This window comes from Perognathus longimembris, chromosome 11, assembly GCF_023159225.1.
Source record: "Perognathus longimembris pacificus isolate PPM17 chromosome 11, ASM2315922v1, whole genome shotgun sequence".
NCBI lineage: Eukaryota > Metazoa > Chordata > Mammalia > Rodentia > Heteromyidae > Perognathus > Perognathus longimembris.
Genome location: NC_063171.1, coordinates 32804058 through 32876146, shown reverse-complemented (window position 1 = coordinate 32876146; position 72089 = coordinate 32804058). Strand labels below are relative to the sequence as shown.

Here is a 72089-nt window from a genome sequence, read left to right as displayed (position 1 = left end):
CCCCAGTCCAACCCCAGCTTCCCCAGGCAAGGATTAGCCCAAGTCTTTTGGCTGGGACTAACTAGGACCATCACTCCACCTTGCAGCCTTTAGCCCCATCCCTTGGGCTGCAACCTCCCCCTCACGTCCATTCCCCCCCTCTTCCTTGCTCCCCCCCCCCTCAGCTATCCACAGGCTCTGCAGCCAGAATCGGAGTTTCCGTTCCATAGTTTTGATCTTGTCACATCCCCTCCTCCCCTGGAAGACCCCCAGAGTCCCGTGGGCCTCATATGTCAAATCTCAATTTCTACAATTTCTAACTATGAGCATTAAGGTCTTCCCCACAAGGCCCCCCATCATGCCTGCCAAGTCTCAGTGGCCTCCTCTCCAGCTCCAGTCCAATGCAAAACTTGTGCTCAAATGACACAAAACTTCACAGCCTCTCTCCCCCTCCCCCATACACGTAGTCATTCAACAAGTATTTATTGAGCATCTATAATGGGCCAGACATGGAACCAGGGGCTGCAAATCTAATAACGAGAGAGAAAAGATCATCTGCCTTTACCGACTTCTCTGTCAATCAACAAAGATAATTAAACAAGAAATAATGTTTTCTTGCTCCTAATTGTCATTGAAGCAACGGAGCTCACATTTTATTGACTAAACTATTATATTCAAATTATCTTGAATAAACTAACAAACAGATTATGCGCAAATCAAAGACTAAAAAATGTCAAGATAATTATCCCCAGGTTATCTGACAAGTAGAATTAGGCTAACTATTTCCTTACTTCTACTTCAGAGTAGTTTTCAAAATTTCTAACAAGATATGAATTTTTATAATAAAAAAAATCTTTTATGAGGTGTGTGTGTATGTGTACCAGTACTGGGATTTGAACTCAGAACCTCACCCAAGGCTGACATCTACCATTTGAACCACTGCTCTGCTTCTGGCATTCTCTCTCTCTCTCTCTCTCTGTCTCTCTCTGTCTCTCTCTCCCTTCCTTCCTCCCTCCCCCCATCCTGCAGGTACTAGGGCTTGAACTCAGATCCTGTGCACTATCCCTGAGGGGGGGTTGTTTGTTTTCTTTTTGCTAAAGGATAGTGTTCTACCACTTGAGCCACAGCTCCGCTTCTGGTAGTTAATTGGAGGTAATCGTCTCATGGATTTTTCCTGCCCAGATTGGCTTCAAATCACAATCTTCAGAGTATCTAAGATTACAGGGATTTTTTTAATGGTAATTTTGAAACTGTAACATATTAGTAAGAAAAATATAGACAATCCTAATATTGACATATTACAAATACAAACATTTTATTATGTTAGCACTCATCCACTGTCATATTTTTTCATAAAACTGAGCTCACATTATATACAATATAACTTCATGTGTGTGTGCACACTCTTGTTCACGCGTGAACACTGGGGCTTGGACTCAGGGCCTTGTGTTCTTGCTTGGCTTTTTCTGCTAAGTGCTAATGCTCTACCACTTGAACCATATCTTCACTTCTTACTTTTTGCTGGTTAACTGGAGATAAGAGTCTCATGGACTTTTCTGCCCCAGCCGGCTTTCAACTGTGTTCCTCAGATAGCAGCCTCCTGAGTAGCTAGGATTATAGATGTGAGCCACCAGTGCCCAACTTAACATCATTTATTTTTACTTAACCTAATATAAATAATTACCATGACCTACAGCACCATTTTCATGTCTTTATAATATTTCATTTGAATGAGCCCCCTCTGATTTTATCAGTCTTTATGCATACATCATTATGCACATTTCTGAAAAGGGAGACCATAATGAGGTTCATAATAAGCTCTTGATCTCCTGGATTGAAATCCTGACTACAACACTTGTTGAATATAACTTTAGTCAAGTTTACTAAATTTTTCTAGATCTCACTGTTCTCGCACATAATCAAGATGATAATAATATCATCCTAATAGGGATCTTGTGAGAACCAAAATAAAATAGCATACATACATTGTTTTGGGCATGCCTGGTACACACAGCTTGGTCACTAGCATTGGTCAGCTCTGAGATTACATCAATACAGAAATGCTACATGACGTAGTTAGCTCATCCTGAAGATTTGGCAGGCATACTGCCAAGTCACATATGAAGAACGCAAACAATCCATGTGAGAAAAAAAATAAAGGAAGAACATGGGGAAAGCCTTAAAAGTCAAAATTATTTGACCCTGTATGCCTCATGTCAACTCAAGCTTATCCAGTAAAACAGACAGTTAGTATAACCTAGCTGTTCACCCCACTACGAATACCTCCCTCTGCTAAGAATTCCCTCCTCTGCCACCTTCCCAGATGGATTCTATGGAGCTTCCTCCAAGGGTGTTCACTGAACATGCTTCTCCTCTGAATGTTTCTGGTGCATCTTTACCCCATCTTACTTAAGACTTTTTGCACTCTCTCTTTCTCTCTCACAGGCCCATACCAATTCCTCCATCAGATTTTAAACTGATGTTCAAGGGACAAGTTAGAACATAAAACTGCTTTGGATTCTTTAGCGCACCAGTGGCTGTTTAGATGTAGGATAAACTACGCTTGGAGACCGGGTAGGTGAGAAGCAGTGCATACGTGGAGATGTTAGGTAAGAAAGTCTGGACATCAAGAAAAGATGAATCCTCTCCAAGTTCATGCATCAGGCAATGGAGCCTTCGTTCCTGTCTCTCAGCGTCCTGCCCATCATGCCAGGTCTCCTCCCACAAGGGTCTGTGTTTTATTGCTCTGTCTAAGGCCTGTGTTATCCACCACACTATGTCAACTTGAAAAATCTTGCCCTTGACTCTTGCTTTTGTGCAGAACACTGCCCTGCTATCAGTCCAGATCGTTCTCTGCTGTTGGACACCACACTCCCACTCACCACCCTTCCGTGAACTGGGGGAGGAAACAGAGTCTGTGCCCACCCCGGCATTCCTGCGCATCCTGAACATGAAAGCAGTTATGAAACAGGCAGAATCCTCCCCGATTTATTTCTTTTTTCCCTTACATCCCTTCCCACTTTGATGTCAGAAGAATATTTGAAAGAAAAGACTCTAATGTGACCTACTACCCTGGAATGCCAAGAAAAACATTTACCAGGGTGATGGTGTGCAGTGAGCAGAGGAGGACATGGGCAAAAGCAGGTTTGTTTTCTGAACTCCTGTTCCTCCTCAGGGCTGCTCTTTCTTTCTCGAAGCGGCTCAGAGATCCCCACTTACTGCCCCTCAGTGTTCCACAGTGGAATCCTAAAAGGGAGAGAATCTTTTTGATCACATTGCTTTCCCTGACAGCACAGAGTTAGATATAAACTTAAAAACAAATGGTAGGGCTGGAGGTGCAGCCCAAGTGATAGAGTACTAGTGGAAGAAGAAAGCCAAGGGTGAAATCCTAAGTTCAAACCATACTACTGGCTCATATCTGTAGTCTAACTACTTAGAAATGTAGAATACTGCAGTTCAAAGCCAGCCCCGACAGGAGAGTCCACAAGACTTTGTCACCAACTAGCCAATAAGAAAGCCAAGCTAGAGGCACAGCTCAAGTGATTGAGCACCATCTATGAGTGAGCAAGCTCAGTGGGCACTCACAGCTCTGAGTTCAAACTCAGGTATCAGAAAAAAAGATGACGAAATAGATGTAGTATAATATTTTTGTTTGGAGGATCAAGTATTATAAGAACATATGGGTGACTGCTAAAATAAAGGAAGTCAAAAGAACTAGCTACTTTTAGCAGAGGGTTTTACCCCTTATACAGCCAAGCAGGCTAATCTTAATGTGGTTCTTCATTCACTCCCTCCCCTCCTCTCCTTCACCGGGCCCTGATCACTGTTATATTCTTGCTGATCCTCAACCACCACTTCCAGCCTTAGCAGAAGGTAAAGAAAAACAGGGGCTGAGAAAATAGCTTTTACTCCTGACTGTTATTCCTGTCAGAATGACATTCTGACTTCAGCATCCCAAAGTATGTACTGATCAAATGGCACAAGACATAACCAAGCTATAAACTGCTCTGCTGTGGGCATTGCTTACACACACACACACACACACACACACACACACACACACACACACACCAGGTCACTGTGTGGATATGGCCTATCTAGGCATTTCCTGCACAGATAAGTCTCTCCTGGCCACTGTATCTAAAATGGTGATTTTTCTTCCCAGCACAGGGCATTCTTCCCTCCCTTACCTTGTATTCTTTCTTCATCATGAACAGAATTCCCTTTCTATGAGTCCCTTTGATTTTCTATTCCTTCCTCTTAGAACATTAACTCCACAAGAGCAAGAATATTTATTCACTGCCCAATCTCAAAGCCTAGAACACAATCTGGCTTATATGGTATGAATAGTATGAGCCTGGCCAAAAATGGTATGAATATAATTATATGTAATATAATATTTACATATCATATCTACATCTATCTATAGACATCTATCTATAGATATATAGATACATATCCATAGATAGAGATAGATAGATAGATAGATAGATGACATCTAGAGATAGATATCTATCTCTACTTAGAGATAGATATACACCGTGCTCTCAAAAGAACTTCTGGGTCTGTTTTGGATTCCTAAGGAAGAGTTTTATACAATACAAGAGAGATGTAGTTGCTGATCTCTTCCTCTTCTCACCTAGTTCTTTGATTTCATTATAATGGATCAGAGTTTCATTAGGCCTACTTTTGAGCAGCTGAGACAGAGCTAAGACACCCCCAAAATTCAGGTTTCTTCCAGCAGAAATGGTGAAGAAACATCCAGAAGAGGTTGACTGAAAGATGAGGGGGTTTTTGCTAATGATCATACAGGGATCCAGGATGCACACTTACACTCCTCCCCCGAGTCCAAAAGCATGTATCGAAGGGTGATATATCTTCTGTAAGTCTTATCTCAAATTCCATTGTTTACGGAGGAAGTACTGTTTCTGACAAGCATAAGCCACTGAGAAATATGACAAGAGTTATGAGTCCTGACAAAAGAGCAGTCCCCTGAACTGGAAGGCTTGACAGTGGAATTGCACTGTATTTGCTCAGACATTTTTGTAACCCATTGAAAACGTGTCTTTTCAGTATTTGTCCAGAAGAGAAGCAAATGACTCAGAAGACTGAATAGTCTGTGCAATACATACATAAATGTCCTTGGGGACCTGTATAATGTGGGGAACGAGAACCTGGCTCTAGTTTCCATGTAGTGGCGTCTTTTCTTCCACACAGAAGATAAAGCCATATACATGACTAGTATCCATCAATTTCTGATTCTCTTCTGAACACCTTCCCCAAAGTGACATGTATCTCTGTGACTTTCTCTGGTCAATGAAATGCAAATAAAATGTTACCTCTTGGGGCGAATATTTTATATTTGAGTCCACTTTCCTGTTACTGCAAACCCAAAGCCTGATGTTAAGATGGACACATGAGATTCTGCAGCTTGTCTCTCAGAATATCCATTATCCAGCAACGTCTCTCCTTCTATTATACTATAGTATAGTACAGTAGAATAAAGCCTTGTTTCATGCACTGGGATTGTTTGTTACAGAAGCAAATGTAGCCTACCCTGATTACACCATACCTATAACATCCTACATACAATAATAAAACGGGTGCTTTTCATTCTGTTCACCTGTGTAATTACCCCCTGTAATGCTGAATCTCCTTTACAAATGAGAAGACAAACTCAGCAAGATCAAGATTAAGACATGAGTGATTAAAAAAAAAACCTTCAAAGCTGATTTGCCTGATTACAGAGTAGATTTTCTCTCTGCTATATTATATTGACATTTGCTTTCGAATTTCATGTGTTTTTTTTTCAGACTCTGTGAGGCTCACTACTGTTCAGGAACTGTGGTGGCTTGGTGTTTGATTTATTGTGGTCTATGGCATCATAGGTTTTATGATTTAATGGGGGACTCAGAGAGATGCACACACTTTTTCCTTAAAAAGGATGTTGGAGAGCAGGCAGGCAGAGACATGTGGAAGATGGGAGGATGTGTGACTGAGAGAGGTCAGGAGGGATGACAGGATGGGTAGCCAGGCCCAGGGAAGCCCAACAGTCATTCTGAGAGGTGTCAGATTGGACTGGCTCTTGGAATACTTGGGTTCCAGCTTGGCTGGGCCAGCTAGTGAGTCACCTTTCTGGGACCCCTCCCAGATAACGAATAAACATTTTTTGGATTTCAGTGCTGTCTGCACATTTGCATCACTTGGGGAGCTTTAAGAAGCTGGGTGTTCCCAGGCCTCAGAGGTTCTGATCCAGTAGGCCAGGCGGCATTCAGCTCTTAATGGGACCCAAGGCACAAGCAGCCCGGGTGTTACTAGGGTAGGTTATGCTAGGACTCCCTTCTCTTGATACAGTGGCCAGGGTGCATCCCTGTGGTGGTCTGCTTTTATCAAGGAGTTGTAGCCATTCCCAGATTCTAGCTTTGTTTTCTGGAGAAATGCGCAGAAGGCCTCTCTACCAGGACTGCAGTAGCACTACTCAAGTGAGAGGCTCTAGGGGTCAGGGAATTCTGAGGGATTCTGTGCCCACCCTTCTACTGATGCCATCTTTATATGTACTCTCTCTCTCTCTCTCTCTCTCTCTGAAGATTGGTGAACAAAAGGCTTCTCAGAGGCAGCATGGCAGGGGATACTTGTAGGCTGAGAAATTTCATCACCCAGATAGTCCTCAGGCTCTCCACTGTTGTAGGCCATGCAACCAGGTAACACTTTCTGGCCCACAAAGAACAAGCTGGGCTACCTCCAAAGGTTCGTTAGATCTGCCTCTCATTGCTCTGTGCCCTTCAGATGCTGACATCGTTGGCATTAGCCTTGGCCTTGGTTGGTTGAGAAACTCCAGCAATGCCAGGGGATTGGCAGAGGCCTCCATCTTCCCATCAGCCTCTTGGCAGAACCCAGAGGGGCCTCTCAGTCGGTGTGCTGTGACCAGGCTGTTGGGGCTTTGCTTGGCTCCAGTGACAGACTCTTCAGCAGAGGGCAAGGAAGGCTCGCAGCTGCTCTGGCTGGTGAGCTCATTCCAGTTTCTAGGAGTCTCATGGAAACATGAAGCAAATTAGCCATCCAATTAAAGGCAATAAAAGCTGAAGCTCATTTTGTCTTCAACATGGGGATGTTCAAATGAAAAGGCCTTGCTTGACTCCACACTCCTCTTGGTGAATCCTGAGGAATAAGTAGCTGAGGCGGTAGCTGCAGGGCCATCATTCTCTGCAAGGCCTTGAGGGAGGTGGCACGGGCATTGGCTAGCATTGCTCCTCAGGAAGGCATGGTAGTCCTCGTGCAGCTGCCTCCCGCTCTATGCGGCACAAGGTTAGCGATGTCCAAAGGTGCATGCAGACCTTGCGCCACAAACCACGGCCACAGCCCTAGGAATAAAGAAGCTGTGTTCCCAAATCGTGTCACCATCTGCCCAGAATGAGACCAAAGTTTATTTTTATCATCTCATTTACCTGCCTTCTGAATGTTTGTAACGTTCAAAAAAAAGTTGCAAAATAAAATCAAATGGGAGAATTATCCGCTAAATCATTAAGAGAAGGAAGGAAGGGAGCTAAGAAGAAGATATCAAAGCTGTTGGGGTTAAGGAAAGAAATAGAAGGAGTGGCTGGACCAAGAGACCAAACATTAAAAAAGTGCCTGCAATCTGGCGTAAAACTCGGCCCTAAACATCCTGATAATATTGGTCAAGATGATCTTCCTAAGTTAATGTTTAAATGTAAAAAAAAAAAAAACCAAACCAACTAATTGCCACCCCTAAATTTAAACAGAGAGGTGGGGGGGTGGAGAGACAGAGAGAGAGAGAGACAGAGAGAGAGAGAGAGAGAGAGAGAGAGAGAGAGAGAGAGAGAGATGAAATTTCAAATTTCCCTATTGTAGATGGAGACAGACTTTCAGCAGAAAAACTTATTGCCATAAGTTTACCGGGAACTGCTCTTGAAGTTTACTGGGAACTGCTGTCGTCGGAAGACAGAACTGTGAGAAAGGGAAGAAAATAGGATGAGCCAGCAAGGACATATTGACCCACATGTGGTAGGAATAGCGGTCCACCCCCACCCCCACCCCCCAGTCTGTGGGGGAGCTCTGGAGCTGGGATAGTCCGATGGTGTGATTGCAAGTTGGAGCAAAAGTTCAGCTATCAGCTAGCTATTGGCCACAGACCATGCCCTGGGAATGGGACATAACCTTGTTCAAGCCAAAGCAATGTCCAGGGAGGGTCCTAGCTCTGAAATACCAGCAGCCAGGGACATTATTGTCACATCCCATCACTCCTTCTTGTCTTCCTTCCTTCCTTTTACTTTTCTGTGCAGGTACTGGGACACTTGGTTAGCTTTTTCAGTCAGGCTGGTTCTCTACCACTTGAGCCCACCTCCACTGCTGTCTCTTTCTTCTGGTTAATTGGAAAGATGAGAGTCACTCAGGTTTGTCTGCCTTCGTCCTCAGATCTCAAACTCCCCAGTAGCTAGGATTACAGGTGTGAACCACCAGCACTTGGCTTCCTCCTTTCTTTAAAAAAAATTACAGTAAATATACTCACACATGTATCTATACATATATATGTACATAGTATATTTGCATGTTTAATCTAGTAGCACTAATTATATCCACAAGGCTATGTCGATACCCCCACCATCTGTTTCCAAAACTTGATCTCTCCAAACAGAAGATTACCTCCTCATTCTCCACTTTCCCTGGTCTTAGTAACCTCTTACCTACTTTGTGCTTCTATGAGTTGTCCTAGTCTAGATATTTCGTACATGTGGAGTCCTAGTTTGCTGACTCCTTTCACTTAGCATAACCTTGGCCAGGTTCATCTATGTTGCAGCATGCATCTGAATGGGCTGTCTTTTTTTTGGAGGTGGGGGGTAGTGCCTAATGGGACTTAAACTCAGGGCATTGCATACTCACCTGGCTTTTGTTTGCTGCTCACACCTGTCATTCTACCACCTGAGCCATCCCCTCACTTTCAGCATTTTGTTGGTTCATAGGAGAAAGACTCTTCAAGACTTTTCTGCTCCAGCGGGCTTTGAACCTTGATCCTCTGATCTCAGCCTCCTGAATAGCTAGGATTACTGGCATGAAGCACCAGCATCCAGCTTCCATCACTTTGCACCAAAGGAACTGTCCATCAGCCCTTTCACATAGGCAGAATTTCCTTCCCCCAGTACCCAGTGTGTATTCTTCTCTCTACCTAGAGCACTCTTCTCCAAGTCTCACAATCCTCTCTAGCAATGCTGGGCAGAAATGTTCCTGTAGGGACTATTCATTTCCAAATCCCTAGAACCTGTGGATATTATTTTACATGACAAAAGATGTGGCTGAGCTAGAAATCTGAAGAGGATAAGCTGATCCTGGATGACCATTATGGAACCAAATGCCATCCCTCTGTCCTTATGAGAGAAAGCCAGAGGCAGGAACAGGGACAGACAGACATGGAGGAGGCCTATGAAGATAGAGGGGGACTCTGCAGTGATGGGACCCACCCAGGATTGTTGGAAGCCCCCAGATGCTCTAAGAGGTAAGGAATGGATTGTCCCCTGGAATTTGTGGTGGACACCACCACAACCCTGCCAGTACCTAGGGACTTCTGGCTTCCAGAATTAGGAGAGAATACCTATCAATTGCCATAAGTCACCAAGATTATAATGACTTGCCCATGACAGCCCCACGGCATCAACACATCATCTTTGATGAACTTTTCAAACCCCTGCCCTAACTATCATGGAAACAATAGCTCCCATTTCCAAGCTACTTCACGCCTTTCTTGTGTCTTTTTTTCCTCCTTCCTTCCCCCTTCCTCTTTCTTTCTTTCTTTCTTCCTCTTTCTTTCTTTCTTTCTTTCTTTCTTTCTTTCTTTCTTTCTTTCTTTCTTTCTTTCTTTCTTTCTTTCTTTCTTTTGTAGTATTTGGGATTAAACTCAGGGCCTTGTGCTTGCTAGGCATGTACTCATGCCATTTTCTGTACTTCCAGCCCATTTTTTGCTTTAGTTATTGTTCATTGCCAGGCTCGGTTCGCCTCCCCTGGCGCGGGGATTCAGGCTCTACTTCACTCTAATCGCTCCCTTTCTCACCCTCTCCCCTGGTCACCGACCTGCAGGTAAGGCCAAGGTGGAGGGGGGGGGGGGGGGGGGGTCCTCAGGAAAGACCTCAGGTGCACGTGGCCATACAAGATCGCTTTACTTCCCTCCTTACCCGTGAAGAAAGCCAGGCGTACGCGGATCTCGGAGACTCTTCAAGAGCAAATCTGATTTAATAAGGGAGGGGCTAGCAGCTGATATAGTAGATGGCGACGAGAAAAGGGGTCATCGACCAGAGAGCTGGCGATAGGCTGGCGAGCTTGTCATAGGACCCCCTCATGAGCTAACGTCACTTGGATAGCGCCACCCCAGGGGAAAAGCCTGAGAGAATGGGGAGCACATGGGCTGGCGAGAAAGTTGGGGCTGTTCGTAAAGCCAGTTCTTCTGGTTCCGGACCCAGAGAATTGTGGCCTGCTTCCGCATTCCCCCAAGGCTGGGGGAAGGGCGGCGTCTCGGGCGCGCTCTCCGTTGCCCTTCCCCCTCAAGGCCAAAGTTGAACCCCAACAGTTCATATAGAGTCTCATGCTGTTCTTACCTGGGCCAGTCTCAGACTATAGCCCTCCTATCTCTATGTCTATGTTTGAAGAAGCTGGGATTACAGGTGCGAACTGCCATGCCTGGATGCTATACCTCTTCCTAACACTTCATGATCTGTTTTGAAGTGTGGAAGTCTGGATTATAAAATATTTATAAGAGTGGGTATGAATCCTTATGCATTATACTATTTCATTTATATTCATACAATAAGTACTTAGCTCTGTTCCAGAGATTGAAGTCTTTGGTTTGGCTCACATACATTTTCCCGATTTTTCATTTCATAAATAATTCATTCATGTAATCAACAAATATTTATTGGACGCTTACTCTGTGCCAGACTTTTATTTTTCATTTGAAATTTTGCAGGAAAGAAAATAATGGCAAACAAAATAGTAGCCTTAGTACTTGACAACTCCCAAATAATCCTTGTCTTCATGAGAAGTTGGAAAATAAACAAGTATTATATCTGTAGTAATGAGTTGCATGTGGAAGTTCCAGGCCACAATGGACTATGTACACAATGGTGGTCCTGTAAGATTGCAATGGAACTGAAAGCTCCCATTTCCAAGTGACTTCATAGCCAGGTAGTGTTGCAGAGTGATGCATTAGCACATCATTATGTGGGTGCTGGAGCGATGCTGTGATGACTGTTCAGCCAGGCACTTGAAAGTATTGCAGTGCAATTATGCTTGTGCATAATACTTGATAATGATAATAGACAGCCATGCTACTGGTTGATGTATTTAATGCACTGTACTTATTTATTGATTTGTGTGGGGGCTGGGAGGGAACTATAGGGGGCTTGAACTCAGGGCCTCCATGTTCTCATTTAGCTTGTTTGCTCAAGGCAAGTGCTCTACCACTTGAGTCATACCTCCACTTCTGGCATTTGGGAGGTAAATTGGAAAGAAGGGTCTCATGGACTTTACTGCCTAGTTTGGCTTCCATCCAAAATCTTCAAATCTCAGCCTCCTAAGTAGCTAGGATTATTAGCATGAGCTACAGGCATCCAGTTTATTGATATTTAGAGTATATTCCTTCTACTTAAAAACGTTGACTGTAAAACAGTATGCACATTATGTTGTCAGCAGCCTCATATTACCACGTGTTTACTGTGTCTCTTGAGTGTATCATGTGCTCTTGTGCTTGGTTTAACACAGTGTTATTTTGTTCATCATGGCCCTAGGAACAACTGGTTACATACCACAAGTCTTGATATGTGGCCAGCCATTGAACCAGACATGTGTAACTATACTCTTTGGTGTCCATACCACAATAGAACCGCCAAAGGATGGAGTTCTCAGAAGGTACTAGTATTAAGTGACCATGACTGTTCACACACACACACACACACACACACGCACACACTTTGTGACGAGATAGATTATATAAACAATTTCAGAGGTAATATATAAACGCATACCTTTTACCCAAAGCAAACTATAAAAGTGCACTTTAGTCCTGTCATCTGAGTTGTGTATACTACACAAGCCATTTTTATTTTGTGCAGAAATGGAATCATCCTTTATGCTTTCCTTGCACCGAAGGCTTGGCAGAGATTTTCACAGGGTCTTTTTTTTTGCAGGTCCTAGAGCTTGGACTCAGGGCCTGAGCACTGTCCCTGGCTTCTTTGTGCTGAAGGCACTCTACCACTTGAGCCACAGTGCCACTTTGGGTTTTTTTTTCTGTCTCTGTGGTGCTAAGGAATCGAACCCAGGGCTTCATGCATGGTAGGCAAGCATTCTATCACTAAGCCACATTCCCAGCTCATAGAGTCTTTATCTGGCCTACATCAATGGAATAGATGCTTGGCAGCCTGAGTGCCTTGAACTTCTCCAAAGACCCACCTAATGTTAAGCTTTAGGGCCTTGGTCCAAGGTCAATAGCTGAGCTCCATAGGTGCAGGGGCAAGGTGTGCTCAGACACGGAGGATTCATGCGTGGAGACCAGCTCCACAACTCCATCCTCCCATCCTTCCTTGAGAATAAAAAAGTGTCTTGGTGTTTAGCCTCGTGTTTAAGATTCGGGACAGCAGCAGGCCAGATCCTTTCGCCTTGATTTAAGCAGTAGCTTCCGTCTCTAGCAAACGTGCCAGATCAGACTGAAGTGTCAGATGTTATCCCAGGCTCTTGTCACATCTATTCTCAAGACTAACTCCATGAACCAAGCAAAGCCCAGGAGTCTAGACCCTAGGAGTCTGACTCCTACCTACCACCTGGCTTCATCCAACCCAGAGGCAACTGTATGTTCTCAATGGCTGTGACAATTGAATGCAGAGTGGAAACATTGTCCTCATCCTTGGAGTCCAGCCCTGGTCAGCGCCTCGGGTGCCTTTCCTATTTCCACCAAGGCCTTCCCCTCTTGCTTTGGCTTTATTCCCCAGTAGTCTATTGCCCAAACAATTCCATTCTGTGTATGTGTGTGCCTACAGTGAGAAATCATTGACAAGAAAGGAACACTCTGAAAGCATTTATCTGTCTCCAGGATGCTGTGTCTAAGTCATAGGCCATAACTGGGTGTTCTCCAGCTTTTAAATCTCTTTGAGGAAATTGAAAGATGACAGTTCTCATCTGGGACCAAGTTTCCAAATACAGTATTTGCAGACAAATTAACTTCCTACTTGTGTCACCTGACTTACAACTAAACCACACTGTCTCCTTCCATTGACCACATATTCCAAATAAGAGATTTGGTCTTCTCCTTATTACTTAAAAAAAAAAATGCACCTTTCCTTCCAGATCATTCTTTATATAGGAATTAATAGGAGACATCCAACAACGCAATTTTGAAAGGAGTCACCGATACAAGTCACTTTAAACAACACCTCTGACATATTTTTGTTCACTTTTCACTTTTACACACTTCCAGCATCCCCCCACTCCCTTTTCTAGTGTGAAGTGGCGATCTGGAATCCAACTGCCTGGCCCTTGAGTCAGTGTGGCTGTTTCTAATTAGGGAGCATCTAGAAGCCGTTCCAGACAACCGCTCGGCATTACGTTCTCACCACCAAAATCTGAGAGACAGAACTCTTGCTTACAAAATGCTAAAGTTAAAGGTTGAAAGACAACTTTCATTATAACCTCCTGTTTTCACTCACTTATAATTGTCCAAAAATTGTCCTTTTGCTCCAAATCATTCCATGCTCTGTTTCCACCCCAGGGATGAAATTGCTTGGAAAGTTTGAACGAAAGTGGTTTCGCCAGTTTTGGAATCCGGCAAACTTGGAGGAGAATATCAGCTCCTTCATTAGATGAACAACAAATAATGTCCACAGCATCTCCGGCTGTGGACTCTGAAAATAGCTGTCTCCTCATCATGGCGAGTGGGTGGTCAGCTGGCTTCAAAAAGGGAGACATGTCTGTTAGTGAAGAGGAATTCCAGAATTTCAAGACTTCTCTTACAGTGGGGTGGGGGAGGGGGCAGGGAGAGCAAGAAAGAGAGAGCAGGGAACTTACATTGTATTATATCTGCAGCACAAAGGCACGCTTTCTTCTCTGGGATTAGCCATCATATTTCTAATAAAGAACAGTGGTTAAAAGTATGTGGTTTAAGTGTAAGTATTTCTGAGTTTGAGTTTGGTTTTCTGGCTGTGACTAGCTACATGACCTTGAATTAAATTAAACAGCTAATTAAGTTAAACAACTTTTCTGAGCTTTCATGTCCTCTCCATTAAAATGGGATCATGGCAGTCTCCCTCTCCCAGAAAATTCCATGAGGATAAAATGAGGTGATGTGTAATGCAGGGCTGGGCCTGGTGCCTGGCCTGCCACGTGTGTGCAAGCACAGGCCACCTGGAGGGCTGTGGAGTGAGGAAGAAACTGTGTACAAGTTTCCACCCAGAAAGGCATGGGTGAGTCAGTCAACCTGAACAGGCCCTAGATACCTTGAACCCAGGGAAGAAAGGAGGTAAGAAGGCCCAAGCTCTCTTGCCCAACATACCCTTTCATCACCACTGGGCTGCTTGAGACTGTGGTTATGTTAATGAGGAAATGATTGTGGGCCGTGGGAATCACAGAGATATCCCCAAGACTCCACGAAGTGACATGTAGATGGATTTGACCCCATTAAAATGGGAGATTTTGCTTAGGATAATATGTAGCCTTAGACTGGGAGAAATAACTCATAACATCTATAGCTTTCGAAGGTGTAATGTATAAAATGTTTAGGACATCCTTGCCAATCAATAAGAAAAAGTCAAGAAATACCATAGAAAAAGTGAACAGAAAACACCTAGCATCTCAGTCAGTTCAGGCTGCTGTAAAAGAATGATGCACTTGGTGGTTTATATATAACAGAAGTTTATTCTCATGGTTTGGGGGCTGGAAGTCCAAGATCAAAGCATTAGCAGCTCTGGTATCTGACAAGGGTCCGTGTTCTGGCTCACTGATTATCATCTTGCTGTCTCCCAATATTGCTGAAGCTCAGAAGAATCTCTGTGAAGTCTCTCTTATAAGAGCACTAAGTCCATTCATGAAGACAGAGGTCTTCCAATCACCTCAATACCCTCAACCCCCACCTCCTAAACCACCACCTTGGGAGTTAGAAATTCCATATATGAATCTGAGGAGTGGAAAAGAAGTCATATATATGCAGCACACTGACAAAGTCCAACACTCAAATGACACCAATTACGAAGAGGGATGTGCAGAAACGGCACCTGCATTGGTGATGGAGAGTGTACAGGTGCGATCACCTGGATGGGAGTGTGGATGCATTGAAATTGAGTGTGTGATTATGTTACAGTTAAGCAAGCCCTAAGCCTGAGTATCTGAACCCATCAGAGAGTGAGAGATTCCCTATAGGAAAACAAGGAGATCTGCAAGAATTCCTACGAGGCAAACAAATTGCAGGCCACCTATGTGTTACTGGAATGCTGCATAGCAATTAAAAAAAAGATAAATAGGGCTAGAGTTACAGGAATATCAATGATGGCTTTCAAAGCCTAGTACTGAGTAAAGAATGAATCATATTGGATTGGTTTTTTAAAATTCACATAAAATTAAAACATATAAAATAATGACATATCATTTCTATGGGTATTACCTGTGGAGAGACAGAGAGTACATTTTCAGGAACTTTCTAGGAAAAAAAAATGTAAGAAGTGGGGAGAATTAAATCTCAAATAACAAAGAAGAAAGGATTATAAAGAGGTGCCTTAAATGTTGTGTTGCCATTAACTAAGCAGGATAAACTCAATTCTTTACACAGGCATCATTTATTAGCACTAAACCCTTAGCCCACACTCCATTAATAATGCTGGGACTGGGTGGTGTAGCCATCAGATACTAGGCTTTCTAAGAAATAGGATGTTTTCTCTAGGACCAGTTCCTAGAGTGTGGGGTGTCCCCTGCTTCTCTGAACTGTCCTGAACAGACATGATTGATTCAGTAAGGCCCCAGGGAGCCTGCCCAGGGCTGGCCAGTGCGTGTCCATGGAATGCCCCAGCCCGGCTTCTGCTCTTCCCACCAGCACCTGGTGAGAGCGGGGCCTCCACCGAGTACCCAGACTGACTTCATTCTGCTTGGAATGTCTGCAGCTGGCTTCCCAAACTCGGGAAGGGCTGAGCTCGCATTTTTCTACGCCCTGCTACGCAAGCCACTCTTCCTCTTTGCAGGGATAAACGAAATCAACAGGAAAGTTCCCAGCAGTAGAATCCCATTGAAAACTGACATCCAACTGCTCTCAAAAAGAAAAAGAAAAAAAAATCCCAAAGTCTGCCTCTGAGAAAGAGGTCGCCCTGGTTGTGAGCGCTGCGCTGGGAAGGATGGTAGCTAGCAGAGTGAGCTCAGCCCTTGGGTGGCATTCGCGGTCTCTTTGAATGCAGCGCTGAGGATGTGGTCTGTGACCACCCCCCACCCCCACCCCCTGCTTAGCTGGGGAGGTGGCAGGAGGGCAGATGAGATCATTCTTTCCCAACCTACACCTTTATTTCCGAGCGTTCTCCACACGTCTCCCCTCGCCTCCTGAGGTTCCTCTTCGGAATCCGTTTCCCTAGAGTTTGAGACACACACTCAGTGCGGTTTTCTTTTCAGGAATATCTGACCAGCTTTGGGTGTTTTTTCTACCCCAGGAAAGTGGGTTTGATGCTCGGAGTTGGCAGCAGAGGGCGCTCGTGTCTAACAGTCTTCCCGTGTGAAGGGTCCAGCTGAAGGCGGGCGGGTTGCAAACATTCCCCCCCTCCCCACCCCACCCCCTCAGCTGCACAACCCGAGGAGCCTCCCTTGGGGAACCTGGGCCCTGGGCCAGTTCCTCTGTGGTCTGTGGTCAGAGATGGCTGTGCGCTCCAAAACTGTCACGGGAGACATTTCCATGGAGTTTTCCAAGGGGGTGGGGCGGGGGGGAAGGATGGGGACGGGAATGAAAGCTGTTCTTTCCTGGCTGGGGAGTTTGGGTCTCCAGCACTACTCCACAAGCTAGCAGGGGCCTTTTCCCCCCGATTGGCCTTCCCTGCCTCTAAAAGGGGAGAAAGGAGGGCTTGAGCCTTCCCTTCCTCTCCCCCTTCGCTCCTCCCAGGAACGCCCTAAATTAATCCTATAAGGGGGCCCAACTCTATCTCTGGGCAGAAAGATATGATTGGTTTATTGCTTAGAGCCTTGAGATGGTGAGATGGGGGGAGGGGGAATCCCACAGAACCTCACCAGTTGTTTAAATTACAGAGGTGGCCGCAAATTATCACCCATAAGGGGGGAGGGGGGACATTTGATTTCTGAAAACAGTCAAATCCCATTCAGCTGCCACTATGTGAAATAATGTAGGAAAGCAAGCTGAGAATGTGAAAGCCAGAGCCCAGGGCCTGGCAAGCAGCTAGTCTGGGTTGATCGGAATGATACGCGAATTTTGGATGGCATGGGAGCTATTCTAGTTGTTGTCATTTAATGTGTTTTTAATATAGAACCCTGAGATCATTTTTCCTAGGTGGCCTCTACACCAGCTCTGAAGACAAAACCTAAAGGAGAACTAGCCAAAGAAAACATCCCTGTGGTTTACAAAAAAAAAAAAAAAAGATACTTCTGAAGGAAATGTTAGCTGTTTGGTTGTTTGTTCAAGCTCCACGATTGTTGTTGTTTTTAATCCTACTTGTTATTTTCTATTTGCTGCTGGTATAGAGCAATTCTTTAGTTGGCATCCTCCTGGGGCACAGAACAGAAGAGCAGGTGGACTCTGCCTTCCATGGCTCATGTTCTGCAGCTGCTTCAAGAATAGCTGAGGCCCCATGCTGAGGCCCCATACTGATCCCCACGAGTGTTCTGGGACCAGCAGGGGATTGGAATGGGTGCCTCATAACTACATTCAAAGACCAGGTGTCAATCAAAAGCAAGAGAATAGGGGCTGGGAATATGGCCTAGTGGCAAGAGTGCTTGCCTTGTATACATGAAGCCTTGGGTTCGATTCCCCAGCACCACATATATAGATAACAGCCAGAAAGTGGCACTGAGGTTCAAGTGGCAGAGTGCTAGCCTTGAGCAAAAAGAAGCCAGGAACAGTGCTCAGGCACTTAGTCCAAGGCCCAGGACTGGCAAAAAAAAAAAAAAAAAAAAAGCAATAGAATAAAGAGAGAGGACCACAACTCCCCAACTACTCACTCAAACCTAGATTATAATCCCAGATTGTTTTTGTGTGTGTACCTTATAAACGGAAGTGTTATTAGCTTTGATTAAGCTTTCTGTTGTTCTTCATCCTTGTGCATTTTTTTTTTTTGCCAGTCCTGGGGCTTGAACTCAGGGCCTGAGCACTGTCCCTAGTGGCAAGCACTCCCAGCCCCTTGTGCATTTCTTAAGTGTGTAAATTCCCTGAAGACAAAGAACATGCTTTTTACTTCGTACATGCCATACCCATACATGTCATACCCATGAAAAGCAGGCCAGGGGACACCTTTGATCTTCTGTGAACAGTCTAGTCTTTTTTGGCTCATTGTTCTACAGGGAAGCTCTTGGGCTTGCTGTGGGACTACACTACTTGCAGTGGGCTACTGGCTGTTGAGGATGAGATCAGAAGTACCAACTATCCTAAGTATTTAATGAATGACCAACTTTGGCCTAGGCACTCTTCTCAGAGTCCTTGTGGAAACACAGTTGTATCAGGCATGATCTCCATTCTCAAGGACTTTACAAATCAGTTGATAGAATTTGTAACTAGTTGTTGCTGTAACTCACCTATGCTGAATGTGTTCAGAAGGAGCCACAAGATAATGAGAAAACTGCAGGGGTGGAGAGATCAGGAACCACTTTGTAGTGCTGTGGCAACAGGGATGACCTCAAGAGCTGAGTAGGACCTGACTCAATGGCTGCTGGTGAAGACAGACAGAGAAGGAGGCCTGAGCAAACACAGATAGCAGGTCATTTGGGAAATAGCTCAACCGCCTGCTATGCTTGTACTGTAAATGTGTGAAGAAAGAGATGAGTGGGCACAAGCTCCTTGGCCCTTGCAGAACCTAGGCTTATCTTAAAGGCAAAGCTGTCATTGGAGCTGTTGCTTTGAGGAGGAGGATGGTGGAGGAGTGATGAGTGGAAATGGCATCACCAAGTCTGAGGGGCTGGTGGTCAAAGAAGGCAAAGCCAAAGGGGCCTGTCTTGGACCCCAGCTCGGTGAAGCATCCCAAGTCCATGGGATACAAACAGAATAAAGAAAGACTTTCATTCAGCCATGGCCTTCAAACAAATTCTATGATGTTTTCACTCTTTACCTGTTAATAGTACCTAGGGGAAAAGCTCAAAATAGCACACTTTTGGTCATTAAAATAATCCAGTCCAGCCCAAAGCAAGTGGCCAAATCTATGGGTTTTCTTCTGCCCTTTTCCCCTTCTTTTCTCTTTGGGAATCTTCCTTTTTTCTGTCCACTAGAGAATTGGGCCTTCAAAAAAGGATAAGAAAAGGAGAGATGTTTTTAAGAACAGATGGCTCTTCTTGGGGACACGTGGCCAATTGTTCATGATGCCCCATGAAGGTCTTGTGCCACATAGAACCAGGTACGGTGGAGGAATGCTCTTGTGAACTCAGGGTTGACGTGCTGCATCCTTGGCCTGACCCCTTACTTCCAGCCCATAGTAGTTCCGCCCACAGCCTCTGGCGGCTGGGGCTCTCTGATCTTGAAAAGCTGTTTGCTTGGGTACCTTCTGGATATTCTAGTCACCCACCTCATCTACTATCTCAAGTCCCGTGTGGACGTATCTAGCTCCTCTTTACCAGGGAAGCAATAGGAAACCGTATTACATAGTGTCTTCCATTACTGATTGTTTTTAAATAGCAGACAATCTGCTAACTTTTGACATCTGAAGCCAGCCCCACTCTGGTTGTAGGGCTGTCCCATGCACTAGCAATGGTAAGCAACACCCCTGGCCTTGGCCCCCAAATAGTTGCCCTGATCCCCACAATCAAAGATGTCTGTCTTCAGATGTTACCACCTGTGTCCTGGAAGATGCAGGTCAGGGCTGGAAAACTTGTTTCCCTGGGAGACTGTTTAATAGACAGAAGGAAGCCACTGAACAATTTTCAGTAAGGAAGTGACATAAAATGATAACAATATCATTCCGTTAATTTCCCTGGCTGATAACACAAATACATGAGGAAGGCTAAGAAACACTTGTATACGTGACATCTTTGTAATCGTCCTCAGTGGTGTAAAAAGTACTGTTGTGAGGTTATTTCATGTAATTTCCATGCACTTCTGGTGGATCGTTACCATGAAGGACTGAGGCTAGGGTGTGGACAACTCTCAGATAAGGGAGAAGGATGGTAAGAACAATTTAGGTCTAGGAAAGAGGTTTGCCCAGAGTCCCAGAGTGCAGAACAGGAAAATATTTGGGCCCATAAGAATAGAGATTAGTTGAGAGCTTCTCACAGGCTGGACATGAGCTGTGTATCTTTCATAGACTACTTTCTTTAAGTAGGAATAAACACCGTAAGTATCCCCATTTACAAAGTCAAAAACTAAGATTTATGAGGTTAAGTCTGCAGGCTAAGGGTTATCCAGCATTCAGATGGTGTTTTAATCAAGGCCAGCTGGGAAGCTCCTAGCCCTTGTTTGTAACCAGGGTAATCAGGGCACCTCCCTGAACTAGCTTGTTATAATCTGGCTGCAAAGGCAGACTTGCAGCTCTAGAGTCCCCTTGCCCATGCGTGGTCCTCACAGCTTACACGAAGCATTTCCATTACCATCACTGTTAGGAACATAAGTTGTTTTATATCCATCTGACTCATGAAAACACAACCTAAATAGAAGCATTAAATCCAAACTACATCCCAGAAACTGTGTGTGTGTGTGTGTGTGTGTATGTGGGCGCGTGTGCGTGTGTGTGCATGTATATGTGTGGCGCCAGTCCTAGAGTTTGAACTCGGGACCTGGGCACCTGTCCCTGAGTTTGGTGTGCTCAAGGCTAGTGCTCTATTACTTGAACCACCACTCCACTTCTGTGGGAGGTGGTTAATTGGAGATAAGAGGCTCACTGACTTTCCTGATAGGGCTGGTTTTGAACCACAGCCCTTAGATTTCAACCTCCTGATTAGCTAAGATTGCAGATGTGAGCCACCAGCACCTGGCTAAACCAAGAACTGTTTTAAAGCCTCAGATGATTCATTAGACAAACCAGGACAGATTGTTGAATAGAATATTCTAGTAGATTAAAATTCTAAGATCATGTTTTAATAACAATCTCATTCTTCAGCAGAAAATAAAGTAATATATGTTTTTCCTATCTTCATTGTCAGTCATTGTGCCAAGAGCTTTGTTCCTACAAGCTCATGTGATCCTCCTGAAAAGTCTGTGGTGTGGGCACAAATGTACCATTTCACAGATTACACAAGGGAAGCACAGAGGCTTAAGTCCATCAAGAACGGCCACGGCAGTACTCCAACCTGAGAATGTCCTATACCAAAGCACCAAGCTCTCAACCTGGCCTCTGGCCTTTGCCTCTATGGTTACCCGACCCTGTTACCTGACCTTTGCAAATCAAGGAAGGGAATGAGAGGAAAGGAGGTTAAACAGCTTCGAGCCAAACACAAGGCTACTGGTGGGCAGCTCTGTGGCTAGGCTCCAGCTCAAGCCAGGATCCTGAGGCTTCTTTTCTTGGAGCCCTGGCTCACATTCATCAAGAACACCATAGATGAGGTTGGGCCTCTTTCAGGTTTCCTGTGTAAGTCAGGCTGAACACTGTCAGGCTGCCGGATTTAGAAATCATGCTTCCTGGAGTGAGGTATGCTGAGAGAAGAAGGCTCTTGCTTCAGAGGTGCTGGCCTGGAAGCCAGTCAGACTGCCGGGGACCAGCAAACCCATGCCAGCTAGGGCTGTACATCCTTCCAGGAGCTCACCTTGGGGTGCAAGGGAGCCAGTTCTGGGGGGTCTTTGGGACCCTGATGTCATGAGACCTTCCTCTGAGGATAGGCCAGCCTGGCTTCTGTGCAGCTTCTGTTTGACTCTTTGAGAGTTTCAGGTGGAAGTTCTGGAGGAGCCTGCTGCCCAGCAGCAGACAACTTGAACTGTGCTGTAAGCAAGAATTGGGGTTCAAGAACAAGTGACAGAAAGGGATTCCTGTTATCTCAATGGCAGGAGGCAGGTCCCCATTAGAGCCAAAGCGGTTGAACGTGTTAGGTGACCTGTGCTGGCAGAGGTCAGGAGGCATACAGGGAAATTGTAGTCCAACCATGTTCATTGATTCACAGCAAATGCAGATAACAATGGAAAGGAACAAAACAACAAAATTAAGGTTGCATTTATTTGTTTCTGCTCCAAGGCTAAGAGATCCTTCAAGGAGGCTACAATTGTTTGGCCACTGAAGATGCATTTCCTATCCTCAGACTGGGTTGTACTGCATAGCCCAGGCTGACCTTGAGCTTGTGGTTCTCTGCCTCAGCCTTCCAAGCGCATGTGCCACCAGGCCAGGCTGACGGATAGATTTGAAAGTATGAGTTAGCCTGAGAACTTGTGAGGGGTCAAGTTGTTGATGGAGGACGAGGCCACTGCCACCCACAATGCCATCAGAGAGTTCCTTTCAGATATGTGGGGGCCATTGCAACAATACACATCTGTTGAGTGCTTACTGTGCACCAGGTGCTGGGCTAGATTCTGCTGGTGCAGAGAAGGAAAGTGGGATTGCCATGGACAGTGGTTTAGTTTGTACACTCACGTGGTGTGTAAATCATAACACCGACCGACAGACAGACAAATATCCTTAGCCCTGCTTCTGCCCAAGTAGAATGGTGCCTTAGAAACAATGGGCCACATAGGCTGGTGGTAGGCCAGTATCTTCCTTTAAGTAGCTCACTGTATTTATTATTAGCTTTATTATTAGCAACCCCTAGGTAACCTTGGAGAGCCTAAGCTAAAAGCTGGCAGACATTTCTTTCTTTCCTTTACAAAAACAGACTAGGTAGGGCTTGGTAACAATGGGAAATAAACTCAGGTATTCTAGTCTTTTTGCTATGTTGTTGGTTAATGATAGAGACCCGATTCCTTTGTAACCATGTCCCACCAACTCTCAGGACCTTCTCTCCTCAAGACATTGCCTTTTTTTTTTTTTTGCCTGCTACTCAATTGCCCTCAATCAGATCAAAGCTGTTCATTTTTCTGAAGAAAAGAGGAAATCAAGAATCCAAGTGGCCTCTGAAAGGCAATCTCTTCCCAGTTTCCCCAGGGGGCTCCAGGAAGCAAAGTTGGCCGTGCCCAGCTCCCACAGAACTGATGCCATGCTGTTATCCTCGCAGCTTAGACCCAGGCTGTGGCTGTGAGTATGCCATCTCCCAGGGGTACCCAGCCCCCACCTCAGCCTCCCGCTCCTCCCCCCACTACCCAGAGAACTTCCCAGCAAGACAATAACACACCCCAGTGCTCCAAACGATGCCAATATCACATTTATTCTTTTATTTTCGGTTTGTTTGCTTTCCCATGACAAGTGAAAAAATAATTTAACCCAGTGATATGTACAGAGGCTTGGTTACTTTTCCCAAGAACTTCCAGAAAGACCTCAGCCCCTTAAGATAGCAAAGAAGGATGACCTTTCCCATCAATACAAAACTCCACCTATAAAAGTCTCACGTGTAGAAAGGTTGGCTTTATTACAAGCATCACATTGTAGGAACAGGGAGAGGTCAGCGGGAGGTGAAGGGATGTGCAGGGTGGGCTCAACGCGCATCTGTTGGGGAGGGGGGTATCCCGAGTTGGGAGGCTGTGACTAGTGGGGTTCAGGTGATCTGCAGCGGGGTCTCCAGCATCTCCATGAGGAAAGTATCAATGGGGGTGTCCCCAATGAGCTTGAAGAAGAAGAGGTGCTCCAGGCATTTCAGACCAATGGAGCGCAGAGCTGGGAGGCGCAGCAGCAGCTTGGCGAACCTGCAGGGAAGTCAAGGGAGCGTGGGTGAGCAGGGAGAGGCAGGCAGCAGGCATCTGCTCCAGGGGAAAAATGTATGTGTGAGAGAAGACCTGGCAAGGGGAATTGTGGGATGTTTAACCTTCGGGAGCCTCAGAAACAGGCAAACAGAGAAGTCTTAACAGAGAAGGGGACCTCTGGCCTCCCAGGAATCTTTGGACTTCACCTGTAGCCATGTCATTCATGGTGGTGGAGGAGAAGAAGGTCACTGGTGTCTCCCACATGGCCAACGCTTTCCTGTGGGTGACTCGCACATTCCCCGGGATCTCCAGAGTTTCTGCTGAAATCAGCAGAAGCCTAGGGGACAGGGCGTGGCCTGTGGGTGCTCCATGTCCATGGCAGACACAGCCATGCAATGAGCATGTCTGAGTGTCTACTATGTGCCAGGCATCCCACCACAGGTTCTGTAGATAAGAAAGTTTATCGAGAACTGCTCATCCGTCCCTGCTCCCAGGAGACCACTCTTCTCCTCAGGGTGAAGTCGCTTGAGGCTGCATGATCTCAGGTTGTTTGCTTCTGTCAACAAATTTTTGTTTTCAATTTTTTTCCTTTTTTGTTGTCAGTCATGGGGTTTGAACTCAGGGCCTGAGCGTTGTCCCTGAGCTCTTTCACTCAAAGCCAACACTCTACCACTCTGAGCCACAGCTCCACTTCTGGTTTTCTGGTAGTTAGTTGGAGATGAGTGTCTCACGGACTTTCCTGCTCGGGCTGGCTTTGAACCGTGATCCTCAGATCTCAGCCTCCTGCATAACTAGGATGGATGACAGGTATGAGCCACCAGCACCAGGCTGTTTTCAATTTATTTATTTATTTATTTTTGGCCAGTCCTGGGGCTTGGACTCAGGGCCTAAGCACTGTCCCTGGCTTCTTTTTGCTCAAGGCTAGCACTCTGCCACTTGAGCCACAGCGCCACTTCTGGCCATTTTCTGCATATGTGGTGCTGGGGAATTGAACCCAGGGCCTCATGTATACGAGGCAAGCGCTCTTGCCACTAGGCCATATCCCCAGCCCCCTGTTTTCAATTTTTTTATCCAGTTGTTACCCAGCTTCTTTTTGTCTGCATTTCCTATATGTTTCAAAGACAGGGGAGAGGGAAGTGGGTCTGCTGCCGAAGGGCCCAGTGTCTGTGTGGGGAGATAATACACACACACACATGCGCATGACACACACTTTCTTGCCTTACTCTCTCATGTGCCTCATGGGTGTGCCTCATGTGCCTCACTCGGGTGTATATGTCACAAACTACTCAGCCCCACACACTCAACTCACTCTCACAAGCCCTCATGCTTGTGCTTGTAACACGTCCCTGCCACTCTCACACATACATGTGTGCACATTCCCAGGTAGACACACACAGTGCCACATTACGAATACACAGACTGACACAAGCACAGGCGCATCCATGCCTTCAGACACTGTTCTACAGGTGAGGACACTTGTGAGGTTCACAAAAGGAAGCGTGACCAGCATGGGGGAGAATTTATCTGTGTGTGCCCATCACCAGAGCCCGAAACCATGAAAGTCTTCACTTCGCCTGTGGAGCTCTCTGCGTCTCTCAAAAGCCCTTCTTGCCAGCAATGCTCCCTTCTAATGTTATGAATGCTACTAGAAATCAAGTCGTTCTATGTACAACCTTCAATAAAAAGTGCAGAGACCAAAGTCACATTATTTATCACACCTTGTGTCAGAGCTTTCTGACTAGACCAGGATCTTTGCTGAGTGTTGAACCACTATTTCACTTAAAAAAATTCAAATAGGAATTTCAGTGTGTGTACTTGGATATTCAGGCCACATGACATGTCAAAAATGTAACAATGGAAGAAAAAGTTGTACCACCTACAAGAGTAGGAATCATTGTTTTCTCTACATGGAAGAGTTGAAATTCTATGCAAAAAAGCTAACATAAAATTTCAAAGCCGCCTGGCACTGATAGCTTACGCCTGTAACCCTAACTACTCAGGAGGTTGAGATCTGAAAATCACATTTCAAAGCCAGCCCCAGCAGGAAAGTCCATGAGAGTCTATCCTTCAATAAACTACTGAGAAAACACAGAAGTGGTGCTGTGACCTCAAGCACAAAGAGGCTCTGAGTTCAAGCCCAGGACAGGGGCTAGGGAGAACAAACAAACTTCAAAGCCCTGAGCACTGTCACCTGCAGCCAAGAGGCAGTTACCAAAGGAAGAAGCTGAGCTCCTGATCCCATTTTGCCATCCTACCAATCTGCCAATAAGGACCTATATGTGATTCAGCAAGGAAAAGTGCCTCCCTATAAAGTACAAAGTTAGGGCCAGGCATGTTGACTCACATCTGTATTTCCAGCTACTGAGGAGGTAGAGATGGAAAGGATTGCTGTTTGAGGCCAGCTCTGACTAAGAGTTATCAAGACTCCATCTCAGCAAACAACACAGGCATGCAAATGTGTAATTCTAGTTAGGTAAAAGGTATAAGTAGGAGTATCATGGTCTGAAGGTTCTCGGGCAAAAGTGAGTCCTTATGTGAAAAATAATGAAAGGAAAAAGCTGGATGTATGGTTCAGGTACTAAAGCAAATGTGAGACCTTGACAATAGACAAATTATATATAAAGTGCAAAAGTAGTCCTAGATTGACTCTGAGTTTTTAAAAATTTCACTCTTCAAATGTCCAAGTGTTCCAATATGCAAAATGCTAGCTAACTAAATGTTCCCACCTCTTTGCTACCTGTCCTGGATTTCAGAATTAATGTCAGGGCTACTGGGGAAGAAAACGTCCACTACCAGGCATAGCTGTGGAACTGCAATTCCTTGTCTGTGTGTTGGCTGTGAGTTGTGGCCTTTGAAGGTGTTTGCTATGTGTGTGAATTGTACACCTGATGAATTTTTATTTGTGCTTTTTTTAAAAAAAAGATTTATTTTCGAAGAGACTGGTACCATGAATTGCACTTCCAGAAAATTTCCACCAAGTGGCAGCACTCCACCACTGAGAAAAGTGGCGTCACCTGGCAGTGTCAGGATTCACTCTAACCAGCTTCTGTAAGCCAGAGGTGAGCAGCCTTCTGCACATTGAGCTGCCTGGTTGAGCCAAGTGATGCCCTGATGTACCTCTGAGCCTCCCCTCAACTTGAGACCCGGGAATCACCCACTGTTCATGCTATGCTAGACAAGCCTGGAGATGAGGGACAGGGGCTGGGGTGTAGCTGTAGCAAAGCACTTGGGTTAAATCCCCAGCGTGACCCAGCAAAAACCAAACTAAAGAAAAATGCTTATTCCCTTCTGTTAATAAGAAATGCCTGTAGGACACAGCCTCTGCCACCTCCCTGAACTTTGGCCACAGGGCTGGCATCTCTACCCACTGTGGAGAGGCAGCCCAGGCTCTGGCAGTCTTCCTCAGGAAGACTCAAATCCCAAAGGTTTTTAAAGTGCTAGGTTGAAACAAAACAGCCTAGAGGCCAATCACAGGGCAATAACCAAATATATACATTGCAAAGCTTTACAAAACTATGGAAAATGATCATGTGTCATGAATAAAATTATCTGAAGGTCTAAAGGAGGAAACCACACCAAGTTATATAATTTCATATATGTGAATACATATTTTATGTATATATACATACAATATATACACTATATATACATATACACATACAAATATATATGCATATATACGCATATATATAGACACATAGCAAACGGGAACAAAATATACCAAAATAATTGATTTTAAAAAATGATTCTTTTTTTTTTCTACCAAAGAAAATGGGGGGTGGGGGGTAGGCTGTTGCTTTAGTTTTTGTTTTAACTTTCTGAGGATCAAACCTTGGACCACATACACACTGGGCAAGTTCTTTACCACTGAGCCACATCCATCAGTAAGCACACTGTTTGAGTTTTTATTTAAAGAGATTAATAGCTAGGACCTAGAGCCACAAATCCAGACAAAGGATACTATGCTGTGCTCACAATACATGCACTAGAAACACATCTGATGCTGTTTTAAAGCCAGAAGATTCCAAAGAAAATACCCAAACCAGGACTTTCAGGTGCTGCGTACTGCTGTCCATAGTCCTTGACTCCTCCTGGTACAGGTGAAGGAGAGACTGGCAGGTAGCCACTGAGACCAGATGGCTCCTTCTCCTTGACCTCAAGAGGCACAATGCCTGCAGCTGGCTGGGCCATGTGACTAGCTTCAGCCAACGGGAGTGAGTGAGCAGATGAAGGCTTTTATGTCCAATGTCTCCCTCCCATAGCCTCCTGTCTGTTGCTCCACCTATTCCCCCTCCATCACCTGGATGCAAACCAGAATGTAGCTCTGGGTCTTGACAGAACCACAAGAAGGAAGGAGCCCACATCTCTGACTGACCATGTGGAAGGGAGCAGTGTCCTTGAAAATGACTGCCCACCCAAATTAGTGAACAAGAAAGAAAACCTCCAATTGTGTTAAATTACTGACTTTGGGTAGGTCTATTATTATAGCTTAGCCTCTAATGCAGTAACCTGCTTACTCATTCAATGAACTGAAACCCACTCAACTCAGACCTCCTTACAGGCTCCAACACAGCCCAACTTCTTTCCAATACATTGATTTGTGATCCAAGACTAATAGCTAAATGGAATTTAGACATCACAGAGGAGTAAAAATCACCACTGAGAATGGGGTCAGCAATGTGCTGAAAAATTAATCTTAAATAACAAAACACAAATGGTCTTTTCAGTTTCACTTCTAGTTTTCCGGGATTGAAGATCACCTCATTTTAGCTAGGGTCTGAAAAGAGGGAAAGCTCTTTTGTTTAGTGCAACTTGGAGGAAAATAAATGCCAGGAAGTGGATACTTGAAGAGGGTGGGATGGGAGTCAAGGGGAAAGTGGTAGGTTAATGAAGAGGAGAAGACGGGAAAATGCTATAAAAAATTCAATGTATGCCCTACAAAATCAAGAAAAGTGAGTGGAGGGGTGGGTTGGGAGGGATGGGTGACAATGCTGAAAGGGGTGACATTGATCAAGATGCACTGTATTCATAGGCCACTTCATTAAATGACAACTATTTTGCACAACTACTTAAAGATTTTTAAAAACTAAGAGAAAGAAACTTAAGATTTATATAAATGACTCAGGAATAGCTAGATTGCTAAATGGCTTAGTTAGGCCAGAGAGACAGACCCCTAGGGGTCTCCTGTCTCCTAAGCCTGTCCTACTACATGGGATTTCCATGAGACACACCATGACAGCAATGAGGTCATATCCCACTGCTCTTTGAAATAATACCTGGACGGGTCTACATTTCATCGCCACCACAGACCGGGTCTACCTTCTTACATAGGACACTGCTCTCGCTGAGCCTCTGTTGCTTGTTAGAATGGCAAATGACTCCCACATTGACCATTGGTTTGCCTAATATTTAGAATTGTATACTATAGACACCCCTCCCCACTGGAAAATACATTCCAAGATGACTGTACCCCTCCTGAAAAACTCATATGTACGTTTTCATATATATATATGGTTAAGTTTAATTTATGAATTAGACATAGTGAGAGATTAATAGCAGCAATAAGCATTTTTTAATTGCAACAATTAGTGTAATTCAAAGTCATTTAAGACTGATGAATTATTTATTTCTGGAACTTTCTATTTAATGTTTTCAGACTGTGTTTGACTGCTGGTAACAGAAACAACTAACTGAAAATGAGCCTGCAGATTCGGGAGGATCCTGGAATGTAAGCCCACAGATTCAGGGGTTATTGGACTCTTTGTTGGCCACTGCTTATGCTGGAGTACTGAAAAGATCTCCAGCCACCTCATGGAGCTAGTACTATTGATAGTGTGTGTGTGTTGGGGGAGTGGGGGTGTGGGGAGGTGTGGTGTGTGATATGTGCTTACCAGTAGTGGGGCTTGAACTCAGGGCCTTATACTCTGGGGCTTGACTTCTTTGCTCAATGCTGGTGCTTTACCACTTGAGCCCCACCTCTACTTCTGGCTTCTTGGAGATAAAAGTCTCACACACTTTTCTGCCTAGGCTGGCTTGGAACCTCGATCCTCAGATCTCAGCCTCCTGAGTTGGTTAGGATTTTAGACATGAGCCACCAGTGCCTGGCTTACTGGCTTGTTTATAAAGATCTAAGCAACATCTAGAAACATCTAAACAGTGCCTGTTGCAAGGTAGGCTCAGTAATAGGGATGAGTCGTTATAACTGTTACTACCATCCCCACAGAACTCTCTCACCTGCCTGGTTGTTCTGGATACTTCTGCTTGGTGTAGGCCTCCAGGGTGGCATAAACCTTCTCCCGCAGTGTCTCCACTTCCGAAGGGTTGGATAGACCCTTGGCATCTGAAAAAGATTTAGTCTCTGGTTGGCACATCAGTGGGTCCTCCTCCATGAATGTCCCCAACATAGAGTTAGGAGAGATCTGACTGGGGACAATTGTGAAATAAAGCTGGCCATGTGTGTCCTGCCCTTTACCTGCTGGCTACCCTTTACCCAAGTCAACTTTTGGAGTAATGCTTTTTTATTGTTAATAGGCAAGTGTACCTGCCACTGTCTCCAAATAGGAGAGTTTTATTTTATTGGGGCTGTTCTAGAAGTATTAATTTCACACATTTCCTCAGTGCCTCCTGTGTGATGAGATGGGCATGAAAACTAAATCCACACATGCCCTGCATCAAGGACTTAACAACTTCCTTCCCAAGATGCAGTATGGGTACACCTGACTCTCTCATTCTGAAGACTCATCTTTCTGATCATAGCATCTGAAGCTGATCGCTTTCCCTTCTTGAAATCCATTTTCCCCTGAGCCTCTAAGATGTCCCTCTCTGCTCTCCCCTGTCTACTGAAGACCATCCCCCCTCTCAAGCTCCTTTGCAACTTTTACTTGTCTCTCTGACTTCAAGAGTGAGCATGGTCTGGGTTCAGTCCCTGCCCTCTTCTCTGCCATTCCTACTTTCCCCTCAGGTAACCCTACCCCTGGCTTATGAACTTCTATGCCAGGCAGAGGCTACAGCTCTCACATCTCCAGTCCTGGTTTCTCCTGTGAAGTCCCCACTGCTTGTTATGTATCTACTGGCTGTGTATCTACCATCTCTGAGTTTCGTCCAAACACAGTATCATGATTCACTCACCCACTGTCAGAACTTGCTCTCCCTGGAGTTTTCCCAATCTCAGTAAATGAGAACTCCATTTGCCCAGTGGTTCAGGAAAATGAAACAATACTGAGTTATGTTTGACCCCTGCCTTTCTTTCACAGCCTACATCCATTAACAGATCCATTAGCAGATCCCTGTGGCTTTGCCTAGAAATATACCCAGCATCTGACCACTTCTTACCACCTCCTTCACTACCATGGTGCTATCGTTTCTCTTCTTCCCCAGCTTCCTCCAGCCATTCATACTTCATGCTCAGCTCCGACACATTTCAAGACCATTTCTGGAGTAAAGGCCACTACATGTTAACACTTGGGGCTGGTAGTGTGGCTCCAGTGGTAGAGCATTTGCCTCGCAAATGTGAGGCTCTGATTTCAAACCCCAGCGACACCAAAAATAAGGAGCTGTCTCTTCTGGATTTCTGATCTTTCTTGCTCTCTCTATATCCATCAGCCAAGCAAAATAGCCAAAAAGAAAGTCAGAACCCTGGAGGCCAATTTTGGAGGAGAGATAAACTGCCACTGGGATTAAACAAAATCACCTGGGTTAAACAGCACGATGGCTCGCAGGCAGCCCAGCTCCGACTTATCCATCTGCATGTCTTTCATTTTGGAAACCAGTTCAGTTAGAACTCTGTTTGCAAGAAACAAGAACCGGTAGTGAGAGAAGAGTACATTCCAGGAAATGGACCATAAAATGAATTCTCCCCGACACTTGTTATGGGACCACCCCACTTTCCAGATGGTGCTTCCAGTGTAAGGGGTGCACACAGGAATAAGATGCAGCCCTCCACCTCGAGGAGCTTGCAGTTTGACTAAAGAAACAGGTACAGAGACCAGAGCAAAGCCAGTGAAAGAACTGCCATGAGTCAAGTTCAAGGGCACAGTAAGGAGGAAGCCATGCACTGAAAGCAGGAGACAAAATGTAATCTTGGAAGACATGGAAATGAGAAATGCAGTGGACAATGTAAGGCTAGCACACTGAAAGTCTAGTAGAACCACAGTGGAGCAATGTTCAGCGAAAGGGCAGGTTCAATAGACGATGTTGGCAATTGGTGTGAGAAAAAACAGGGAAGTAGACACCCTTTACATGGTCATGAATGTGACCCCCAAAAGACCACTGATGATGGAAGAGGAAAGGGGTCCTGAGGCCTGGGCACTGGACAGAGAAACTGTTTTAAATGTTCTCAGCTTTCCATTTTCTCACCTCCAAACCACTAATCCTTTGGCATCACTGAAAGCATGGACCCTGTGTCCAGGCATCCCTGTTTGATTGACAGGGGTCTTGTCCTGCTGTAGGCCTCCCCCAGGGCTTTACAGACACCACTATAAACCTCAGCCTACCTTACTCAACCTCTTGAAGACACATGCGGAACCCTTTTCCTATCCTTATCCCCCAAGACAAGCATTTCATTCCCCCATCCCCAGCTTACTAGAGAATGCCAGTCATCCAGTCTCCTCTTTGGAAATTTGTAGGAGTAAACAGGCTTTTCCATTTTCCCATTGCCAATACTAGCCTCTGACTGTATCCATTATACAGTAATCTCATTCTTTCTTTTAATCCCTCTCTTCTTCCTCAAGTGTATGTTTCATGTGCTTAAGGGTCTGTACATAGACATATGCACCTGTTGAGGCTGCCTGTCCTCCATTCCAGTCCTACTCACAGGTACATGCCCACACATGAATACATGAATACACACACACACACACACACACACACACACACACACACACACACACACACACACACACTGAAAGCATAAGGGAGACACCTGTCAAAGATAGAGCCCACTCCAGCACTGTGAGCACTGCTTCGATGGACATGGAGACCCGTGGCCAGCAGGATGCCATCCTGCACGGAGACCGAGCGGTGGGAGAAGGAGGCAATCAGCAGTTCATTCCATCCTGTGAGCAGAGAGAGCAGGCCTTGGGGGAAACCACTCACCTCATTCACGTTTCATTAATCTCCATCCAATGTATGTTTGTTATCTCATGGAATAAAGCAGAATTGGAAATCTAAGGTGGTTGAGACCTTAGCTCAAGAAAACACGGAAACAAAGAAGAAGCCTGACTTTGTGGTTCTATCCATCCCCCAGGGGTCTGATGTAGACCGGAATGACAGCTCGAGGACAAGGACTTTGTTTTCCCACCAGTCAACAGAGATTGAATCTTTGCCAGCTAATAGTTACTATGTTAGCTGCCCAGGTGGATAAAGTAAGCACTCCTTGAAGTTCTATCCCCAGGACCTGATAACCTAGTTCTCTTTCTTTGGTTTTATCTAGTAAGGCCCAGCATGGTAAACAGCTTTCAGTCGATATGCAGTTGACCCATTAGCTAATGGGAATGAGTGAGTGAACTGGTTCCCAACACTCAGCCAATATTCGTAAAAATTTTCCCAATGGCTCTGTGATGGAGAAGAGATATAGCAGATGTCAACAGACTGCAGAGTCACCCAAAAATAGGAGGCAAGAGAGAATGTAGCACATACAATCTTAAAATAGAAGAGATCTCGAAATCCCTATAGGGTAAATCTGAGCAAGCCTCTGACTTCCTTATCTTACCTGTGAGATGGAACTCTCTCCATTTGCCAAATTTATTATGACAACAAGACCCTGATTCAAATTATCTTCAATGAAAAATATTTAAAAGCCTTTGAAAATTCAATGCAAATTATAAAGTTTGCATGGGAAGAATCCCATTCCTCCATGAACAAAATAATGGTTTATATGGCAAAGAAAGATTTTTTTTTGGGGGGGGAGGACCATCCAAACTTAAGAAAGTACAAACAAAATAAAAAAGAATACCTCTCTCCAAAGAGAGTGATCATTGTTAACACACTACAAGCCTGAGTGGGTTGCAGCTTCATTTGATAGTTTATTGTAGAATTGCAAGGGTGATTTCAAAATGGCAGCCCAGAGGATAGTCCCAAGAACAAAGGAACCTTGGTATGGCTTACCTGCCCGGAGCAGAATAACCTGGTCCTCCAAGGTGAGGTCAGAAAAGTGAGGAATGCGCTTGGCCCATTCAACAAGGGTGAAAAGTTGCTTATCAGCAGCATGGCATATGTTGGTAACAGGGTCGTTTGTCTGAATAAAATAGAACAAATGATGGTGAGAGACAGATTCTAGGACTCTAAGAACACTCTCCCCACCCCCCATCTCCAGCCCCAAACAAGAAATGGAAGATGGATGGAGATAGAAGATCACATACTGAGTTCTCCATGTTCATGTCACCATAGGATTCTGTCTTTGGTTCCACTGCAAGTTCAGCTTCTAGAATCCTCTCCACAGGCATGTCTTCATGGCCACCACTGGTACATTCTGCTTCACTCTCAGCTCGCTCCCGGCTCCTCTGTCTTTCTTCTTGCACCGCTGACAAACAGTGGGAAAAATAGACATTACCATAATGCCCAGGACATATGTGTGAGAAATTTAGTGACCCTACCTAAGCCTCAATTTCCACATGTGAAAAATGGGAATAATCATAGTACGGAATGTGGAATACTATGATGGTGAGAAATGAAACAAGGAAAGCTATATGCTTATGCCTCCCCACAACAACATGGCTCTTTAATTCATATCCTTGCCAGTGCATCATGGTGACCATGCTAAATTTGCATTTTAAGGTTTCATAAACTCTGATTCTAAACTCTCTTTGGAAGAATCAAATCTCCTGCTTTTCCTACATTCTTCCTTATCCTTCCTCTTTGCGGAACCTCAGATCAGCTGTGAGCACACAATAGTTTAGGAGCAAGCATGTTGCTATAAAAGCTTCTTCTGTCAGATTCTATGTATCATCCTTGGTATTCACGTCCCATTAGGTCTGCCCCTCCTGTCCCAGATCATCACAGCATCGCCTGATCCAACTTGTCAGGAAACATCTTCAGGGAGCTGGCTGTGGGAATTTAGTAAGTGACGGGGTGGAGAGATGTCACCTAGATGACATTTCAGAATCAGCCACTGACTTTAAGAGTGGGGGAGGGCACACAGGCAAAGGTGTAGGCTGGAATGACATCAGCCTCCCCCAAACTTTGAGGTTTTCCTCGAGGTTCACTCTAGCTGAAAGAATACTTGGGTCTGTATATTACAATGAAAGGCAGGACCCAGTCCCCAAGATTACCTTCTTACTGCTGGACTCATTTGTATTCCCTTAGAAGCTGTGATTTCCAGCTTAGGTACAGCATCAGTAAATAGACTTCAACATTAGAGCATAGTTTTTATGCCCCAAGAGTGGAGCAAATTCCACTGCAAGCAGCTCACTAAGTCAGTGACAGCTCCTTCACTAGCAACTTCTCTCCCTTCCTACCTGTGGTCCACTCATGAAAAGCTCCTATCACTATCGAGGGCAGAGGGAGGGAGGAGAATGAAGCTGCAGGGCTTCACAGTGGACTGGAATTGCAATCATGCAAGTGACAATACTGACCTTTCAAGGGCAGAGAAAGGTCAGACTAAACACCACCACCACCATCCTTCAGAGCCTCCACACAATGGCATTCTGAGGCTGGAGGGACCCAAAGGACGATAGGAAAGCAGAAAGGAAAGCAGTAAGAAAATAAGAGAGTAAGAAAAAGAGGATACGAGATAAAACAGAGAAGAGAAAAAAGATCAAAGGGCATGTACTTGGGGGGGGGGTGTATGTGCAAAGAAACCTTTTTCAAAATGTTGCTCTACACTGGGGTGCTGGTAGCTTGTAATCCTGGCTACTCAGGAGTCAGAGATCAGAGGATCATGATTCAAAGCCAGCCCAGGCAGGAAAGTTTGAGACTCTTATCTCCGATTAACCACAAAAATTTTAAAAATATCCAGAAGTGGAGCTGTGTCAAGTGGTAAGTGGCAACCTTGAGCACAAAAGCTCAGGGACAGTGGCCAGGTCCTGAATTCAAGTCCCAAGAGTGAAACAAAAGAATAAATTTCTAATTTTAAAGATAAATTAATTGGGTTCTATTTGTCTCGCTTGGGAAAAAAAACAAAACAGGCGAAGCAAACTAAACTAAGTTCCTGTGGTCATTCTCAATTTCTATAGACTTGTTACACTTGAGGGAAACAACCTTCAACCTTCAAGAAATTAGATTCTAATTTTTATTTTACCATTAGCAGAGTGGACATGGGCTACTCACTTTTCCTTTTTACTATTGAGCTTACTGTCATGAATGAAGAGACTCATATCTGTTACAGACAGTCCTCTATGTGACTTTCTGTGATATGGCTATAATATACATTTAGTTATAGCAGCGCACTAATGATCTAAAATAGCACCTGATCATGTAACAGATGTTTGTATGTGACTACATCTATAAAGCTCTTTCTTTATCAGAAGTTATGCTCAACACTCTATAAAAATTATTATATTTCATAGCACATTCCTTATCACATTTCATAGTCCCTTCTGGGGCACTGTGCATAAAGAATCTAAGTAGCCATTGTAGGCCAAGAGCTGAAATATGGTGAGGTGGATACATGGAGCCAGGCTGGCTGTCTCCCCAGTCTACCTCTAAATAGCCAGTGCTCCCTCCAGGGTTCTAGTTGTATTAACAAAGACCATCCAGGTAGTTGAAGACAAAAAATTATGCTTGGACATGATCAATTAAACATAGCTCTAAATGCTCACACAGTGAGACCAAAGGAGGATATTCTTAGGAGAATACCACAAAGGCTCAACAGCTATGTGCATATGATAATATGAAATGATGTTTATCAAAATGAACTTCAAGAAATGGAAACAAATATTTTTGTTATTTTGATTTTTGTTTTTTTTCTCCCTTGTCACTGTTTTTTACTTCTGTACCTTTTGTCTTGTATGTAAGTTTATCTGATTTGGGGAGGCTAAGGGGGAGCACAGAAATGGTGGAACAAAGGGTGAACTAATGCAGCAGTGATACTCACTAGACACTATGTTGAAAATGAACTATGCAACTTGTGGTGGAAGGGTCAGGAGGGAAAAAAAACTGGGAGAAAATGAGGGAAGAGGTGACAACGGTTCAAAAAGAAATGTCCTCATTACCTGACTTACATAACTGTAAACTCTCTGTATATCACCCTTACAATAATAACAATAACAATTGTAATCATAAAGAACCATCCAAGGCTCATAAGGATGCCAGTGCTGCATACAAATGGTCTCCAAGACAACTCATTCTCTTCTCCTGAAACAGTACTACAATGAGCAGTGGGTTGCATTCCTGTACTAGTGCTATCATACATTTGTTATATAAACTTTGGCAGACCTCCAGCCTCTCTAAACCTCTGTTTCTTCATTCAGGAGGTAGATGTGTGATATCAAAGAAGAGCAAATATCAATTCTATCCTGAAAGAGTCCTGCTGTCCAGTTTATCAATTCAGAACTTACCCCAATTCCAACTCCTTCTACTGGAACACATTCCAGTCTGTATTGTTATACATCTGAGAATTCTATGTGCATTTCTGCCCTCAAGGAGGAATCCAAAGTGCATCCCTAGTTCTGTACATCGAGGCCAGAAATGAGAGTGATGAAACTGACGGGTTCTCTGCACACAGCTCCTGTAGAAGCATCTCTGAAGGCCTTTTTCTGCTCCCATTTTCACAGCTTTTGGCTTTAGTGTGTTCCACATTCTTTTAAAACATAGAGAGGCAGAATCTGGGTCTAATTTCCTACCCCAGGTATCAAATACTAGGTTTAAATGCCAGTCTCTGATGTTTCACACACTCCTGTTTTGCTAACCTTTGTTTACTAGTATTGGGATTTGAACTCAGAGCCACATGCTTGCTCAGCAGACCTCTACCACTGAGCCACACATCCAAACTGTTTTGACCAGGTTAATTTTGAGATGGGGTCTCCCTTCTTTCGAGGCATGCCTTTGGATCATGAGCTGTCTATTTTAGGCTTCTTGCAGTAGATAGGATAACAGATGCCTGCCACCATGACTAGATCTCGGTTGAGAAGAGATCTTTCAGACTTTTCTGTCCAGGCTAGCCTTAAACTACAATCCTTTCAAGCTCAGCCTGCAAAGTGGCTAGAATTACAGACGTGAGCCACTGATGGTGATTAATTGTTGGTGCTTTTCTTTTCTTTTATTCTTTCTAATGAAAGAACCTTCATTTGACCTGTTGTTCAGTCTGACTCTAACTGACCTGGGGAATATTCAGTTTGAGTTTTTACAGATGGAATAGACTAGCTGAAGGAGAAGAAATGCTATCTAAACTAGGCCATTTACCTTCCTTTTAATCAATATTTTGTGTTTAATAAAAACTTGTTTTGTTTCTTGTTTTTGGTACTGGTTACTAGGGCTTGAACTCAGGGTCTGCACCCTGTCCCTGAGCATTTGTGCTCAAGGTTAGCACCCTACCACTTCAGCCACACCATCACGTCTGGCTTTCTTTTACTGGTTAATTGGAGATAAGAGTCTCACAGACTTTCCTGCTGGTGCTGGCTTCAAATTGTGATCCTTAAATCTCAGTCACCCTCTACCCCCTGCTCCCCAGTAGCTAGGATTACAGGCATGAGCCACCAGCTCCTGACTGGCTCTGGGAGGGATAATATAGCCCTGCATCCATTATGTGCTTGCTGACAGGGGATGTATGGTGGTAATCATGATGGGGAAGGCTCTGAGAGGTATTAATTCTATCCAGACAGAAAGAAGTGTCCCCAGCATAATTACGATCTTTCATAGTCTAAATTCTAACATGCAAGATCATCAGCCCCTGCTATGATAAATATGACACAAGTACATGGTACTCAACAAGCACTGCATTAGTCCTTTTTGGAAGCTCCAACCTGCCCTCCTCTTTTCCTCTCCTTTCCTTCCTCCTCCACCTCTTCTTCCTCATCGCCATCTTTTCCTCTTTCACCATCACTTGCTTCTCCTCATCCCTCCCTTCGTCCTCTTGCCCCACTCCCCATGTCTAGTTGTCATGCTTTGTGTGGACCATCCTTTCGTCACCATGCTTCTTTGTGGGTAACATTCCCCCATAGCAGGGGCTCAATGACCTTTCCCATGGTGGGTTCTCACCTTGAACTCCCCTTTCTCCCAGAAAGAATGTGGGAAAGCTTGAGGAGCCTCAGGGCTGACTCAACCCCTCCTTTCTGTTTTCAGGGACAGGACTTCCTTCACTACTTCCTTCGTCTATGAAGATTCACCACTAACAACGCATACCTGCTCAAGTCTTCTAGTTAATTTACTGCCTGTTTTCAGTTGATTTGTGTTACTTAAGGGAATGGCTTTTCCATCTTTAAATAAAAGCACTTTCAGATTTGTTTTTCTCAGATGCTACAACACACTCACTTAGCTACACTGTAAATTAAGAGCTGTAACCACTGAAACGCACAAGGATGATGTCTGTGAATAAGAAGACTAAGTTGTCAGACCTGGAAATGCCAATAATCCTTAAGCATCATGGAGAGAACCACAGAAGGAGACCAAAATTTAGAGGGGAAAAGGCCAGTCTGGCAGAGCAGGGACTCTGAAACCTCAACTCTGAGACTTGCTATCTTGTGATTGGACAAAAAACAAACAAACAAACAACAAAAAAGGAGAGGGCCCATTGTGGGGCCACTGTCTGGAGGCAGTGATGCCCATGATGCCAGAGATAGAGCTTTCCTTGAGAAACCATGGTACCCAAGCCATCCTAACCTCCCATCAGGCCGTTCCCTCCCCTGTAGTCCAATGCAGCAAGGCTCTTTCCTCTGCAAGGTAAGCGGCTCTCCTTGAACCCAGGGGGACACTTGTGGGGGCCTTGCCTCACCTTCCCTCTTCATGCCCATGACAAGGCACTTCTGATAGCGACAGTACTGGCAGCGGTTGCGCTGGCGCTTGTCAATGAGACAATCCTTATTATCCCGACAAGTGTAGATCAGATCTTTCCTTATGGTCCTCTTGAAGAACCCTTTGCAGCCCTCACAGCTGTACACCCCGTAGTGCTTTCCTGGGTAAAAGAAAAGAACATTCCATAAGTGGTTCTGTTTCTCTGGATCTGTCATTCAAAACAACTCTTTGACTATCTCCCCCAGGAAATAGGTATATGCCCTGGGCCCTGGTACAGACTGAAAATAATAATTAGCAGGAGAAGGAAAGGAAGGATGACAGGGACCAAACTGAGACACTAAATACATCTCTCCTTGGGTCTTCCTCCAACTCCACATGACATCATCATAGAATTCCTAACCTAAGATTTGATTTACATTCATTTTATCAAGACTACCCCCAGACTTGGCCTAAGCAAATGTTCTACCTCAGTTCAAGACCTAAGTGTAACCAGGCATCGGTGGCTCATGTCTGTATTCCTAACTTCTCAGGAGGCTGAGATCTGAGGATTGCAGTTTGAAGCCAACCCAGGAAGTAAAGTTTGTGAGATTCTTAGTTCCAACTAACCACCAAAAATCTAGAAGTGGAGCTCAAGTGGTAGAGCACCAACCTTCAGCAAAAAAAAAAAAAGCTAAAGAACACCACACAGACCCTGAGCTCAAGTCCCAATATTGACACAAAAATATATTCATGTATACAAATAAAAAAGTGATGTTTTCTTATCATATATTACCTAACAGGAAAATGCCTAAGTTTAACTAACATTTCTCCAAAATTGAGGCAGAGATCTTAGGAAACATACTTAAAATTATTATCCTTCACCATAAAATTATGAGCAATATCCTGACTTACATTATGTAACTAAAACCAAACAACTACTAAACATAAAATGTCTAAAATAGACCTCTCAGTGGATCACAATAGCTCAAAAGCTATATATGTATGATCATATATGACAAGGATAAGCAAACTCTATTGTTGACGTTATATTTAAAGTTCTAGGTGAATTTCCTTTGGCATATGCCACATGGCTACTGTATATGTTTTTGGTACACTTGGTATTGTATATATTCCTACCTGATCTAGGGAAGGGAAAGAAAAATGAGGGTGTAAGATATCACAAGAAATGTACACACTGCCCTATTATGTAACTGTACCCCTTTTGCACAACACCTTGTCAACAAAATTTAATTAATAAATAAAAATTAAAAAAAAGAATTTTTAGATGTGCTTTCCTGTTGATGAACTAAATTAGTACATGACCTTATAGCATAATATGATACTTGATATTGGATAGGATATAAAGATGTGGTAGAAGGTAATTTTTCTGGATCTAGAATAATTGGCATTTTTATATCCTGCAACTACCCCAAGCAGGAATGGCTAATGACAGGAGAGCCACCATGACCCCTGGCCCCCACCAGGTATAATGAATCAATCTCAGTATGCTAAGCAAAACTCTTCTCAAAACTGTATGCAAGGCTGAACTGTGTTCAGTTTTTAACTGAAATTATAAAACTAAAAAAAATACAAAAGAAGACCTTTAATTTAGGATTACACGGGACTCTAAACATTCATGCAGTGAGAACTAAGGAAAATATTTTTAGGAAAGGATCACCAAGGCTCATTAGTTGTGTGCATATGATCATATAAAATGATGTTCATCAAAATGAAAAAATGTACTTAGGTCTGATTTTTGAATATGAATAAAAATGTGCGGCTATTTAGGCATGGACCTGACATGACTTTTTAATCTGTTTCATTTAGATTAATAGTGAAATATACTGAAGTCTCTGAGAAATATCAAATGTAAATATCTGTACCTTAGAGTTTACATTTCAGAGGAAGCCACTCTGTGATGAAATAGTGGCTAGAGACAACTGGACCGATGAAAAGCTAGACTGTGCCTAATGAGTTGATATTCTGATTTCCTGAATTTACCATGATGATAAAAATGGGTTTTTATCTTGGGCCCAAAGAACCTAATGCTCTCTGCTCTCAGCTCTGAAATATTTGATGCTGAAAACTTGTGTAACATATGACATAGTCATTCTGTGGCTTTGCTACACATGAATGACCCTGCCAGACTGTCATCTAGAATAATCAGGGCAGAGGACAAGCTTTGTTAGGTACATTCTAATATGGTAAGGTTTGGCAAGATTTAGCATGACTTGGTGGGAACAAGCAAACATTGGCCATGACAATAAGTCCCAGGTATCTGGAACTTCCAATGGAAGAACATTCTGTACCAGTTTTTGTTGTTATTTGTGGTGGTGGTTGTGGGGCTTGAACTCAGAGCCTAGGTGCTGTCCCTGAGCCTCTTTGTGCTCAAGGCTAGGTCTCTACCATTTGTGCCACAGTTCCACTTCTGGTTTTTGAAGCATTCATTGTAGATAAGAGTCTCCTGGGGTCTTTTCTCTCCAGGATGGCTTCAAACCTCAAACCTCAGATCTCAGCCTTCTGAGTAGCTAGGATTACAGGTGTGAGCCACTCCTCCTCCTCCTCCTCCTCCTCCTCCTCCTCCTCCTCCTCCTCCTCCTCCTCCCTCCTCCCTCCCCCTCCTCCTCCTCCTCCTCCTCCGCCCCCCTCCCCCTCCCCCTCCCCCTCCCCCTCCCCCTCCCCCTCCCCCTCCTCCTCCTCTTCCTTTCCTTTCTTCTTTTCCCCTCACCCTTCTCTCTCCAGTAGCTTGTTGTATAGCCCATGCTGGATTCAAATTCATGAGCCTCCTATCTTTGCCTCCCAAGTTCTAGGATCATGAGCATGTATCACCATGCCTGGATTTCTTATTCTTCAAATAATCAAAATAAGAGATTCAAATATTTTAAAAACTGACAAGGAGGGGGGAATAGGGGAAAAAAAGGAGAGGAAGGGAAAAAACTGACAAGGATGGGGGAATGAGGGAAAAAAAGGAGAGGAAGGGAAAGTAGTCAAGAAAGAAATTATTTGGGCGAAAACAAAAGAAAATAAATCAATGAAAATGTATTTGTACTCATAAAAGAATAATAAAACTCTAGAATGTTGTCAAAGGAAATATGGTAAAATATTAAAGGGTTTATCTTGAGGATACTATGGGTAAAATTTTGTTTTTCCTTTGTACCTTATTGATTCTTCCCAAATTTTATTTATTTATTTATTTTTATTTATTTATTTTTTTGCCAGTCCTGGGCCTTGCACTCAGAGCCTGAGCACTGTCTCTGGCTTGTTTTTGCTCAAGGCTAGCACTCTGCCACTTGAGCCACAGCGCCACTTCTGGCCATTTTCTATATATGTGGTGCTGGGAAATCGAACCCAGGGCTTCATGTATATGAGGCGAGCACTCTTGCCACTAGGCCATATTCCGAGCCTCTCTCCCAAATTTTTATTGTTTTATATCGTAAATATTTATTCAAGACATTTTATAATTATAAAAAATCTTTTTAGTTACTTTGGGTCTGGCTTACTTCATTTAATATAATTTTTCCCAAGTGTTTCCATTTCCTTACAAATGGGGCAATGTCATTCTTTCTGATGGAAGCATAGAATTCCATTATGTATATATACCCCATTTCTTTGATCTATTCATGCACAGAGGGACTTCTGGGTTGATTCCATATCTTAGCTATGGTAAACAAAGCTGCAATGAACACGATTGTGCTGGTGCCTTTAGTGCAGCCTAGTTTGTGGTTATTTGGATAAATGACCAGGCATGGAATTGCTGGGTCACAGTGAAGCTCTATGTTTAGTCTTTTGAGAAACTTCCATAATGCTTTCCAGAGTGGTTAAACACATTTACGTTCCCACCAACAGTGTAGTAGCATTACCTTTTGGCCAAAAAAAAAAAAAAAAAAGGCTGCATGGTTTTTCTCATCTGTAATAATTAGAATCTGCCTATAAATCTACAAACATAATGGATAGTAAAAGACAAAAAATTACTCTTGGACATGATTAACTAAGCAATAGACTCTAAACATGCACACAGTGAGGCCAAAGGCAGATATTCCTAGGAGTGGATCACAAAGACCCAATAACTATGTGCATATGACCATATAAAATGATGCTTATCAAAATGAACTCCAAGAAATGGAAATAAGGTTCTTTATTGTACTGTTTGTGGTTCTTTTTTTTCTTTGGTTTATTCTCTTTTGTCACTGTATTTTATTTCTGTACCCTTTGTCTTGTATATGAGTCTATCTGATTTGGGGAGAAGATGGGGAAGCACAGAAACAGTAGGACAAAGGGTGAACCAATTCAGAGGTAATACTCGCTAGATACTATATTGGAAATGAACTATACAACTTGAAGGAAAAGGGAGACAGGAGGGGAAAACTGGGAGAGAACAAAGGAATGGGTAACACTGTTCTCACTACCTGACTCACTACCTGATTTATGTAACTGTAACCCCTTCTTTACAATAAAAATTAAAAAAATATTTTTTTTATTAATCACCACCACAGCTTCTCTTTCCTAGATACATGCAATATCAAATGTCACTCCAGTATATCTAATCCTGGGAGCCAAAGATCACATTTTAGGTTCAGTATGTCGGCAGGTTATCAGTCCAGTGACTGAAATTTACCCCTGAGTCCACAGTGGGCAATCCAAAAAGGCACTTTCCTGTCCTTGAGTACAAAGTACCCAACTGGGCAGTGAGTAAATCCTAACCCTGGGACCTGTACCTGAGGATCTGTCTCCACAGATGGCGCAGATGTGTTTCACCAGAGATCCAGGGCTGGTAGATGGGTAATTCATGTTTCCAAGCCCGGGAAGCCCGGGTAAGGGCTTGATGTCCTCAGAACTGCTGACGCTGTTGACCACATTTAGCTACAACACAAAAACAAAGCACCATAAAGTATAGCCAGGGTAATCCCAATCCCTCAGGCCTATGGCAACAAGGATCCACTTGAGAAAAGACATGCTCTATTTCAAGAAGTAAATCCCAACCACAGAAAAGTTGAAACTTGCCTCTCAGTGATATGAATTTAAGACAAGGAAAAAGGTACCTGGGAGGAATGAACTCATTTCTAGGAGCTAGAACTAAACCCAGCGTGGGTTTATATATCTCTATTTGTCTCTGCTTTCGTTTGTTGTACTCATGTGGTTTACTTGAGCTAGAAATCAGGGAATGGCACACCTAGGACAATGTCAGCTGCGCCTATTAAAAAAAAATTTTTTTTTTTTGGCCAGTCTTGGGCTTGGACTCAGGGCCTGAGCACTGTCCCTGGCTTCTTTTTGCTCAAGGCTAGCACTCTGCCACTTGAGCCACAGCGCCACTTCTGGCCATTTTCTGTATATGTGGTACTGGGGAATCGAACCCAGGGCCTCATGTATATGAGGCAGGCACTCTTGCCACTAGGCCATATCCCCAGCCCTATTAAAATTTTTTTTAACAACTACTGAGTGCCAATGTAGCAGTGCTCCAAGAAAAGTGACAGCCTTCAGGCCTAAGCAAGTCAAACAAAAAATGCAAATGCATTTATTAATCTCTAGACAGTTCCCAGTGCTGTGCCAGGCTCTGAGGTCCAAAGGCAAATAAAAATGCACACTGGGTATTCACAATCAAATGGAAGAGAAAGATATGCTTTGGCCTCTCTAAGAAGCCCACTGAATGCCTAAATCATTTGCAAGTAGCACCAAGAATTGAGCAGAGGCAACAGATCGTGTTTGGGAACTTGTTTGTAATGAACAGATTATGTTTCCATGAAAGCATGAAGTCTGGAGAGCCAAAGACTGTGTCTGCTTTGTTTTCTGACGAGGGGCCCAGCAACCAGTGGGGAACTGGTAGAGTTGGGTTGCTGAACAAGTGAAGCTTGCCATATCCCAGTCCTCATCCCTGGTTACAAGTTCCAATCCATTCTCCACTCCACCTCCATGTCTCCCAGAGCTCTTGAACAAGAAACTGAGGCTCTGCCTTCACAAGAGAAAACCAGCAGTGGCAAGCATCCAGTCAGAAATACTTCTGTGTGCTCATGGGGATAGAACATTCTACGCTCTTGGAAGGTAATGTAAAACCTAGAAGGTGTGTTTCTATTCCTCAATGACTTACAGTCTCATTGGACAGTGAGAACACATACAACAATTAAGAATACTTATAACCAAGTTCAAATAAAACTGTGTATACGTGTTCAGAAGAGACACCCATAAACCACAGAAGGCTGAAGGGAGGGTCATAGACTTCTTGTGGGCCATCTGAATTGTGAATTCTTTTCGACAAACCATGGTGTCTATAATTCTCCAACTGAACCAAAGGTAAGATTTTCCTCTTGATTTAAGGTCTTTGATATTAAAGGAATCATCTATAAAAACATGAACTCTAATAGAACTTGTCTTGAGTTCCTTCTAAACCCACTGGTTTTTCAATTTACTAAGCAAATATTTAGTGAGCACAAGAGTTGACAGCTCTGTGTTAGATAATGTGAGGGATACAGAAAAGAGACAGGCTGGGTGCTAGTGGCTCACACTCGCTGTCATAACTACTTGGGAAGGTGAGAACAAAGGATCACTGTTCAAAGCCAGTCTGGGCAGAAAAGTCTGTAAGATTTTTATCTGCAATTAACTAGCAAAAAGCTGGAAGTAGAGGTGTAGTTCAAGTGGCAGAATGTCACTCTAGAGCAAAAAAGCCAAGCAAGAGTGTGAGGTCTTGAATTCAAGCCTTAGTACCAGGACGAAAATTAAAACTTAAAAAAAAAAAGCCTTCAACTTCTTGTTTTGAAATCAGTTGCCTGAAACTAAAAAGCAAACAATTAGTACAACAGGTGAAGGCACATGAGGCTATGGCAAAGCTCATGGGACATGGGACCTACATCCAATGCTTTGTTCTGTTCTGTTGTACCACAGTGGATCGCAACTTTGATGCTAACAAGCCTAAGAGCTTTGAGAAAACTTGATACCTGGACTCAGGGTGAGAGGTTCTCACTCAGATAGACTGAGAAAGGCTCTTCACAATGGAATTTTTTTCAGTTCACCAGCTCTCACTAATGTACAGCCATGATTAAGAACCAATGATTTGTGGTGTGAGTTCGGTCAGTAACTTTTCTTGACTGCCTCAACACAACAGAAATCAACACTTGGATGCATCTCATAAACTAGAAGCACTGAGGTCTGAAAAGCCCATAGTGAGAATCCTCTAGCTGACCAGATCCTCAGAGGGACAAAAAGGATCATGGGAAGGACCATGGAGGAGACCACCACTGTCTCCAGAGAACTTGAACCACTTTTTCCTGACACCCCTCTGCTGTTGTCAGCTCTTAGTGACTACAGAAGAGGAATTATGGCAGTGCGTCCATCTGGGGAAGCTTACTCAGTGCAGACCAATTCTTCTAAGATCAGCAACAGCCCTAAAAATCTCACTCTATTTTTCCTATAGGGACAATGAGCCTTTCCTGGTTTTGCCATTTGTTCATTCAGTAACACTACAGTGATGCTGAAAGGAAGAAGACTCAGGCAGAGCCTTGAGGAAGCATGGTGACGATATAAGTCAGCTAGGATAGTTTAGGACAGAAATATCACTTATTGAGATATCAGGGAAGAGTTTCTGAAGGTAGTGGCATGAGTTAGCATCTAACAGCCTGAACAAAGTGGGTAGAAGGTGGGCACTAGTGTCTCACACCTGTAATCCCAGCTACTCAGATCTGAGGATCATGGTTCAAAGCCAACCCAGGGAGGAAAAGTCAGTGACACTCTTATCTCCAATTAACTACCAAAAAGCCAGAAATGGAGCTGTGCTTTAAAGTGGTAGAATGCAGTGAGCACAAAAGCTCAGAGACAGTACCCAGGCCCTGATCTCAAGCCCTAGAACACACACACACACACACACACACACACACACACACACACACGTGGGAGGAAGGATTTGGATGGGCCAATCAATGGTGTGGGTAAAAGGCTTTGAGTACAAAGACCTGAAGGGATGCCCAGGTACTCGCAGTGTGAAGTGCCCAGGAATGAGGTAGTAGATGAGACAAAGGTGGCCTGGAAGCTCAATGCCCTGGCTAGCGGGATGGATTTAGCTTGGGAGACAGAAAGGAATCACTAGAGTTTTTGAGATGAGAAATAATGCTCTTGACTTTCTACCCTGATGACATAAAGGTGGCAGCAGTCCCAGGAAAGATCACTTAAGGCTAGATCACTGGCCCTGGCACCAGGTTAAGTACCTTGCCAGGTCTGACTGGTTGGAGCTAGATTCCCAGGATCTTGCAACCCTGGCCATCATTCCTCCACCTCTGCATTCTCTGCACAGTAGGGGGGAGAATCGGGGTAGAGCATGAGTGTAAGAAATAAGGGCTGGATGGGAGGCAGGGGTTGGCCAGAGAGCCTCAGTCCTCTCTGCACTTATGGCTTTCTGCTTCACCTCCTTGACCAGAGGCCTTGGAGGGGCAGACTGGCGTTTATGCATGTCCTCCCTGGTCTGAGCCAGCAGCCCCTCTCTATCAGAAATACCTATCTTCTTGAGATCAGGTGGTGAGGGCACAGAGTGCCTAGGCCAGGTGAGTTGATGTTCTCTCCTCTGACTATATCTCTGGCTGGCTTGGGGCTTGTGTGGGCCCAGACAATGACAGAGGGGGTGGAAGGCAACTATCAGAGTAAAAACTTATTAGCTGCCTAGCCCCAGCATTTCCCAACCCTGGTTATCTCATCCATTAGAGGCAGCTCTGCTGAAATAGGCACTTCAGAGCCAGAATTCAGCAGGCAGACTGACCTGCTGCTTCACCCTGAGAATGGGATAGACGCACGCTGGCTTGTTCCCTGAGCACACTCAGCCAAGGGCTAAATGCTTCCTGGATGCCTCTGGAGCCATCACAGAACATTGGGTCCCACATTTCAGAGCTGTCTTCAGCTCAAGTTGTCCCATCAAGGGCCAGGCTTTGGGTAAGCACTTTTGTTCTGGGGATGTAGATCTACACGTAGCACCCTTAAGTCTCATTAGAGTCTTTCTCAGAGGAGTAGTAGGCCTTGACCTCTCTCTACCTCTTGTATAGTGGGTAATCTTGATCAGGTCTTTTCACTTAACAGAGATTCCTCATCAGTGGTTCTAGGGGTGGAAGGCAGGGAAAGGGAAAACATGAAGAGAAAGACAGAGAGACGTAAAGGTTGGGACTTCATGTTGTCTCTGCCTCATTTAACTAAATCTGCATTTATTTAATATGTATATTGGGCTTCCAAATATGCTTTCACTTGAAAACAAGACTATGGCTTAATGTTTTAACTACCAAATTACATAGCCAATTTTTATTAAAGTATTTACTATAAAAATGCAAACATATGCAGAGAATAATAACTCAGCTGTAAATAAATATGTAAGCAGAAATCAGCAGGGACAGGTTGGGCTGTAGGAACCAGGAGGTCAGAGTTCAGACAGTGAGGATCAGGAAAGGAGATTCCAAAGATGTATAGAGTCTTTTCAGAATCCAGCTAACAAATATCACATGACAAATATAATGCATAACACACACACACACACACACACACACACACACACACAACTGTAGCCTACATCATTTTATTGGAAAGGTACATAAATATCTGAAGTATTTGAAACATACCCCACTTAGATGCTCCCCAAGGTAAGAACTGAATCATATAAATTTTTGTATCTCTAGTGACTAGCACTGGGCCAAGGCCAATGAATACTTGGTGAAGTAAAATTCTCTACAACCTTTCAGTAATACTGTATACCTGAACCGGTGATCCTTTAGGTGGATAGTGCTTATCACTTGGGAATAACAATAATAACAGTATGACCACTTCACTGCCTTGTACACCTTAACAAGAGCCTTTTCAGGTCCACACTTCCCTTGACAGTCATAAAGATTCCTACAGGGTCATGAGGACAAGTATTTGTAACCCAATAGAGAAAAGGAAAGTCCAACAGAAACCAAACAAATGTGGCTTGCAGAAGGTCACACGGTCCCTGCCTGCACAGTGTCATTCAGTTTTCTTCCCTCCTCAAGATCAAAAACCCAACAAGGGCAGAGAAAGAAACTCAAAGGGAGAAATGACAGGGAACCGAGTGGGAGACCCTGCTTGCTGCCCCACACCAGGCACTCCCTCTTCCTCACACCACAAATCGGACTCACCAGGTCATGAAAGGGAGCTTCTCTCTTGAGGCCCTCTTGAAGGTGGAAGGGGGCAGGGACAGCAGAATGTATAGGAATAATCTGTTCCAAAAAGTCAGAGTTCAAGTCCCGGAGACAAATACCAAGTCCTTCTGTCCTGTGGCATCTGGTTAGTTGGGAAAAATCTGCTGCCCTATGGTTCCGGAGCTGAAGCCCGGAACACTCTTCAGTGTCCGAGACTGCTTCACCAGCACTTGGCAAGCTTAATATAGCTCCCAAAAGCCAAACTTGGCCTTGGCCTCTGCACACAGCCCAGTTGGCCAAGACCAAAGCTTTCAGCTGCCCTTTCAACCCCGATCCCTCTGTACAGACATACGGTCCAGGAATAGCGGCCCTGCCACTCACACGGCTGTGGAGATGGATTTACTGGCCAGGTTTGGCTCAATCTGACTTCAGTGTGGTTGCTAAAAGCAGCCCACAGGGAAGACGGCTGCTTACAACCAACCATGGGCACTGCCACTCTCTCTCACCTCACCCTGGTTCCTTTCTCCAGAGACATAATGACTGTTACCTGACTTGATTATTCTCTAGGTTCTTGTTCATCTTGACTGCTAGGATGTAATTGGCACCTTTATTCAGTGTGTATCCTCCAAATCTAGGGCAATGTCAAGTAGCATATATACATAGTAGGTCCTCACAAGTGGTCATTTAAATGACAAAGTCTTGCCCTTTGCAAGACTGCACTTTTTCCCTACAACTGCAATTCATCTTTATGGTTTTGACTCCTTGCTGGAATCTTTCCACAGCAAAGAAAGTGAATGAGCAAAACTGTGCAGAGTCTAAAAGATGAGGCATTGCCAGCTCTGCCAATCTCCCTGGGTGAGAATGGCATAAAATATATGTATTCCACCCCTGCCTGTCCCCAAGCCTCTGCACAGACTCACACTGATGAGGTTGGTTCATATGTCCCCTTCTGCTGCCCTTAGGTTTTGCTGCTGCATCTACAGCAGCACATACCCTACCACATTATGAGTTCTGTGCACAATGTGCAGGAACCTGCACCAGGTTCCTGGGAGACAGGGAAGTTATTTGGAAAAACTGTCTCATGTGGATTCAGAGACCAACAAGCCCCAAGATCTGTAGTGTAAGTTAGCAAACTGAAGACCCAAATATTCTGGTACCCCTGAAGGCCAGCAGGATCAAGATCCAGGAGAAGTCAATGTTCCACCTCAACTCCAAAGGCAGAAACACAAACAACAACAATAACAACAAAAACCCATGACCTCCCAGGTGGTAGGCCATAGGCAAGAGAGTTCTTCCTTATTTGGGGTGGGGGACTTGTTCTATTCTAGCCTTCAGGTGACTGAATGATGTCTACTCACATTGAGATAGGCACTACCTATTTAAATCTCAATCCTATCCCAAAACATCATCATAGAAGCATCCAGAATAGCAGGGCTCTGGTGGCTCACACCTGTAATCCTAGTTACTCAGGAGGCTGAGATCTGAGGATCATGTTTCAAAGCCAGCTGAGGCAGGAAAGTCCCCATGAGACTCTTATCTCCTATTAACTACCAAAAAACCAGAAGAGGAGCTGTGGCTCAAAGTGGTAGAGCACTGGAGGAGGGAAATGGGGAGGCGGAGGGGGAGAATGAGGGAGGAGGTAACAAGTTGGTTAAGAAATGTATGCACTGCCTTATGTATGAAACTGTAACCCCTTTTTACATCACTTTAACAATAAAGAAATGAAAAAAATTAAAAATTTTTAAAAAGTGGTAGAGCACTAACCTTGAGCACAAAGAGGCTCAGGAATAGCACCCAGGCCCTGAGGTCAAGCCCCACAATTGACAAAAACAGAGAGAGAGAGAGAGAGAGAGAGAGAGAGAGAGAGAGAGAGAGAGAGAGAGAGAGAGAAGAAGAAGAAGAAGAAGAAGAAGAAGAAGAAGAAGAAGAAGAAGAAGAAGAAGAAGAAGAAGGAGAAGAAGAAGAGGAAGAAGAAGAAGAAGAAGAAAGAATAATGCTTATCCAAATATCTGGGCACCCTATAACCCAAACAAGTTGACCATCATAAAGACTACAATTCTGCCCCTAAGCAGGCTATTAGTTTGAGCAATGTAGATTGGTTGTTAAACAGGAAGAGAATAAGGTATTATAGAAGATGGGATTATTGTTCCAAATTATTCACTCCTGATACCAAATGTGCTTTGTGCTGGGTCTTTGTGTTGTATCCCACAGGAGCAGACACAACCTATTTCTCTACCTGCCTCCATCACTGTTGCAACTGACTACCCAGTTTTTTTCAGTCATGGTGGAGGCAGAAGCTACACTGTGCTATCTGAATTTGGTTTGATCTTTTTCCCTCATATAAGAGACCATGAGAAAAGCAAACTCCAGTAGCCACTCGCTGCTCTTTTAGCCTGGGATGTGACAAATAGATTCACAATAGCCTGATACTGAGAGTAGCTCACTCAGCATCTGAAGCACAGCCATCTTTGCCCATCGCAGACTTGTGAGTGGGAAGGTAAACATTTGTATTCTAATGCAAAAATGAATGTTGGTTTTTGGAGACATCAGTGAGTTGGGGATTTTTTTTTAATGCATCCTTATTGTAGCAGTAGCCAACCACTCCAAGGAGGGGAAAAAGGGTGATTTCAGTGTGCCATTGCTGGAGGAAAGACATGGTGTTCTGATGTCTTATAGCACACAAAGCGGCAATCCAAGTCTACTGTGTACACACAGCAGAAGGCACTCAGGATTATGGTAAAGTCCCCCTTGAGGTACCATGGTCTCAAGCCAATACGCATGTATTCTGATTTGTCTTATGCTAGGTTTATCTATGTGCCATGTCTGTCTGTTCCCAGTCAATAGCTCTTGGAAAGCAAAGACAACATCCTGATCATTTCTGTATCCCCTTAACAAAAGCACAAGATACTCCGTTGCTTTGGTACACATTAGGAATCAGGAGAATAAAAAGAGTCAACTTGATGACACCAACACCCCTGAGAGACATCGAAATCACAGCCGGAGCTACAGCATTCAGCCCACCAGGGAGTCTTCTTTTGGCTAAAGTCTCCTGGGCCACAAGTCATTGCCAGTTCCCCAGGACTTCTCAGCCAAAAGCACACACAGCACAGTGAGGCCATTAGAGGGCACATGGCAGACATCCTGTCTCCTGCAGTCCTACAGCAAGCACGTGCCAAGTGTTATGTCTGCCCCCGAAGCAATCTGGGGGAAACCACTGAAGATGGTAGAACCATTGAAGAAAAAGGACACCTACCTGAGAGCTGGGTGGGGCGACCAAATTGATTCCTGGTGAGGCTGCCAGTGCTCCTGAGGGTGGGCCCATGGCTGAAGTGATGACTCGGTATGGAGAGCCCAGGGCATTGAGGGGAGTTCCTACCGCACTCAGAGTCCGTGGGGCACTTACTGGGGTGTCTGTGTAGCTGGGGTGGCCATCCATTGGCTTTCCTGTGGACAAGGCTGCTGATGGACTCATGGACGTGGAACCAGTGTGGCCCGGTGTGCCTGTAAGGAGAAGAGCACAGGTGATAACAGGAGAGCACAAAGGGGGTGCTGTGGGAACAGAGGCCCAGCCCAACTTGACTTTCATTTCTGGTATCTTTTCCTTCCCTTTGGGCTACACCTGCACATTTGTGAACCTCAGGTGTGCACAGCTAACTCATGCTGGCAACATGCTAGTGAAGGCAGGCAAAGGACAAGTAGGAGAGCAGGCCTAGCCTAGAACACAAGTCATAGTTCAAAGCCAACCTAGGCAAAAAGGAACTGGAGAGACTCCATCTCAATCAATGGTAATGTGTATTTGTCAGCCCCAGCAAGGTAAAACTAGGAGGATGGCAGCCCAAGATGGCCTGGGCATAAAGCAATACTGTACCTTAAAAATAACCAACACAGAAAGGGGCTGGGAAGTGTGGGTCAGATGGTAGAGCATGTGCCTAGCAAGCATAGGACCCTGAGTTCAATCCTCAGTACCACTAAAGAAGGAGAAGGAGGAGGAGGAGGAGGAGGAGGAGGAGGAGGAGGAGGAGGAGGAGGAGGAGGAGGAGGAGGAGGAGGAGGAGGAGGAGGAGGAAGAGGAGGAGGAGAAGAGGAGGAGGAGGAGGAAGGAGGAGGAAGGAGGAGGAGGAGGAGGAGGAGGAGGAGGAGGAGGAGGAGGAGGAGGAGAAGAAGAAGAAGAAGAAGAAGAAGAAGAAGAAGAAGAAGAAGAAGAAGAAGAAGAAGAAGAAGAAGAAGAAATGCATATATGTGCGTGTTCCTACATGAAAAAGAGAATATGTAAGTGAACAAGAAGAAGAAGAGAGAAGAGAGTGGGAAAGAAAGAGATAGATACTTATTGAGAAACAGGAAAGACAAGCTTGGGTACTGAGAAGTAGAGAATTTTTACCAAGGTAAGGAAGTTGCTTAGCAACCTCATCCTCAGCCAGTGAAAGTAAAATGTCAAACCTGCTGTCTTTCTGACTGGCCAGACAAGGGAGCAAATGCTTGGCGTGTCCACCCCTTTGCTGCTGTGCCAGGGTATCCTCCCATTAGCAACCTTCTTCAGAGAGAAATGGAAACTTGGAATGAATCATTGATGATGGCTAATGCTCACCCATGGGAAAGCAGTCACATACAAAGCCTTGCTACTTCTCAGAGCAGAACTCACTATTTGAAGTTAGGGAGAGTGTCATGGGGTCCTGTCCCACTCTGGTCTCCCATACAGTGGGAACAATTCTCACGGAAGTCTGGCTTCTTCTCTTGAACAGAAAGATATGGTGCCTCCACCTCACAACTGCAGAATTTTCAGACACCTGGCTTGTTCTTTGTCTAAGGAACACTTACACATTCTTTCTCTGCTTGGCTGTTAATTCAGACAGGCTCCTGAGCAAGGTCAGCAGGAGACTGGCATCCGAAGGTCTTTAATTGACACTTTCCTGTCATCCCTTCTGCTGAGTAACAACAATAAGAGCTAATATTATTGAGCAATTGCCACAAGCCAGACAGAGTTGTCAACACTTTACATATAGAGTTCATCAGCACCACTTGGTGGCTAGCACTCATTGTTCCTCCTCTGCGGATGCAAAACTTGGGAGACAAAAACACTGAATACCTTGTCCTAGAGAACATGGCATTTGATTCCAGGGCAAAAACAGCAGATCTGGAGTTTAATCCCAGCCCCTCCATAACCTATACTGTGTGACTAACTTCTAGCACTTTCCCACAATAGTCTGACCTGCCCTTTCCCAATCAGATGCTTGGCTTCTCCCTGGATTCTGACCTGAGCCTATGTAACAGCCCTCTCCCTTCTGACTCCTGTTCCCTTCAATAGAACCTGGATCCACAACCCCTGGCTCTTACACACACACAGCCTATCCTATTCTGGGGTTTGCTAAGACACATTACTTACACTTGAACTGTCATTGACATTGTCCAAAATGCTTTTACATCAACCTTTGGGAAGATATTGGATGGGAAGGTATTTTATACCCATTTGGTTGGTACAGAGTTCTACATTTTAACAGATGTACAAAACAAAGTATAAGTCATGAGATTGCCAGTGAGTGGGGACCCAAAATAGCAACAGTGTGTTTGGGTGGGAAGTCTCAGCTGCCAAAGCCCTCTCCAGCTTTCTCAATGGAGAAGAAAGGAACTTGTCTGGTGCGGACAGTGTGTAGAAAACAAGCCTTTGGGGCTGGGAATATGGCCTAGTGGCAAGAGTGCTTGCCTTGTATACATGAAGCCCTGGGTTTGATTCCCCAGCACCACATATATAGAAAACAGCCAGAACTGGCACTCAAGTGACAGAGTGCTAGCCTTGAGCAAAAAAAAAAAAAAGAAGAAGCCAGGGACAGTGCTCAGGCCCTGAGTCCAAGCCCAGGACTGGAAAAACAACAACAACAAACCCAAGCCTTTATTCCTGGAGACTCCACCTGTGGCCTGGGGTGGGAATGAGGAAGAAAGGATTCTTTAGTGGCTTGAGGGCAGCTCAGCTCAGACTATCAGAACCAGCCTCACATCCTTTCCCAGGTGATGACTGGGCAGTTTACCCAAGAAGCCTGGCTGGCATTCGAATAGAGCAAAGGCTGTGTGACTTCTGGGTTTGAAGGAGAGAAAAAGAAGACAATTACTTTTCATCTTTTTCCCTCTCCTTCATTCTCCTCCCCACCCTCATTCTTCCTATCTACCCCCTTCCCTGAAAATCTGTGATGATGGAAGTAGGGAAAAGCAGGGAAGATTGATAATCAACCTCATTATCACCAGCATTATATATAATTATAGCAAAACCTCCCTCCTCTGGATCAATTGAGAGAAAAATCAGTCTAAATTTGTGACAAGTTGGCAGATTACTTTTAAATTACAATTTTATTACTTCTAAGTCACACACGTGAATAGTTTGTGTTTCAAGTACCACAAGCTAATGGTTACTAAGTGGGGATTTTATAAAACCTACTTTAAAAGACTCTTTTATAATTAACACCCGGTTAATATGCTAATGATGCTCCTACTATGCTCTTTAAACTGCATGACAACAGATGGATCTTAAATGGGTTCCTACCATTGTATTTGCCTAAAAAAAAAAAAATCTTCTTTTCTTTATTATTTTTATGTGAATGAGCAACTACAAATTAGTTTACGTATACCATAACCAATGTAATCACCACTGCAAATTAATTGTGTCATAAATTAGTAAGGCTACATTGTTTTCTGTTTTGAAACTAGAATTCTAGGACATCTTATTTTATAGAACAGGGATGATCTCAGAGGTGGAAAGATTTTCCAAAGGCCACACAGAGAAAAATCATCAAGTCTGCTGGCTTCAGGGTTCAAATTTATTCTATCTCCTCCCTAAAGCCTAATGTTTAGAAAATTCTTCATAATACATACTATTATTCCCATAGCAACTACTAATGCTATCCATCAAACTGTTTTGGGGGGGTTCTGATAACATGCAGGACCCCATGTTAACCTCTGCAGGAAAGCTGATCCTCCTGAAGCCCTGTAAAATTCAGTAGTGGGCAAGATGGGAATTGTCCCAATTAGCTGATTAGGAAACTGAGGTTCAGGAGGACTCAGTGGCTCTTCCAAAAAAGCTTGCTGCTGGGCACTGGTGGCTCACACCTGTGATCCTAGCTACTCAGGTGGCTGAAACCTGGAGATCAAAGTTGAAAGCCAGCCAGGGCAGGAAAGTCCTTGAGTCTCTTATCCCCCATTAACCACCAAAAAGCTAGAAGTAAAGCTGTAGCTTAAGTGGTAGAATGTCAGTGTTTATGCTGTAAATTCAAGCCCTGGTACTGGCATCAAAAAATAAATAAATAAAAGAGCTTGATTGATGGAAGGGGTGAGTGGCATGGCCAAGGTGTATTATACACATATATTAGCATGTTGAATTGAAACCTCTTCATACACTATTCAATTATAATATCTTTTTTGTCGATCCTGGGGCTAGGGCCTGGGCATGTCCCTAAGCCTCTTTGTGCTCAAGGTTAGTGCTCTACCACTTGAGTCACAGCACCACTTCTGCCTTTTTCTGAGTAGTTTATTGGAGATAAAAGTCTTACTGACTTTTCTTCCCAGGCTGGTTTCAAACCATGATACACAGATCTCAGCCTCCTGAGTAACTAGGATTATAGGTATGAATCTCTGGCACTCAATTATAATAATTTTTAAAAAGAGATTGCTATGAGTTGCCTGCAGACCTCAGATCTGTGTCGAGCCTCATATAACTCCTGTCCATCTTCCTGCATGTGATTAATGATATTTTGCTTATACACTACTGTCCCACCAAGGATCAAATTATAAGCCCTGAAGATACAGGTGGATATTACTCTATCCCTAACAAATGAGAGGGGCCAAAGGATCCTACTAGCACACACACACACACAAACACACACACACATACACACACACACACACACACACACACACACACACACACACCAACTATCCCTCAACCAGCTTCATATACAAATACCAGGTACCCACTGGCTCACCAAAACACAAGCCATTGAGTATTGGAGGCATCTGACCAGAGCTCACTGGCTCACCTCTCACTCCTGAAGTCCCTAAACATCAACTTTGTCCACACCCCAGCTCTCGAGTCCATGACCTGCATCCATTTCTCCATCTCTCTGGACATGCTCAGACTTTCCCCAATCCCTCAATGTGGAGGGACTTGTTTATAAAGATTGCAATCATCTTAAAATACAGAGAACTAGCTATATTCCCATGCAGTGTTACTGCAGGATGATACACATAACAATACTTGTTCTCAGGTTTCAAATACTGACCATTCACTTAAACTCAGCTGGAGAAAACCTTCCAGAAATAATCAATCTCCAAATATCCTGATGTTCACAGAGCATTGTAGCTAGGTTGATACCATCCTGTGGCAGGAAATGGGCTCTTCCACCGTGGTGTCCAAGCCAGGTGCTGAATGAAAGGCTGGCAGCATTTCCTGGCTGATTCAGAATATTCTTTCCCTGCTCTCACACTTCTGCTCTGTTCTCCCATACTGCTGGAACTGAGAAAACATGAGTTCTGAGCCCTGAGCCCTCTGAGAGCTGCTTTCATATGATAACGGTAAACAGTACCATGAAAATGAGGGATAAATGAGACACTGAGCCCAGTGCAGATAGTAGCTCACACCTGTAATCCTAGCTACTCAGGACGCTGAGATCTGAGACATGTAGTCTGCTAATTTGAGCAGGAAAGTTCATGAGCCCCTTATCTTCAATTAATCACTGAAAAGTCAGAAATAGAGCTGTGGCACAAGTGGTAGAGAGCACAAAAGCTCAGGGACAGCGCCCAGCTCCTGAGTTCAAGCCTCAAGACTGACCCCCCAAAAAAGATGTTCAGTAACGGAAATAAAACCTAGGCAATTAACCCTTGAGAAAACATTCCAAAATATTAAGCACTAAGCACTTTCTTGACCACACCCACCTAAGTCTTGTATTTGGTTTTTGAGATAAAAGATGACAGGCTTTTCCATTCTTAAAGTTCTGTTGTTATTTCTGAAATCCCATCAGAAATTTGAAACTGATCTTTAACCTAGATCAGCACTTCCAATCAGCACATCCAGTGCACTGTCTGATACCTTATGGACATGTATCCCCCTTCTGAAAAAGATCTACAGTAGCTGGGTGTGAGGGTACATACCTATAATTCCAGTTCCAAGGAGGCTGAGGAAGGAGGATCTGGGCTATGTAGCAAAACCCAGTCTCTAAACAACAAAATAAGTATGTAATAAAGTCCTAGTCAAATTCAATACCAGATTTTCTTTCTGGATTAAAAAAAAAAGGAACAAATTTTTATTGTATGTTTAGTTTTCTAGGATTTTAAAACTTAATCCTGGATGGGGATATAGCCTAGTGGCAAGAGTGCCTGCCTCGGATACACGAGGCCCTAGGTTCGATTCCCCAGCACCACATATGCAGAAAACGGCCAGAAGCGGCGCTGTGGCTCAAGTGGCAGAGTGCTAGCCTTGAGCAAAAATAAGCCAGGGACAGTGCTCAGGCCCTGAGTCCAAGGCCCAGGACTGGCCAAAAAAAAAAACAAAACAAAACAAAACTTAATCCTTACATTGGAGGTCATCCCACACTTATGCAGTCAGTGCAGTGAAGGTATTTTCTCAAAGTTAGGGGGGTCAGAGGGAAGACTCAGTTGGCTAAGACTCCATGGCTTCTCTTCCTGGCCTCTCAGGTAGATCGAAGGGGACAGGGAGAATACAGGGTGCAGACAAAAGGACATCAACAGTGATAGAGGGGGTGAGATTAAAAACATACTATACACAAGCCCCCCATAATTCAAGTAAGCTAATTAAAATGAAAAAAAAATAGAAATGAGTTTTAGGTTAGATCTGAGACAAGTGGAAAATGCATGTCATGCCTAATGTGATGGGGTTGCAGTCAGCATGAATGTTGAATATTATCTCCAGGCTATATATACAAGGTGGATAGTGAACATGAATAAAATTTGTGTTTGACTTGGAAAATAAATGCCCACAAACATCAGTAAGTACTGGGCCAACCTCTTGTGCTTTCTCAAGTGTCTTAACTTGCAACTGAGTGCTTGGACTGCATGAGTCACATTATCCTCTGTCCAGCTGTGCACACTCAGCTGTACACCAGGGAGTATTGTAGATCCAAAGTGCTGGGATGGCTGCTAAGGGAAGAGCAATCCACCATGGTAATAACATTCTGCACAATGGTGCCCTAGGGTCCCAGGGACTATTTGCAACACAGCCATAACCCTACATTTTGGTTTCTGTGTTGCTCCTGGCTGCTTCCTCATATAACAGCTGTCCCAGAGACTGTGTAGCCTGAAAAGATGAAAATGTCCCTTTAGAGAAAAAAAAAATGCCAACCCCTACCCAAGATTGGAAAATCCTAAACTGGGTGCTATCGGCTCAAATTTGTAATGGTAGCTAGTCAGAAGGCTGAGATCTGAGGATTGAGGTTTGAAGCCAGAATGAGCAGGAAAAGCCATGAGACTCTTATCTCCAATTGACTACCCTAAAAGCCAGAAGTAGAGCTGTGGCTCAAGTGGTAGAGTGCCAGCCTTGAGTGAAAAAAACTAAGGGACAGTGCCCAAGCCCTGAGTTTAAGCACCAGTACTGATATTAGGAAAGAAAAAAAGAAGGGAAGGGAAGGGAAGGGAAGGGAAAGGAAAGAAGGAAGGAAAATGGGCTCCACATGTTAGAATAAACAACACTCCACCTGGAAAAAAATATTTATCTTTTTTTTAGTCCCATGACTTCCCTGGTTATTTTATTCATTTGCTGCAGTTAGGTACCTTCAAATGAAAAAGGGCCATGGCCATGAATAGATTGTGAAGAACATAAGGAGAGAATTTACTATCTTCACTGCTGTTACACCCAGTCTGGCCATTTGGGGCTAACTCACACTTCCTCTACCTCTGAGAATGGCAAGCTCATTGGCCCTGGCAAATGACTGCTCAGAATGGATCCTGGCTCTGCTCTGTCTCAGCCACATGATCTGGTGTACTTTAGTCAACCTTTCTGTGGCTTTGCTCTTCTGTCAGGAGATGGAAATAATGATGATAACACCAGCATCTCCCAGCATCCTTGAGAATATTAAATGAGATAATGCATGTAATATCCTGGGGAAAATGTTTGGAACACAGTAGATACCTAGAAAGTATTAACTACTTCAGCTATTCAAGAGACCAATATTGGGTTGATCATAGTTAGAGGTCACCTTAATGAACAAGACAAGACAAGTATAGTAGTGTACACTGTAATCCCAGCTATAGTAGGAAGTGTAGCTAAGTGGATCAAGGTCTGAGGCTATCCCTGAGCAAAATCAAGAGACCTCAGGTGAAAAATAACTAAAACAAAAAGGGGTTGGTAGAGCTCCTGCCTAGAAAGCACAAAGTTATGAGTTAAAACCCTAGTAATGTCATAACAGGTAAGTAAGCAAGCAAGCAAGTGGATGGATGGATGGATGGATGGATGGATGGATGGATGGATGGATGGGTGGATGATGGATGGATGGATGTTCACTACCATTTTCCTTCTTTTGTGAGGAATACTGGGCCAGGACTGAGTCAATCTCATGAGAGCCATCCCAAATCCAGGTATTCTGGAAAACAAATTTCTTCCATTCCCAGGGCCTCTAAATCTTTTACATCTATTACAGAGGACAGAAAAATTAAAAAACAGATGCCTAAGGCTAGTGGCTCAGCTGTCTCTAGACCCCAAAACTACATAATGAGAGGAGGTAAAAGGAAGAACCTTTAAATTAATCTTCGCACAATTTCTTCTCTCTGTTGCTCTTCAGTTTTCTATCTCTTGGTGAGATTGTAAATGTTTCAGAAAATAGTTTCTATTAAATATGTTCCTTCCTACATCTCATAAACAGTTATTCCTTCCTACATTAACCTAACCACTTACGCCCATGGTAGGCTCCAATTAGCCACCCACACATCTGCAGAAAGGAAATATGCTCTGTCAGAGCCACGCATGTGAGCATATGCATGCAGCCATCAACCCAAGCTCACTGTGGCTACTCAAATGGAAAGGGGTGGGTTCCACACCAATGCAGTCAGCTGGGCAGGTTTCTTGCAAGCCAGTAAGTTCCTGTGAAGTTACTAATTCATTCTACAGAGGTCTCTGATACTCCCAGTAACTCCAAAACCATCCTGGAATTAATTCTTCACTGGCCAGGCTGCTGCATCTGTAGCCATCTATCACTGCAGAGGCTGACTTTCCAAAGCTTGACTGGGGCTCCTGACCCCTCCCACCCCAGTATGCTGTGGGCCCTAGTCTTACAGAGCACATGTGTTCCCTACAAAAGCCATAAGAGGCAAATTACCAGGACACAGTGCTGGAGCCAGGCTACCTGAGTTCAAGACCTTGGCTATGCCTTTTCTAGCTGTGGGACTTTCCTAGAGTTTTTGGTTGTTCGTTTTGCTTTGTTTTGATTTGTGCTAGTCCTGGGGCTTGAACCCTGGACCTAGACTCTGTCCTTGAGGGTTTTTTACTCAAGGCTAGCACTCTATTATTTGACCCACAGCTTCATGTATGGCTTTTTGGTGACTAATTGGAGATGAGAGTCTATGAACTTTCCTTCCTGGGTTGGCTTTGCACCATAATCCTCAGATCTCAGGCTCTTGAGTAGCTAGAATTACAGGTGTGAGCCACCAGCATCCAGCTGAAATAAAGGACATCTTTCAACATCTTCATCTCCTCTTTCCTAAGAGGAGCCTGACAGTAAAGGAAGGAAATTGTACCAACCCCTGGTTGTGCTGAGGACTAAATGAGTTGATGCTGATAGAGCTAAAGAATGAAATGGGGGCTGGGGATATAGCCTAGCGGCAAGAGTGCCTGCCTCGGATACACGAGGCCCTAGGTTCGATTTCCCAGCACCACATATACAGAAAACGGCCAGAAGCGGCGCTGTGGCTCAAGTGGCAGAGTGCTAGCCTTGAGCGGGAAGAAGCCAGGGACAGTGCTCAGGCCCTGAGTCCAAGGCCCAGGACTGGCCAAAAAAAAAAAAGAATGAAATGGGAGCTGCCTCATCTCTTCTGTCCTGGAAAATGGGATGTGTACAGAATAATTACTGCACCACATGAGGGCCGTGTCTTCTATCTTCTGAGATGCAGCAACGTCTCATTACAGGACAACAGACCTCTTTCCGAGCAGCTAGCAAACTCAGGATTTGGCTGATCAGAAGAGAAGAATCCTTTGGACATTGAAGGGCAATTGCCCCAAGTTGGGAGAGTAGCTGCCTTTGTGGGGCCACTGCCGTCCTGGTAGCCACCACTCTTGGCTCAGTCTCTGGTTCACTGACCCAATAATGCTCTGACAGGCTGGAGAACACAACCCAGACTCAAACCCTAAGAGGTACTTCCCAAGGGTGATGCTGTTTCCCAAGAATTCCCACACACATCACAGTAGTCTCCACAGCTCTGTTTGCTCATCTGTGAAGAGCAAGGGTTGCCCATCAGATGGCATGGGAAGGGCAGTGCCACTTTCTGCATGGGAGCAAAGGCATCAGAGACTGCAGATGATGGCTACCCTAATCCTCAGGTACCAGTCCAGATACGGGGCTCTTGGTCCCTTCCAGATCTCCTGCATTGTATTTAAGACCTCACTAAGGAAGGAGCAGCATCCTTCAGTTTAGCGTTCAGGCCTCCTCTTTTTTTTTTTTTTTTTTTTTTTTTGGCCAGTCCTGGGGCTTGGACTCAGGGCCTGAGCACTGTCCCTGGCTTCCTTTTTGCTCAAGGCTAGGAGCTGGGGATATGGCCTAGTGGCAAGAATGCTTGCCTCATATACATGAGGCCCTGGGTTCAATTCCCCAGCACCACATATACAGAAAACATCCAGAAGTGGTGCTGTGGCTCAAGTGGCAGAGTGCTAGCCTTGAGCAAAAATAAGCCAGGGACAGTGCTCAGGCCCTGAGTCCAAGCCCAGGACTGGCCAAAAAAAAAAAAAAAAAAAAAAAACTCCCAAACTCCTTTTTGCTCAAGGCTAGCACTCTGCCACTTGAGCCACAGCACCTCTTCTGGCCGTTTTCTAGATATGTGGTGCTGGAGAATCGAACCCAGGGCTTCATGTATATGAGGCAAGCTCTCTTGCCACTAGGCCATATTCCCAGCCCCAGGCCTCCTCTTAAGTGGTGCAAACAACAGAGGAATACCAAGAGAATCAAATAAAGTTATTGGCCTTCCCCAGGAATGACAAAGAGAAGTAGCTTTAGAAGGCAGATAACACCCTCCACGACCCTCTCCCCTCCATGCAACACTGCACTGCTTTCTTCTATTTGAAACCAATTGTCTTTTCTTCTATTTGAAACCTAATCTTACTATATCCTAGCACCTCCACAATTAAGAAAATCTATGCCAACAAAGCATGTGGTTCTTTGTGGATTCAGTTGTATCTTTTCCCAGATTCCTGTTTCCTTGTTCTTCAGTAAAGTCTGATTTTAAAATTAATATGCAGGTTAATATCTGAGAAAAGTAGAGGGGATGAAAATATCAGCTTGGGTACCAAATGTATGGACTACAGTACAGCAGCTGCCTTAGCACATGCTAGCTCATTTATTTCCCATGACAAAACTGTAAGGATGAGATTATGTACCCCATTTTAGAGGTGAAGATGCTAAGGCCCAGAAAAGTTCAGTAGTATGTTCAGAAGTTCAGGTGGCTAAGGCCACACTGCTAGGAAATCAAATTGAGATTCTCTCTCTCTCTCTCTCTCTCTCTCTCTCTCTCTCTCTCTCTCTCTCTTTCTCTTTCTCTCTTTCTCTCTCTCCCCTCTGTCTCTGCCTCTCTTCCTTTCTCCCTCCCTCCCTCTCTTTCTTTTCAAGATATCAGATGAAAGCAATACTATTACAACTTTGAGTATTACAAACACTCTGCAACCTTGGAAGAGATAAAAGCTCAGTTTGACCATCTATAAAGTGGAAGGTCTGTGATGTTTCCCTGAGATGCTAATATTTCAAAGATTCAACTAAGGGGCTGGGGATATAGCCTAGTGGCAAGAGTGCCTGCCTCGGATACACGAGGCCCTAGGTTCGATTCCCCAGCACCACATATACAGAAAACGGCCAGAAGCGGTGCTGTGGCTCAAGTGGCAGAGTGCTAGCCTTGAGCGGGAAGAAGCCAGGGACAGTGCTCAGGCCCTGAGTCCAAGGCCCAGGACTGGCCAAAAAAAAAAAAATTAAAAAAAAAAAAAAAGATTCAACTAAGCAGCCCCCACAGACTTTTAGACTAGACTTCCTTTTTCCAATCTTTAGCTCTTTCCCTAAATGTTTCTATCTGCAATCCTTTAATTCACCTCAATTTTCTTTGAGAGTTTCTTTAGCTTTATGAAAACCAGAATCTCAGAGACCTTTGAGAGTCTTAAGAATCTGTGTGAGAATGAGCATGCTCCTAAGAACAGTCCTCAGCTAGAACAGAACTGAGATGGGAGCCAAGAGAGCACAACTCTAAACTGGAGGCCCCATGTCCAGGTTCACACTGGCCAGCACTCTCCCTTCATCATCAGACGGGCCCAAGTAGCCTGAGCATTAGCTTGGGAGTGTTCCCAAGTCCTTTCATTTCACCCTGGGTACAAGAAGAAGCCTCCCAGCCCTCCAGAATTACACACAGGACACAGCACTGTGTGTAAACGGTTCCCAGTCCAAGCTGAAAAGACTGTATCATTCACATTTGCACTTCTGGTGCTTCATGCCAGACATGACCATACAGACATTCAATGCACCCTCCAGGGAATAAGCCAGCTCCCTGGCCCCCTAGGACTGTGTCTACACTGCAGGACTCCACCAAGCCCCAGAGTGTTCTGTCTAGCAAAACAGACAAACCTTATCCCCAAGCCTTCAGCTGGATTAGCTATCTGTCCACAGAGGGGGTCAGGAGAGCAGGAACTTTGAAGTTCCCAAGACCTTAGGGAAAATATGTTTCATCCTGTCTATCAGAATCCATAGGGTTTCCCTCTTTGGCTCCCAAGATATGAGCAAACAAGAGGCCAGCTGGTCAGCTGTTGGGTCCATTTACTCAAAGCTCCAGATGTGCCTGGGCATGAAAGCATCCTATGGACACAGCATCCAGAAGCTTCTGTGATGAGTACCCATAGTGCTGCCCTGCCTGGCTCAGAGACTTACTTAGCCCTTCCGTTTGTGGGTTCCCACTCCTAAGAGCCCAGACCCTCTTTCCCCACCCCTCCCCCTGCAAGCCCAGATGGTGACACCCCCCCCCCCAGTGGAAATGATGGAAGCCCCTTGTACTGGAATTCCAGGACAGCAGCTGTGGAGAAGAGAAGAGGCTATTAGCGAATCAAAAGGAAAGAAAACAGGAAGGAAAGCAGGGTGGCAAATTAAAGGACTATGCTTTCTTTTTGAAAAATCCTATGGTAGAAAAATGTGCTTTTCAGTCAAAACAAACTATGCTCCTTTTTACAAAGTGTTTCAGGGACCTTCATGCAAACCAAACCTTTCCCAACACTTTTTGTTCCCCCTTGCTACAAATGAGATAATAGGGACATCTTAGGAATTTCCCTTCCACACTTCCACTTTTCACACGGACACAAACATGTGCATAAAACAATGCGCTGCACATGTTTGCTTCAGACTGGGGGCTGGAGCTGGTTGGTTTAGACATATCTTGTCAGATATGACAAGATAGGCTTGCCCACCAACCCTACTCTGGGCTATCAGGAGTGCACGTGGGAATATACCATACAGTAGCACATACATATGCACATATATACCCTCCTACTGATGAAACCCACACCCAGTGGTCCCGCTCCCTCATCCTCCCCCTGCTTCTCCCGGACAACCCCCAGCCAGATCCTTACCGCCAAAGCCCGCAGGAAACTTCATGAAGTGGGGGTAATTTCCATACATGTTTACGCTTCAGTTCTGGCGAGTCGCACGGCCTCTCCCGGCTCCTAGGCACCGTCCAGCCTTCTTCAACTTGGGCTAACAAGAGTGGTCATTGCCTGCATGCAGCCCTGGGAGCAGAGGCTGGGCCGGCCCTCTGGGATTAGTCAGGAATCTGCCTCTGGATCGGGGAGTCCTCATAGTGTGTGGAGAGGCTGTGGCGGGCGGTGGCAGCTGGTGCCTGTCAGTAATCACGCATAATGCTACCTCCACCGCGCTACTGCTGTTACTGCGGCTGGCTGCCGCCTGAGATCCTGTTGCTACTTTATTAACTCCGGGTTGGGCTGCGGCGGCGGCGGCGGAGTGTGCGACTCTTCCAGCCTCCTCCCTCCCCCACGGGTCCCCAGAGGTCCCCACCCGGTGCCTCGATCTATTATCTAGGAACCGATCGATGTGTGACAGCCCTAGTAGGTCAGGAGAGAGGGAGGGCAGAGGTAGCAAGGGGGTGCAAGACTCTGGAGGTGCCTTTTCTTGGACTTGCACCCACAAAAAAAATCAATGGGTATTTTTTTTATTATTATTAAAATGCGTTTTCTCACTCTGGCTCCTCACTGTCCAATGCACTTGGTATTTGATCTGTGAAAAGGGGTGGGGGTAGGGGCTGGGAGAGAACAGAGCCCTTTCACAAGCTGGGAATCAGAAAAGCGTGAGACTAGATGCCCAGCTATGAAAAACTAAAATAGAGTAGAGCTTGGTTTGGAGGGGAGGGCTCCTCCTGCTTGTGGCAGGGGGGTGGCAGGTGCATTTGTTCAAGCTCTATCAATGCATGATTTGACAAGTGCAGTCAGGAGCTAGAGTTGGCTTGTTGTGGACACTTACCAGTAGGGAGGAAGTGTTTTGACAAGGCTGGATGTTTCACTGGAGGGACACCTTTGACACGATGGCATTATTGTTATTGTGACACCTGTTCAAAAACAGGTCCTACCTGACACAAAGACTCCTTTGGGTGGAGCCAACCCACAGATGAGGTCTGAAGTCCCTTTGACATTTGGGTCTATTGTACAACTTTCCTGACGAGGTGCTGTTCAGTCTATACTTGAATACCTTCAGTAACAGGGAGCTTTCTACTATCCCATTCCATCTCTACTTAGGGAGCTCTCACCATGAAAAAGAAAAAAGTTTGTTATTGAGCTGAAACCTGTCTTATTTTTTCCCCCTACAATGTCTGTCCACAGAATCTAGGTTACTTCCCAGGAGGGACACAAGAGAAGCAAACCTGTGGGGTCTATCGCAGTGGGAACTTCCAATTCCAAGACAGGTCCGTCACGCCCTCAGTCACATTTCCCCCCAGGTATCCTGGCTCTTCTAGTCAGCGCAACATGCCACCAAGGATTCCAGTCTAGTCACAAGCCCTCCTGTTTCTAATGATGTTACTACAACTTACATAGGTACTCTCACAGTGGGGAAAGGGGCGGGGCAGACTGGCATGCAAAGCACCGGAATGGTCCAAACTTTTCCTCAAGATGTATGAGCAGGGTAATCTATGTGCTATCAGTACACACCCCAAGGCCAGTGTCATGAGGGGAGCTCTGAAGGGCTACAGTAAGCATGGCAAGCTTTCTTTTGATGTGGCACAGGACACAAAGGGCCCAGCCAGGTAAGCCAAATGAGCCCCTAAAGAAGAAAAACACCATTCAAATGCTAGAAAATCCAAAATTAAAAAAAAACTAAACTAAAAATAAGAGGCCAGAGGTAGGAATATTGTGAGGATGACAGAAGATGAGGCTGGGATGTGAACACGAACAAAAGATCAGGAAAGAAGAACAATAATTCAGGTCATCACTGTGGGGCTTTGGAGAATGGTGCAGAATCCGAGGGAGGATGCAAAACCCTGAGGAGGGGTGCAAAATCCTGGGAAATACTTGATATTTGTACAGTGTCTCTGACAAGATGCTGGTCAGCCAGTATTTGAATACATCCATAACCAGGAACTTACTGCTATCCCATCTCATCTCTAGAAACCTCTAACCATAAAAAAGTTTACTATGGAGCTGAAACATTGCATTAGCTCTGAATATTAATTCACATAGAACTAACACAATAAAAACCTTCCTTTCCTCAATATTCCCTTTTATGTGCATTCCTCATCCCATTCTCAAGCAATTGGGGCCTACATGAAGACCTGTCTATATTCTTTTTTTTAGCTAATTTATTTATTGTCAAAGTGATGTACAGAGGGGTTACAGTTTCAGATATAAGGCAGAGAGTACATTCTTATCCAACTTGTTACCTCCTCCCTCATTTTTCTCCCACCTTCCCCCTCCCCAATCCCCCCCCCATGAGTTGTTCAGTTGGTTTACACCATATAGTTTTGTAAGTATTGCTGTTGCATTGGTTCACCTTTTATCCTTTGTCTCTCCATTTTGATGCTCCCCTTCCCTTTGTCTATATTCTTTTAAAGATAAAATCCTTGGAGATTCATTCATCATGCTTGATCTTTTGGGCACATGTTACTGTTGTCTAGTGGATCTTATATTACCCCCATTTCACAACTGCTGAGAACATAAGGAACCACTTCTTTTTCTATCTTATCCAATTCTCTGGTAAAAATATTGGCCTTTCTTACATTGAGCAAAGATAACTTTTTAAACAGACCACCAGAAAATCTATTCATTAGTGCCTTTACAGTTTTCTACCATTTATAGTCCAATGGCCTGGATTATAGAGAAAGTACCAAGTCAGAAACCATCCTTGCCGGGTGCAAATACTGGGTCCATTTCTTACAGCTCGATGATATCTTTAGATTATTGGATCTTCCTGGGCTGTGGTTACTTTGCAGGATGTCTGTGAGCATTACATAAGTTGGAATATGCCAACTGCATAGCAAATGTTCAACTCATATAAACTAATTTGATGTGGTGATTATGATGATGATGGTAATAATACTGATGATAATGGCAGTGATAGTGATGATGGTTATAGAGATGACACTGATAGGAATAATGGTTTTATATTGACGATGATTGCGATGGTGACAAGGCCTTAGGCAAGTCACTTTCCTTGATTTTCTTTTCTCATTTGTCAAATGATGGAGTGGGGATAGTTGAGTGTCCATATTCTCTTTATTTTTAAAAGTGAATGCAAACCAATCCACTCCCTATTCTTTCACAGTCCATTTTCTCCACAATACCTGAGCACGTGTCTCATTGAGTTATTGCAGTTTCCTATCTTTTGCCTGTCAGAAAAGGAAATGAGCTATTCTACCTAGTATGTTGATGAACCATGCCTACAAGGGTTTTAACCCAGCAGGGAAAGATCTCACCACCATGTCTCAGCCTACTTTTGAGTTCTGTGTGAAGAAGAGAATTCTGGGACAGAAGTCACAGGACAGGCTCTATAAAGGTCTGTGGTCCATTGGCACTCTGGGGAAAGTACCCATGCTGCCTCCCTCATTGAGGTTTCTGTGATATGAGGTTGTTTGATTGGTGGTTTATTTGCTGTAGTCCAAGACAAGTAAATCAAAGTTGGCTTGAATTCCCAATCCTTCTGCCTCAGTCAGCTGAGTGTTGGAATTCTAGGTTTATGCCACCACACCTGGCTTGTTTTTGTTTTTCAGAAAATGATTGATAAGAATTGAGTATTTGCTTGTTTATACACTGCAAAAGTTCCTTAGCATTTCTTTGTTGTATGAAACAATTTGGATGAGAATGAAACAAAGAAGTGAATGCCAAAAAAAAAAGAAAAAGAAAGAAAAGCTTTCTTGGATTTCTTTCTTACTTTTCTCTGATGGTTCCTGGTCTGTTTCATATACTGTTTCCAGCTTGTGCTTTATCATTCCCACTCATTTAGCCTTCCCCATCTGCCAAAGTCTCCCCTGTCACTCAAGTTCCAGCTCAGTTCCCACCACGACCACACTTATCTACAAAGATCTCCTCCCAGCCTCAATGTTCAAAGTGTGCTCCAGTAACACTTAACACTTGTGGCTTTGTTGGACCCCCAGTGCTGTGGAGCAGAATAGCTACCATCTCTCCTTTGAATACGTCCTGCACACATAGCATGCTTGTTATCGCTTCAAAAACAGAGGTCATGTATTTTGTGGGTACCCACCATACAAGTACGAATAACTGTTTCATAAACATTTCTGCATCAGAAATGTCTGCCATGCCTTCAAATGCTTAAAATAATACAGCAAAGAACACCCAGCATCTTTTCCTTGTGATATCTTCCACACGATTTCACAACTTGTAACAAATGAAAACTTTGCCCAAACTTAAATAGACATGTGGCCTTTTCTCTCTGCAGTTTACTCATTCCGCCAAGCACCAATGTGTTCTGTCTAAAACCATTGCTGATATAACAACATTATCCCAACTGGCAAGTATTTCTAACCTAAGCCCTTCCCAGACAATGCCGCCGACGTCAGCCACTCCAGCATCTCCAGCTGTTGCTGGATTGTTATCAGGATGTCAAATAAAAGCTCACACACTCAATATCTAGAGCAGAAATTAGCTTATTAATCTATAAGAATTTTGGGTTTCCTAACGATAATTCCTGTCAAGGTGAATGATCTAGTCCTTAACGGATATATTTGGGTCTTGTTAAAGCACTTTGAGCCATAACTTTGAGAGAATTAAAAGGACATGAGTTTTCACTCCTAGGTTTGACAAGACCTCAGTCAGTAACACCGTATTTACACCCATGTCATCAAAGATATACATAGCTTTGCATCTGGTGTTGTTTGTTTTTGTTTATTTTGCTATGGTTTTTGTCAGTGTGATAAAAATAATATTTTGTAGCAAATACAAGTGAAAAATCAGAATTGTCCATTTGACAATTGTTGATAAACATTAGAGAATTTAGGAGCAATATCTCCATACTGATGCAGTGGATTAATGTTTTTATATTTTTACAGAATTTTGCCTAATACATTGAGTTGCAATGTGTTTCCTCAAAAACTAAAGACAGATTATATGACCTCACTTTTACAAATAAGGAATTTGACACTGAGGTTGTAATGTCAGAGAAGAAAAGACAGCTACCCTAATGAGTTGGATTTTGGATGTGTTCTCACAACTAGATAGCAACAAAAACTGGCATTAAATTCAGAAGAAAGAGCTAATTGAAGGATGATTAAAGTACATGGGTATACACACAGGGAAATGTTATAATAAAAGTCATTAAGAATGTAAAAGGGGAGGCTTGTAAATCTCAGATACACTGAAGGCTTAGGCAGGATGACCATAGTCCAAAGCCAACTGTGGGCAAAACACACTACTGTCAAAAAAATTATTGAAACAGAAAGGGCCTGGTGATCTGAGTTAAGTGATAGCATGTTTACCTAACAAGTGTGAGACTCAGTTCAATCCAGTACCACCACCACAAAGAAGAAAAAAAACA

The 72089-nt window shown here is 44.2% G+C and overlaps 1 protein-coding gene across 3 annotated transcripts; it reads right to left on the bottom strand.

The window, feature by feature from the left end:
• Positions 1-23402: 23402 nt before the first annotated feature.
• Positions 23403-66818, bottom strand: Rxrg (retinoid X receptor gamma). Of its 3 annotated transcripts, XM_048356753.1 has the most exons (10): positions 66668-66814; positions 53132-53379; positions 44479-44623; positions 39765-39944; positions 34258-34418; positions 34004-34133; positions 32820-32952; positions 31590-31681; positions 30134-30239; positions 23403-23902 (listed from the first exon to the last, which is right to left on the bottom strand). In XM_048356753.1, exons 1-10 carry the CDS (start codon positions 66714-66716, stop codon positions 23755-23757), a joined length of 1392 nt encoding a protein of 463 aa, XP_048212710.1. In that variant the 5' UTR covers positions 66717-66814; the 3' UTR covers positions 23403-23754. The 3 variants fall into 3 exon arrangements, with proteins under 3 accessions (XP_048212710.1, XP_048212711.1, XP_048212712.1); XM_048356754.1 differs by lacking the exon at positions 39765-39944 and having other exon boundaries at positions 66668-66818; XM_048356755.1 differs by lacking the exons at positions 53132-53379; positions 66668-66814 and adding an exon at positions 49876-50077.
• Positions 66819-72089: the final 5271 nt, after the last annotated feature.

What these genes read in the sequence shown, in the direction of transcription:
- Rxrg (XM_048356753.1), bottom strand. Translation starts at nt 66,716, where the DNA reads ATGTATGGAAATTACCCCCACTTCATGAAGTTTCCTGCGGGCTTTGGC. An exon ending in CATCGTGCTGTTTAACCCAG is followed by an intron (nt 30,240 to 31,589) that starts GTGATTTTGTTT and finishes AATCTTTTTCAG; the next exon opens with ATGCCAAGGGTCTATCCAAC. An exon ending in TATCCAGAACAACCAGGCAG is followed by an intron (nt 23,903 to 30,133) that starts GTGAGAGAGTTC and finishes ACTTCCCTGCAG; the next exon opens with GTTCGCCAAGCTGCTGCTGC.